We start from the raw sequence: 72,089 nt of genomic DNA on the forward strand, positions 1-72,089 counted from the left end.
CTTTCTCTTTCCTAATTTTGCTTATGCCTTCCTTCTCACTTCAGGGTTAATAAAGGGATAAATTGTGAGGTGGAGAAGGGATAAATGCAGGAAGGAAAGGAAATGGAAATGGGAAAAGAAAGAGTTGAGGACTCAAGGAAGGAGAGAAAAGGAGAAAGGAAATAATTAAGTAGAAATTCACAGGGACTTGTTGAATATCTTGAGGAGAGGTGAGAAGAAAGGAGAGGCAGGTTGATAAGAAATTTTTCATTTATTTTATAGGAATAACAAGCAAAAGGAGAGGATAGGACTAAACTGGGAAGAGGTGGAATTTGATAGAAGCACACATTGTGTAAAGTCAGTAAATATTAGAAAGTTAAAACTAGTCTAGAATGTTCATCTACAAACAGATGGTAATTCTAGTCATTCGGACTTTAGCAAGCTCCCATAGTTCATTTTACATAAATGAGATGCCATTTTTGAGAAATGCATCTCTTGACTAAAGCAAGTGAAGTACACCTTGTAAAGTACACCTTGTAAAGTACACCTGGAGGGTTTACAGATGTTCTGAATTCTTTCTGTCAGGTCCCTCCTCCTTAGCCCTCATATGAGAGGTGAAGTCAAAGGTCTTCAGATCCTAACCTTTGATAACTCCATTTCTCCAACTTGAATCCTTGATTGATGTATTTGGTTTTCTTACTCTTCGAAAAAAATATATGCTAAGCTATCCACTCAAAACCCACAGTGGCCTAAAGTTTCTGGTAAAAAAGAGTCTTCCACTTCTTTTATTAATGATTGTTCTGAAATCCTTTTCTTAAGTCCCCCAAAAAGACAAATAAGGAGTAGAGCTAAGTGGGCTGGTGATACGGGGATTCTCAGCAAGTCACTTCCCCATTATGTGCTTAAGACTATGTTTTAACAATGAATCTCTTGGGGGGGGGCAACTAGGTGGAGTCAGGAGTACCTGAGTTCAAATCCGGCCTCAGACACTTAACACTTACTAGCTGTGTGACCCTGGGCAAGTCATTTAACCCCAATTGCCTCACTAAAAAATAAAAAAAATTTAAAAAAAAAGAGATAACTGATTAGAATTTTGGGGGGTGGCTAGGTGGTGCAGTGGATAAAGCACCGGCCCTGGATTCAGGAGGACCTGAGTTCAAATCCAGCCTCAGACACTTGACACTTACTAGCTGTGTGACCCTGGGCAAGTCACTTAACCCCCATTGCCCAGCAAAAAAATAAACAAACAAACAAATAAATAAAACAATGAATCTCTTGGAGTGCGGGTGTGAATTTCTGTAATGTACTTCTAGATAGATTAGGTAAGAAAAGTAAATTTATTGGCTTGTGTTTGGTTTGGGTTTGTTGGTTGTTTGTTTGTTTTTTCCCTCATAAGAAGCTACTAAAACACCAATGTCCAAAGGTAAGAGCACATCCTCCTCCTTCTCCTCAGTAGTTGTTTTTTTCATACATTCCTCATTAGTGTGGGAGAAAAAAATGGAGACTGAATCCCACTCTATACTTGGGTGGCTCCTGGTTTTAGCCTTCATCTTATTTTTCCTAAATCTCTTTATGACAATTTCTTTATGTACTCCAACTGAGCCTTTATGGTTGTGAAATCTATGATCCAGGAATTTTGTGTGTGTGTTTTGGTGAGGCAATTGGAGTTGAGTGACTTGCCCAAGGTCAGACGGCTAATAAGTATCAAGTGTCTGAAGCCAGATTTGAACTCAGGTCCTCCTAAATCCAGGGCTGGTGCTCTATGCACTGCAGATCCAGGAAATTTTTAACCATTTAGATACACATACACACCCCACCTCTCCTAACACTACCCCTTCCTTTTACCATACCTTCCACCCCCACTCTATAGGAAGGTAATACAGCCCTAACATCTCTCCATTATCCAGTTTTCTGTGGTTGAATTGAGGCTGACTGAGTGAAAATTATCAGCTCAGCTGAAGCACCCATTTTTTAATCATGGCTTCTCCTGTTGGTGGAGTCCAAAGAGAGTTCCTCAGAGTTCACTAGTTGTCTGGCAGTATTCTCTAGATGCCCAAGAACCTTCTGTGCTAGATCACTGGCACTCCTCTTTTTCCCCTTCCCCTAGTGGAATAATCACTTATCTTTAGCCCCCAGATTTCCTACACCCCATCTGTGCTTCCTGTTTACCATGGGCCATTTAAGATGGTGACAAATAGTACATCCTATTTCCAAAAGCTAGAGTGAGATGAGTTGGAACATTCTTCTTTTGTTTTGTCTAGTTTTTTTAAGACCTTTGACTGTAGGTCAGAAGAAATACAGATGAAACTCAAGCCAGTGCTACTTAACAGCCTTAGAAACTATTGGCTACATAGTTCTTGAATTTCCTTTTTATTTATCCATTGTGGTTATGTGTATTTTGTGCAAAATATGTGCATGAATCTGTTTGAAAGAATATACAAACATAAAATTGCACAATCTAGAGCAGATGGGTGCATAAGATATGATCGCGTGAACCTAGATAGAAAAGTCTGCCAAGAACTTGATAGTTAGAGGACCTCTATCAATGGTAGTAACCTGCTGGGCAGCCAAACTTACCAGCACCCTCTGAAATGACAAGTTAACAGTTGCATACTCATATTAGATGCACACAAGAACATATTCACTAGAACATACACAAATATGTGCTGGCCAGAAAGGAAGAACAGAGAAGTGAAAGACACACATAGCACAACCCCGCCCCCCCCCCCCAAAAAAAACCCAACCCAAACCAAAAACCAACAGCCCCTCTTAAGATGTCTGCATCTGTGCTTGGTGGAATTGTAACAGTCATAGGAAGCAAGCCCAAATTAAATCTTTAGAGGGAGGGCAGTGACGAACAAAGGGGCAGGACCATCTGGTCTACGAAAGGATCCCCTTAGATACCTCAGCTGATTCTCTGCACGTCTTCTTGCCTTTCTCTTACGCAGGAAGGTGGAGCTAACATTGCTAGTGCTGCAGACACATGCAGACAGATCACTAAGGTGGGAGGAAGGAAATAATTGTTTGGTTTCCAGGCCCGCCTCAACGAAGAGCTCTCCACACTGACTCCGCTGAGGATGGGGAATTAAAGTTTAAGAGGGAGTTTGGCTATTTGTCACATTCAGAGCCCAGTGTACTAAAATGAAAGCACAAGTGCAGCGTCATACCAGATGAAATGACAGCCGTAGGGTGGGTAAATCTCAAATCATATGATTATTCCAATACAATCTAATAACTATCGATAATATCACAATAAAGTGATTAATCTCCATAGGAACTCTCTTTCCTTGTTCCCAGAAAAGAGGATATCCCCTTTCTTGTCTCCCCCATTAAACTGACCTCTTTGAGAGCTGGAACTGCCTTTTGCCTTTCTCTGTATCCCCAGTGTTTAGTACAGAGAAGGGAACAGGGAGCATTTAAACAGCACCTACTATGTGCCAGGCACTACGCTGAGGGTTTTTACAAATATTTTCTTATTTGATCTTGACAACAACCCTTTCAGAAAGGTATTGTTATCCCCATTCTACAGTTGAGGAAACTGAGGCAAATAGAGGTTAAGTGATTTGCCTAGGGTCCCCCAGCTAGTAAATGTCTATGGTTGAATTCCTGATTCCAGGCCAAGCACTCTATCCATTTCTCCACCAAGCTGACACATTTCTTGGGTACTTAGTAAGTACTTACAAGTTTACTGACTGCCACACTACTGCAGTTGCCTACTGGTTGTTCTCCCCATCCTCCGTTCAGCTGTCAAATCTTCCTACACTCATAGTCTAATCACATATAAAACTACAGTGGTTCATCCTCCAGGATGGAACATCAGTCTTCAGTTCTGCTTTCAAAGTCCTTCCTCGCCTGGCCTCTTTCTATCTTTCTAGTCTTCTTAACACCTTACTCCCCTCCACATACTCTTCCGTCCTGTGTCATTGGCCTCCTTGCTTTTGCCAACACAGGACACTCCATCTCCCAACTTCGAGTATTTTTCATTGACTGTTCTCATGCCTGAAATCCTTTCCCTCCTCTTCCTCTGTCTTCTCTGATTTCCTTCATGTCCCAGTCCCACATTCTACAATAAGCCTTTCCTGATCTACCTTAACCCTTCTGCCTTCTCCTTTAGATTATCTTCCTATATATAGTGTGCATTGTATACACATTTGTTTTGTATGCTGTCTATCCCTATTAGACTGTGAGCTCTTTGAGAGCAGGGACTGTATTTTGTCTTTCTTTGAATCCCCAAAGCTTAGCACAGTACCTGACATCTAATATGTGCTAGTTGATGGATTGAAATGGTCAAGCGATGCTCAGGATTTATCTTCTCTGTAAATCAGGTTCAGAAGTCCTGCCCAAATTCCCCCTAGAATAATTCAACTCCAGATCTAATCCCCCATTCCCAAGGAAAAACAAGGCACCTTTTTACCTTCTTATTTTCCACCCTCCTCCCATCCCACTTCCCTAGCTGTGGGGGAAAATTATAGTCTTAGAGCTAAAAAAGAGCTTATCCATTGTGATAGCCAGAGGAGGAGAACCTAGGGTGAGGGAAATGGCTACTCCTTTGAAGCCCCAGGAGTTTACAACTCCCTCCCCTTTCCTGCCACTCTTTCTTTTTGGAAGATTTGCTGATCCTAGTCTCCTTCCACTTCCTTTTGCCAGGCTTTTTCATAGTTTAAGATCCCAGAGGAGTACCACAAGGACCCTGCATATCTAGAGGAGGGTCAGTGTAATATTAGGAGAGTTGGAAGTTGCTTGGGAGCCTAACTATGAATCCCTTTGTTGGGCTAGGAAAGTGTCCATATCTATTGTTAAAATCCATAGAAATTAACTTACAAAATATTTATTTTATTTTTAAATTTATTTTTGCAAAGAATACAAATCTATCTTCTGCCCCCCAAAAAATCCTTAACCCTTAACAAGGAAGAACCATAATAACAAATGACCAAAGATATCTTTTTAAAGTATCCAGGCCTACCAGTTCTGTCCTTTAGTTCTTTTTTCCTCTTCCTCCTCTTCTTTCTCCTCTTCCTTCTCATCCTTCTTCGTTTTGTAGTTTGTAGTTTGGATTTTGTTGATTCTACTCATTTTAGAATAGTGTAGAATGCATCACTTGTCTTCACATTTCTTTATATGACTCATATTTATCTTTTATAGCATTCTAATACCTGTAATACATATATAATAAAAACATAAAAAGATATTAATATACTATCATTTTTTAGCCATTCTTTAATTTCTTTGGACATATAAGTTATTTCCAACTTATTATTATTACAGATAGAGCAGTTATGAATATTATTGTGTAGAGTTAACACTTCCCTACTTTTATTGTGTTTTTGAGATAAAGTCCTATTAATGCAGTCACTGGGTAGTAGATAACAAATATGAGTTTTGTGGCTCACTCCATTTTTTCATATTGCCATCCAAAATGTTTACAGTGGTCTGTAGTCCTATCCACAATATATTAAAATCCTTGTTTCCCCACAGCCCTGCCAGTATCCATTGTTCTCCTTAGCTATGTTTGACATTCTGGTGGTGTCTTATGGTTGTCTTGATTCTCTATTAGGGAATTTGATCCTCTGTGTTATTAACAGTTTGTATATTTTCCTTTACAAATAGTTTTTTTTTTTCTGGTAGGACAATGAGGGTTAAGTGACTTGCCCAAGGTCACACAGCTAGGAAGTGTTAAGTGTCTGAGGCCAGATTTGAACTCAGGTCCTCCTGAATCCAGGGCCAGTGCTTTATCCACTGCACCACCTAGCTGCCCTCCACAAATAATCTTTATGACTTTTGACCCAATGGTGAGAAATTCCCCCCAAAATTCAAATTGGGGACATAAGTGTATTATTAGTCTCAAAAGTATGCATCAGTTCCAAATAGATTTTGGATGTCAGACCGTATCAGATAGATTTATTTTGAATATTTTCTGGGACATTTTCTTTTCATTTAAAATACAATTTTGTATACTATTTTTACTTACTCAAATCCATTATTATTGTCTCCAATGATTTCTTCCATTTGTTTGACTGATACAATGTCCTTTCATTTTAGTTGATACTTTATATTTTATTTTTTTAATTTTATTTTTTCAGAAAACACAAATCTACCTTCTTTTCCTCCTTTCTTTTCCTACCCCAACATAAACATTGAAAGGGGGGGGGGGCGGAACCTTGTCTCAGCATTGACCATATATATAGATATATGTCTATATATATATACATACATATATTTATCTATATATACACAATTATCTGTATGTATGTCTCATGAATCCTTTAGAATTATAGTTGGTCATTGCATTGATCAGAATTCTTAAATCTTTTAAAGTTGTTTGTCTTTACACTATTGTTGTTATCATAGAAATTGTTCTCCTGATTTTTCTCATTTCATGATGGGCAACCTCTCAGTTTCCAGGCCTTTGCCACCACAAAAGGAGCTTCTATTTTTTTTTTTAACATATGGATTCCTTTAAAAAAAATGGGTTCTTTAATCTCTTTAGGGTATAGATCTAGGGGTTATCAAGTTTTGTCAAGCACTAATAATAATCACTAAGAATGGCTAAAATAATTTTAAGCTTTCCAAAGCACTCTATAGGTGTTACTTCATTTGAATCCTCACAACAACCCTATGTGACAGGTGTTGTTATTATCTTCATTTTACAGATAGGGAAACTAAGGCTAAGAAAGGTTAAAGTCCCACAGCTAGCAAACATCTGAGGCAAAATTCAAACTCTTTCTTTCTGAGTCCAAATCCAGTGTTCAATCTTCTTAAGTGAGAATGGAGACTTAGAAATTATTCAGTGTATCTGTCCAGGATTTTCAAGTTGAGCAGAGGTATAGGTAGGGATATCTTAGTATCTGTCCTATACCTCTATACATAGTTTTGAAGGGGATTGGGAAGAAGGTGATTATTTTTCTTCAACCTTAACACAAAATATTTGTAGCTTTAAAATATGAAATTTTCCTTTGTGCTCTTTTTTCTTCATTATTTTTGGCTAGAATAATACTAGGGACAGAGGGCACATCAGATTATAAGACATCTAGGTTGTGACACTTCCCCTCATTGCACTTTGTGTCTTCCTTCCTGGCCCTCAGAACTTCCTCTCCCCACAGTAAAAACAGACAAGGTTGTTGGATATATCCTCAACAGTTTTAGCTTTTTAAATGCTGTGCATGGTATACTACCATATTACTTATTTATTGTTATGAAAAGCAACTGGCATGGAGAAAAAAGAGCTGGGTTTGGAGTCAGGAAAGACCTGGATTCCATTTCCACCTTTGACACTACCCTCATGGCCATAGACAAGTCACTTCTCCAAATCTGTTTCCTAATCTGTAAAATGGGAGTAATAAGAGCACTGCTTTACAGATTGATAATCATGTGTGAAAGGTATCTTATCAACCTTAAAGTACTATGGGATTTCAGCAATTATTATTATTCTTACTATGAGCATAGTATACAATCATGACAATAATGAAGGATATAAGATTGTATAAAATAGATTTACCTCAATGCCCAAAATATCAGTCATAGAATTGAAAAAGACCCTTGAAGTCATCTAATTCATCCTCCATCCAGTAAATTCCATCTACAACATCCTGACAAAGGGTGACCATGCCTTTGCTTGAATGTAGTGCCACAGCTGACAATAGACTTAAAAGCATTAAATGAGATATAATCAAGGAGATAAAATGTTGAGGTAAACATTTTCAAGATAACTGACCAAGATTAGGAGTTATGCCAATAGAATAGAATACAGCTAAGAGGCCCTAACAGGGAGCTCCATAGATATGATTAAGTTAACCAGTTGCTGGGATCACTTTACTGTTAATCTTGTAAGTGCTGATATAGTCACAGCATAAAAGAAATAAGGCATCAGGTCTCAAAAAAAAAAAGAATTAAATTTTGCCTCTCCTTTATTCCCAATTTGGTTGTTTTATGAATTTGTAGGGCCCTTCAAAATGTTCTTCTGTAGGCAGGCAAATGATTGTATGTATTCACCTAGTGAGGTAGAGAGCATTGGGCATTTGAGTTAGTTAATGGAAACAATGATAATACAGTTTCACAGTTTCATAGCAGGGTATAGCATATAGAATGGTACAGTTGAAACCAGGAACACATGGGTTCAAAGTACAGCCTATGGGGCATATTAGCTGGATGACCCTGGGTAAGGCTACTTAATGTTTCAGTGTCTTCCCTAGGCAATACCTCTAAGACCATAAGTTGCAGAGAATGTGCCAATTTGCATTGTCTGGAGGTTGTCTATAATGAAATCACAAGTCTGGTCTCTATCCCAATTACCAAAATACCAAATAGTTTGTTTGGTTTGGTTTTTTTCTTCAGCCTCTGTCTTCCTGGACTTATCTGCAGTATCTGATACTGTTGACAACCTCTTCCCCCTTGATACTGCTTCCTTTCTTCGCTACCATTACTCTTGTACTTTGCTGGTTAACTTTTCTTCTCTGGAGACTGGTACATTTCCTTTGCTGGCTCCACTTCTTGCTCCAGCCTTCTTTGAAATTCAAATGTTTCCCAAGTGGTCTAGCCTTGCCTCCCCTTCCCTTTCCTCTCTCCTACTATTATCCTGGAACTGTTCTTTTCAAGGTCAATAATGACCTTGGACACTCTTGGTCATTCCCTTCCTTCTTGAAACTGCTCCTTTGTTTTATTTAACCCTGAATTATCCTGGTTCTCCTCATTCCTCTAGGCACTCCTTTGCTCTCTCCTATGGAGTGCTCTGTTCCAGTTTGTTGCAGCAGATAGATAACTGGTCCCTCAGAGTTAGGATGACCTGGGTTCAAGTCCTACTTCTGACACATACTGCCTGTGGGACCCTAGGCTACTCTCTGACTATAAGTTGCGGAGCAGGTACATATCTGTATGGTTAAGGGAGTTTGCTCACTAGAAGTTCCCCACACCAATAAAATCACAGGTTCAGGATAAAATAAACCATACATAAACCTTGTCTTATATCAGATCTTAGGACAAATGGTTATTGGAAAAGGGAAGGAAACTATGGCCAACTGAAATAGCTGTATAACTGTGAGAATACCCTTCAGTCACTACCAGAAAGCCAAAAGCCAGATAGCAAGGAGTCAGAAAGTGAGAAGAGAGTGAGGGAGTTGAGGCAGTAAGAGTAGACCACACTTTTGAGAAGTTTGATGCTGAAATGAAGGAGTAAAGATAGTGAATAGTTGCAGGGCCTAGTTAGATCTGACAAAATATTTTTTTTAGGTGGACGAGCCCTGAGCATGGTTGGAATGGGCAAGATAGAAGTTGAGAAAGATGGTATGAATGATACTGATGACTGGAAGAATGCAGGAATGGATGAAGAAAAATACCAGGCTATTTTGAAAAATTTTAGGAAACTTGGAAAGAATGGTTCCTAGTAAAGTGGATGAAAGGAGGTGGGGAGTACAACTGGGTGCTTAAAAATGAAAAATTACCACTGTGCTGAATTAGATGAAACTATGCAGGAGATAAGTAAAAATATTATCAAAATACAGGAAAAGGCTTAGGTGAGGTGAGATATCATGAATTTAGAGTGAACCCAACACAATGCCTTTTGGTTATCTTCAAATTTCTTGATGTTGACATCTTGATATGCTGACTATACATAAGCCTTTTCTAATGACAATAAGATAAGACCATTTCCCTATAACTTTTCTAGAATTTGCCCCATTCACCAGTGCAAAGGGACCTTTTTCCCCCATAGGAACTTTTCATAGGTCCAGCATTTGTTGCTACTCAATTGTTTCAGTCATGTCCAACTCTTCCTGGCCCCATTTGGGGTTTTCTTGGCAAAGATACTGGAATAGTTGGCCATTTCCTTCTCCAGCTCATTTTACAGATGAGGAAACTGAGACAAACAGGGTGAAGTGACTTACCTAGGGTCGCACAGGCAGTAAGTGTCTGAGGCCAGCTTTGAACTCAGGAAGATGAGTCTTCTTATCTCCAGGACTCATCCTCTATCCACTACACCACCTATCTGCCCACAGTAAGGTAGCACAGTAGAGTACAAAGTTTACTGGAGATGCTTATTGCATGCTTGACCAGACAGGCCTGTGTTTAAACCTTGTCATTGATACAAGTTGCAAAATCATGGACTTAATAATAATCACTTTGCCTCTCAGCCTTAGTCTCCTTATCTGTAAAACAGGAGAGATGTGCCCATAGTACTTCTTTTACAGAGTTCAGCATTGTGTTTGTAAAGTGCTTTGCAAATCTTAGACCCCTGACATGTGTTGGTTACTATGAGTATGCTTTCCATGGAGGAATTGGAAAGACAGCATGTGAAAGTAGTGAAACATAGTGCTGGAGCACTAGTGAATAGTCTGGGCTTCGCCACTTAACCAGCTAGCTGTATGACCTTGGTCAAGGACTTGTCAATAGAAGATGCTGAAACAGGTAATCTTTGATGATTTTTCTAGTTTTAATATTCAGAAATTCTAAGAAAATACATGTATATTATTATATTTGTTGTTTCTGAGACACAATTAGCACACATATGATTTTCAGAAGAACATAAGCCTCCCTTTCAAGAGGCATCTTGTATAAATAATGAGATGGTTTCCAAGTGAAAAAGACTCAGATTTAATCCTCAGTTTGCCACATACTTCCCATGTGATTCTGGGCTTCCCATATACATTGAATTGAGTAGAATTACATTTTATAGGCATGAATACGTCTATAGTTGTTAATGGGGCAGCTTGGTCTATTGAAGAGTGCTGGGTCTTGAGTCAGGAAGACATCTTTCTGAGTTTAACTCTGGCCTCAGACACTTATTAACTGTGTCACTTAATCCTGCTTACCTCAGTTTCTTCATCTCTAAAATGAGCTAGCGAAGGAAATGGCTAACCAGTATTTTTGCCAAGGAAATCCCAAATGGGGGCATGAAGAGTTGGACATGGCTGAAACAACTCGTCATAGTTTTTGATGCCCACGTTAGTCGGCTGCAAGGTTTATATATGAGTCAGTGGTGTAGTGATGAAAGGCTCTAGGAATAAGTCACTTAATTCGCCTCTGACTGTCCCACGCAATTCTCTAAAGACTGTAAGTTACAGAAGTACATCTGCATTGAGAGACGAAGTTCTTTCCTTAAAACACTCTTTCTAAAGCACAGGTCTGCATCTTCCTACTGAATACAAGTCAGTGGCTCTCTATTACTTCTGGGATCAAATATAAACTTTTCTCTATGGCTTTTAAAGTCCTTCATAACCAAGCCCCTTTCCTGCCTTTCCAAACTTGTTTATTATTCCTCTCCATATACTCTACAATCTAGGGATCCTGTTCCTCATACTTGATCTGCAATTTCCCAGCTCTGCATTTTCTTTTTTCTTCTTCTTTTTTTAAGTATTTTATTATTTTCCAGTCACATATAAGGAGTTTTCAACATTTGTTTTCACAGGATTTTAGTTCCAAATTTTTCTCCCTCCCCCCCAATATGTAAAGCAGTCTGATATAGGTTGTAAATGTACAATCACATGAAACACATTTCTGCATTAGTTATCTTGTGAAAGAAGAATCAGAGCACAAGGGAAAAACCTCAAAAAAGAAGGAAAAAAACAATCCAAAAGTAGAAACAGTATGATTCAATTTGCATTCATAATAATTCACAGTTCTTTTTTCTGGATGTTGAGAACATTTTCTATCATGAGTTCTTTAAAACTGTTTTGAATCATTGCACTGCTGAGAGGAGCCAAATCTATCCCCATTGTTCATCACACAATGTTGCTGTTACTGTGCACAATGTTCTCCTGGTTCTGCTCCTCTCAGTCAGCATCAGTTCATGCAAGTCCTTCCAGGTTTCTCTTAACTCCTCCTGCTCATTGTTTCTTTTCTTTTTTCCTTTCTTCTTTTTTCCATATAAATACTTTATTATTTTTCAGTTACATATAGAGATAGTTTTCAACATTTGTTTTTTTTTTTTTTTTTACGGGGCAATGGGGTCAAGTGACTTGCCCAGGGTCACACAGCTAGTAAGTGTCAAGTGTCTGAGGCCGGATTTGAACTCAAGAACTCCTGAATCCAGGGCTGGTGCTTTATCCACTGCGCCGCCTAGCCGCCCCCTCAACATTTGTTTTTATAAGATTTCTAGTTTCAAATTTTTCTCCTTCCTTCTCCTCCCTCCCCCACCCCAAGACAGCAAGTAATCTGATATAGGTTATGTATGTACAATCACATTAAACATACTTCTGCATTAGTCATGTTATGAGAGAAGAATCAGAACAAAAAGGAAAAACCTCAAAAAAGAAAAACAACAACAAAAAACAATAGAAATAGTATGGTTCCATCTGCATCTAGATTCCACAGTTCTTTTTTTTTTTCTGGATTTGGAGAACATTTTCCATCATGAGTCCTTTGAAACTATCTTGGACCATTGTATTGCTGAGAAGAATCAAGTCTATCACAGTTGATCAACACACAATGTTGTTGATACTGTGTACGATGTTCTCCTGGTTCTGCTCATCTCACTTATCATCAGTTCATGCAAGTCCTTCCAGGTTTCTCTGAAATCCACCTGCTCATCATTTCTTACAACACAATAGTATTCCATTACATTCATATACCACAACTTGTTCAGCAATTCCCCAATTGATGGGCAGCCCCTCAATTTCCAATTCCTTGCCACCACAAAAAGAGCAGCTATAAATATTTTTGTACATGTGGGTCCTTTTCCCTTTTCTGTGGTCTCTTTGGGATACAGATCTAGCAGTGGTACCACTGGGTCAAAGTGTATGAATAGTCCCATAGCCCTTTGGGCATGGTTCCAAATTGCTCTCCAGAATGATTGGATCAGTTCACAGCTCCACCAACAATTCTTTAGTGTTCCAATTTTTCCACAGTTACTCCAACATTTATTATTTTCCTTTTTTGTCATATTATGAAATCTGATAGGTGTGAGGTGGTACTTCGGAGTTGTTTTAATTTGCATTTCTCTTATCAATAGTGATTTAGAGCACTTTTTCTTATGGCAATAGATAGCTTTGACTTCATCAGAAAAAACTGCCTGTTTATATCCTTTGACCATTTCTCAATTGGGGAATGACTTGCATTCTCATAAATTTGATTTAGTTCCCTATACATTTTAGAAATGAGGCCTTTATCAGAAATGCTGGCTGTAAAAATTGTTTCCCAGCTTTCTGCCTCCTTTCTGATTTTGGCTGCATTGTTTCTGTTTGTACAAAACCTTTTTAATTTAATGTAATCAAAGTCTTCCAGCGTGCATTTCATAATATTCTCTGTCTCTTGTTTGGACATAAATTGTTTTCCTCTTAATAGATTTGAGAAGTAAACTATTCCTTCCTCTCCTAATTTATCTATGGTATCACCCTTTATGTCTAAATCTTGAACCCATTTTTTTTTTGCAGGGCAGTGGGGGTTAAGTGACTTGCCCAGGGTCACACAGCTAGTAAGTGTCAAGTGTCTGAGGCCAGATTTGAAACTGGAAAGCTCAGGCAACTTTCTGGCTTCTTTCCACCGTCTTCCAGCTTTGCATTTTCAATGGCTGTCTCCCACGTCTTTATCTCCACTTCCTGGCTTCCTTCAAGCCTCAGCACAAGTTCTACCTCCTGCAAGAGGCCTCTCATGGTTTTCTTCAATGCTAGTTCCTTCCCTCTAAGATTACCTTCACTTTGCTTTGCATATTTATATACATGTTTGTTTGCATGTTGTCTCCCCAGATTATGAGCTACTTTAAAGCAGGGGCTGGTTTTGCCTTTCTTGTATCCTCAGTTTTTAGCATGGTATCTGACACATAGTAAGCACTTAACAAGTGCTTGTTGACCTGTTGACCGAAAGATGAAATCCCAGGTCCAATTTTTTTTTAAGTTCCTATACAACCAAGACTGTCTTATGTCATAATTGTAAAGTGCTTCACACAGTGCCTGGCACATAGTAAACACTATAAAAATGTTAGTTATGATGGCAATGATATCTTAACTTTGTTACAACAGTACCTTTTATGTCATCATGTGGTCATAAATGTTGAACTGTATTTTGTAGAGACGAAGCAGGCACAGATAAATTCATAGTGGTTGTTGTGAGGTTTTAGTAGGTTTGGGTTTTGTAGTAAACTGCAAATGTAACATGAGTTACTAGTGTGATCTAATGTGATCATGGGCTCCAGAAATGAGGAGGTGACAGTGCCACCACACTGTATCCTGCAGGGTTAGACCTAATCTGGAATGTTGCATTTTGTTCTGGGGAACACATTTTAGGGAGGACATTGATGACTATGAGGATGACAATGAATAACAACAGCAGCAATAACAACAGTATTTATATAGCACTTTACGTTTTGTTAAGTACTTTACAAATATTATCTCATTTTTTCCCAATAACAACCCTGGAAGTTAGGTGCAGTAATATCCCCCTTTGACAGATGAGGAAATGAGAGAGATAAAGGTTAAGTGACTTATCTGGGGTCACACAGCTAGGAAATCTGAAACTAGCTTTGGAATTCAGAGCTTCCTGACCCCAAGTCTATTGCTCTATGCATGTCTCCCACCACCTACCTGTGTAGATAGATGCTGGAGGGCATCCAGAGGAGGGTTTATGAAGATCCATTAGTTGAATGAACTGAAGATATTTAATCAGAAGAAGGGGGCATGATAGCTTCAAATATGAAGTATACGAAGATAGGTATAAACACATATACCTATATTTAAAGTGTTTTATTATGTCTTTTGTTTTTATCCCACAATTATATTCTGTTATTTACTCTCTTCATTGCAAACTGATCCTTTGTGACAAACAAAAATCATTTAAAATATCAGGTATAAACAGTCTGACAATGTATGCCAAGTATCTGAGGGGCTGTCATATAGAGGATTCCTTAGATTTCTTGTGCTTGGCCCTAGACAGAAGAAATAGGAACAAGATAGAGAAGCTGGAAAATGACCAATGTAATCTTGAAATAAGGAAGTATTTCTTCTTTTTTTTTTTTTACAGGGCAATGGGGTTAAGTGACTTGCCCAGGGTCACACAGCTAGTAAGTGTCAAGTGTCTGAGGCCGGATTTGAACTCAGGAACTCCTGAATCCAGGGTCGGTGCTTTATCCACTGCGCCACCTAGCCGCCCCAGGAAGTATTTCTAATCTTAAAGATATCCAGAAGTGGCATGGGCAGCCTGACAAGGTAGTGGGTTACCTCTCACTCTTGGTCTCCAGAGCAAAGGCTCAATGATCATTTATCATGTATGATATAGACTCTTCTTCAGGTATTGGTTGGACCTGGTGGCTTCTGCAAGGTCCTTCTATTCTCCATTATTGTTTTTATTTAAAGACCCACACGTGATCTTTTCCATTCTTTTAGTCTTCCTTTCTCTGAAGTAGCTTGAGACCTTGAGCCCCTTTAAAATTGTGTCACCTTCAGAATGGACTTCTTCCCTGTAAACTTGGTCCATTATAGCAGCTTTCCGTGCCTTCATCTTCTCCTATCCAGTACAGAGAGGGCAAAGTCTAGAAGGGAAACCTTCACTAGTACTGCCAATGAGAATGGATCATTATAAAAAATGCTTACAAGCCTCCATTTTATGTCGTGTTTCTTCCAGTTTCATTTATAAATGCTCTCTGGGATCATTTGGCTTAACTGGATCTTAGAACCAAGTTTTTTGCAGTTCTGTTTTCTCCTCAGCTTCTCCTCCTTTTTTGTGAAATTACTATGATGGTCTTCCATCACCTTCCCCCGTAGTGTTTTGCAAAGAGATTTGTATTCTAGATTGGCATTGTCTGTGGCAGTCACATCTTTCTATTTTCTAAAATCTTCCAAGTCTCCTTATTATGATGATTTTTGCAGCATTTAAACTTCTCTGGGAAATGATGATAAAACCACTTCTTTATTTTTATCCATTTCTCCTTTTTTTAGAATTGAGAGGCTTGGGGTGAGTTAGATCTGATGTCATCACAGCCAGTGTTTAGTCTAAGCCCTTACCACGTCTTCTTTTCTAAGACAATAGCTCTTTTTAAAAATCAATTTCTATTGCTATCTTTTGGGGGGTTTTACATAACTTTCGCACAATAGTCCTTCCCTTTCCTCTGCCAGAAAACTATCCCTTTAACAAATGACATTTTTTAAAGAAAAAAAAAAGAACAGAAATAAATCAGAAAAACAGATCAATATATTCAACAGCTCTGAAAACATGCAGTTTTCCACATATGTGCCTTCCACCACGGCAAAGGAATGGGGCCACAGTTATTCTTTGTAATTCTGCAGCGTTCACTTTCATTTGTTTTGTGGTGATTGTTCTTTCCATTCAAATTATTGCAGTCATAGTGTATGAATATTGTTTTTCTGGCTCTACTCACTTCACTCTGCATCCATTCATGTAGATCTTTCCCTGCTTTTCTGTATTCCTCACGTTCATCTTGGCCTACTTGCTGTATCTTGTATAAAACTTTTCATCTCCTTTCTCTATGTACAAACGTCCCCCATGCTCAAAACACTCTCTTTACCACTACCTCTTAGAACCCCTAGCTCCCTTTCAGGCTTAAGTACCAGATCTTTAAAGATACCTCTCCTGATCCCCCCCAATTGTTAGTCCCCTCTTCCCATCACTGTGTATTGATTTTGTATGTATTCCCTGTACACATTGTATCCTGCAGAATTTAAGGCAGGAATTGTCTCATTCTTGCATTTATTATCTCAACTCCTAGTGTGATGCTTGGAACTAAGCATTTAGTGAGTACTTGATTGAATTTGTGACCCTGAACACTGCAAAGTCTCACCAGTGAAATGCATAGTAGTATGAGATAAGTCTAATCATCCACATTGAAAAAACAAAATGGATGAAAAATGAATGCCACAAAAAAACAAACAAACAAAAACAAAGGGAACAGCTAGGTAGTGCAGTGGATAAAGTACCAGCCCTGGATTCAGAAGGACCTGAGTTCAAATGCAACCTCAGACACTTGACACTAGCTGTGTGACCCTGGGCAAGTCACTTAACCCTCACTGCCCCGAAAAAACAAAACAAAACAAAATGAATGCCACACAGATTGACATGTACCTAGTTATATAAATCAATATTTATATGTTGGATAAAGTACAAAGTTGGATAATAATTACAGTCTGAAATTCAGTAGGAGGATGGCAGGATCATTTTGAGTTTGCAATTTTCAGCAATTGCAGTGTGCTATTGCAAAATCCATCATCTCACAGCGAAACTATATGTCTGGAAATTATAAAACATAATAGTCTCAGAAGAAATAAGATTATAAATAATCCAGAGGACAATGGAAAGATACATATTGGGTATATACAGTAGGTAGTACATTAAGGATGTGACCACTTAAGAAGTTGTGTAAAGGACAGTATGGAGCATGATCAAAAAAGGAGAGTAGATGACAATAGAGAGACAACAACAGATGGACAGCATGAGGGGGATATTGGAATCCTTCAGATAAAAACAGAGCAGGCTTTTTAACATTGAGTAGATGGTCTATAGATAAGAATCAGACAGACTTAGAAAACATGCAAAGGTGACAGCTTATTTCCGGTACTAAAGTGATTATTAATTTCTACTTTCATTCTTATCCTATGGCAATAACTACACATTGCAACACCACTCCCAAGGACAAACTTGTTGGATATGCTAGCATTTAAGTGTACTTAGTCTCCCTCTGTAATGGGCAACAGGGAGTGGAAATGGAAATCAGACTTGGAATACTCGAAGATCCTGTACTCTTCAGGGAAAGCACTTGTGAAAAATCACTAGGAAGTTCTTACCATCAAAGTCCTTGGAACTGTCAAATGATTCAGCATGGGAAATGGATATGTAGAAATCTGTAGAAATGACATTAAAGAAGCTGCTTGGACCTTTCCCTCTGACTTGTAGGTCAAACTTCTTATATGTGTTGCCTCCCTCATTAGAACAGGAGTGATTTAAGAGCAGGGAATGCCTCTGTTTTTCTTTGGGAATCCCTGGCACTGTGTTCTGTGTTCTGCATTTGTCATTCATTCATTCATTCAGTCAGTCATTCATTCAGTCATTCATTCAGTCAGTCAGTCAGTCATAGATGTGGTCAAAACAGGTAAGTACTATTAGTTTCATAACAATGTCATAGAATGATAGCACCAGAAGGGACTTAGGTCACCTATATCTTATTTTATAAATTAAATAACTGATACCAGAGTGGTAAAAATGACTTGCTCAAACCCTAGGATGTCTAGATGTGTACAAAGTAAGAATTGAGTTTGGGGGCAGCTAGGTGGCCCAGTGGATAGAGCATAGGCCCTGGAGTCGGGAGTACCTGAGTTCAAATCCAGCCTCAGACACTTAACACTTACTAGCTGTGTGACCCTGGGCAAGTCACTTAACCCCAATTGCCTCACTAAAAAAGGAAAGAAAGAAAGAAAGAAAGAAAGAAAGAAAGAAAGAAAGAAAGAAAGAAAGAAAGAAAGAAAGAAAGAAAGAAAGAAAGAAAGAAAGAAAGAAACTTTATTGATATCTTTTGTTTTTACTTTACCAAGAGGTGGAGGTGAGGAAGGAGAATATTTCAGGCATGATTCACAACCAGTTCAAAAGCATGGAGGTGGGTGGGAGATAGAATATTATGTATAGGGATCAGCATGAAGGTCAGTTGTGTTGGAAACAGAGTGCCTGAAGGAAAAGTATAATCATCCTGGAAAAACAGGTCAGAGCCAAAGTGTGAAGATTTTTAAGTGCCAAAGGAGCAGGTTTTCTGTTTGTTTTCTAAAGTAGAAGCTACCAAAGCTTGTTAAACAGGGCAGTGACCCAGTCAGACTTGTGCTTTAGGAATGTCAATTGGATGATTGGGCTGCAGAAGAGAGAGAGACTGCATTCAGAGACACCAAATAGGAGACTACTGCAATACTTTAGGCATGAGATGATAAAGATATGGACTGGGGTGATTGTGCTGGAAGTAAAGAGACCAGAAAGATGAAGACATATGGAGTTAGGATTGACAAGACTTGTGGACTGATCGACTATGTTGGGCAAATTGGGGTTGGGAAGATGAGTGAGGGTAGGTAACAAGTTGAGGATGGCTTACATCTAGGCTGTGAACCTTGGTCCCTGGAATAATGGTGGTGTTGCTCCACAGAAAGAAGGAAAGCAAAAAACCAAAACAAACAAACAAACAAAAAAACCCCAGTTCTCTTCCTCCCTCACCCCTACCCCAACTATTAGCTTGCTTTTCCTGGCCAACTAAATCCGGCCCTATGTCCTCACTGGAAGATCCAGTGCAAAGAGCCCTATGGAATAACACAATTACTTTTGTGGGGATGAAGGGAAGGCAAACCAGTTTAGGTAGGAGATTCAATGTTTTTAGAATTTGGACGCCTGCATTTCTTAACCCTTCGGGCTTCATTTATTTATTGCTTTCTGAACAAAAGGCATACTCTACCTGACAAAGAATAATTTTTTTTTTTAAAAGCAAACACAATAAAACCCATCTCACAGATACAACATTATTGTAAAATAAAGAGTTGCTGACCTTCGCTAGGTCCTCACTCAGGTGCCCTTGAATATCTTACACATTGCTCTGTGTCGTGGTGATGGAGATGTGGGAGGGAGAACTTTATACTCAGGAGAATGGTATGTCACATTGTGCAACCTCTGGGAGCCTCCCTTTCTTTGTAAATTGGTGAAAGTAATACATACTTCACAGAATTATGTGGAAGAACAAATGAAATGATGTGTTCGGTCAGTAAAACATTGTTATATTTGCTCTCATTATTGAGCCGGGACAAGGAAATCCACAATTCAGAGGAAATCCAGAATGGAGAGATATGGAGGTGGAATTGACAAGATTTGGCAACTGATTGGCTATATTGAGGGTAGAGGGAGCATGAGAGAGAGTGAAAAGTTGAGGATGACTTCTAGGCTGCGAACCTTGGTGACTGGAAGCATTGAGTATGCTTCACAGAAAGAGAGAAGGCAAAGCAACACAAGTCCAACCCTCTTCTCCCCTCACCCCTACGCCAACTATTAGCTTGCTCTTCCTGGCCAACTAAATATAGCCCTATGTCCTCACTGGAATTTCCAGTGCAAAGAGCCCCACAGAATAACACAATTATCCTTGTGTGGACAAAGGGTAGGCAAACCAGTTTAGGTGGGAGATTGAGTGTTTTTAGAATTTGGACGCCTGCATTTCTTCACCCTTAGGGCTTCATTTACTTATTGCTTTCTGAATAAAAGGCACACTCTACCTGACAAAGAAGAATTTTTTTAAAAAAGCAAACACTTAATAAAAACTATCTCACAGATGCAGCATTATTTTAAAATAATAAATTGTTGACCTTAGCTAGGTGCACTTGAATACCTTACACATTGATATGGAGATGGAGATGGAAATGGAGATGTAGTAGAGAGAACTTTAGAATCAAGAGAAACTTGGATTGGTATGTCTTGTGCTTTCTCTTGTGAGATTTAAAATTGGATATACGAGCAATAAATTGTTGATAATACCTACCTCACAGAGTTATCTGGAGGATCAAATGAAATGATATGTAAAGTCTGTAAAACAATGTTATGTAAATTTCTTTGCTCTTATTATTGACCCAGGCCAAGGAAATCCCGAATTCTTCATATCTTTATTAGTGTTGACATGTGTATATGATAACTATGTGTCATATCTGAAAGCACCGGTTGTCCAAATGGCTGATTAATCTCCCTTCCAAGCAGCATAGGACTCAGGATGGAATAAGGAAAGATTCGCCATGTTGAAGTTATTTTAAGTTGTTTTTAATAGTTATGAGATTGGTATTAATTGTCATTATTCTCATTCATTCCCATATCTTTCCATACCCTCTAAACAGGTTTTTAGGATTTGTTTCTGTTGAGACAGCTGACCTGAGATAGGTTTGCCAAGAAGACAAAGTTTTAATGGGTTTGTTTTGGACTAGAGATATTATTAGTAAACCATTAAGCTCCAATGTCTTCTCTTCTCCTTGCTAATTTTTTTCAGCACTCTGCCCTCAAATGTTTAGAATCAGAAAGACAAAAATCTGGTTCCCAAAAGTTTCATATCTGGTGTGATTAGAAGTGGAGGATGAAGATGGAAGAGACTTTTCCATCTTTCTGGTGATATTTGTGGCTGAAAAAAAGAAGCCTCTCTAAAATTGCTCTTCCATCAGATGGGAGCTGAAAGGGAAAAGATATAACAGTAAGACAGAGAAACAGGAATAGACGCAGCGGACCTACCCTTCTTTGTTTCTCCCAGGTCCTCTCCTGCCTGTAATATCCTCCACTCCCTCACTCCTAAAGTAGTGTTTCTAAACTAAAGGGGAAACTAGGTCCTAGGTCCTAGAAGGTTCCACTGGGTATGTCACATTTCAATCCTCTGTCCACAGTTCCCTCCGAGGTGGCTAGCTAAGTAAGTTGTGCAGTGAACGGAATGCTGGACATGGAGTCAGGAAGTCCTGAGTTTCAATCCAGTCTCAGAAACTCTCTATGTGACTCTGGGCAAGTCATTTAGCCTTTGACTCAGTTTCCTTATCTGTAAAATTAGCATTATGATAGCGCCTACCTCCCAGGGTGGTTATGAGGATAATATTTGTAAAGTGCTTCATAAACCCTAAAGATTTATATAAATTCTACTTCCTCCTTGGATGGTTTTCATTTCCTTCACAGGAAAGTGTGACTTTTATTTTTTTGTCCATTAAATTTTGTCATCTAGAGTATACATTTCAGCAAACACATATCTTTCTGTTCCTGTAGAAATTGAAAGAGATCATTTTATCACAATGTTTATGAAAGATGTAGGGAAAGTCTGTCTACTTTTGCATGCCAATGTATAGTTTCTGGGACCTTCCTCTTTGTTACTGAAAGTTGAAAAGTCAAATTCTGGGGCTTTTCCCCCTAGAAAATACACTGATTTATTTAAAACTTCCTGCCTTGTCACCAGAAGAGTTTTAATTGTTGTGCCTTCTGTCTTACTAGTTGGTAGGTGGAGATAGTCTCTTTTGCAAATAATGACTTACACTATTGCTCTAAAGATCAAGAAATTTTTTTTAAGTTGATATCTATTAAGTTTCAGAATACCCTTGAAAAATGATCTTTACTATAAAGCTACAACATTATACACATAGACAAAACCTTGTTACATGAGCACTGGGCTTAGCATGGCTAAGGGAAAAAGAATAACTCATACTGACCAACAAGGGAATAGTGAATGAATGAATGAATGAATGAGCATGCATAAAGTGCTTACTATATATGCCCTAAGTCTAGAAGTATCAGTTTAAACTAAGTATCACTAACCAAAATTTTGCAGAGGACTCCCCTCCAGTCTATTGCCTATAAAATGTCTGACTCCGGGTCCTGCTTGAGAGGCATGGGAAGGAAGTGTTCCCTTTAGGGATACCCCACCTCCCAACACCATAGGTACAAATTCTTTATTTCATTCATTCATTCATCTATTTATTTTTTATTTTTAAAGTATTTTATTATTCTCCAGTCACATGTCAAATTCAGTGTTAAGCTAGATCTATGCCATAGCCCCATTAGAAAACTCCACATACTGCCCCTTCAGATGTATCCTTCCTTCTCTTTAATTTAATCATTTCGACATGGGCTCTCTATCTTCTTCTTCTTCTTCGGCAAATGGGGCTAAGTGTCTTGCCCAGGATCACACAGCTAGTAAATGTTAGGTGTCTGAGGTTGGATTTGAACTCAGGCCCTCCTGACTCCAGGGCCAGTGCTCTATCCACTACTCCACCTAGCTGCCCCGGGCTCTCTATTTTCTCTATCAGTTAGAAGCTTCAGTAGCCTCCTTTCCAATACTTTCCTTCTCCTTCCCCAGCTTTCCCTTTTGTCTTTGCCATTTGTTCTTTATCTTCTCTTTTTACACCTTCAGTTTCCCTTATCTTAGTAACCATCTCTGGTTACTTTACCTGTCTTTCCAGAAATTCAAAACTCTTGGTAAGATTTTGGTCTTCTAGCAAAAGTCATCTGTCTTCCTGTACAAATAAGGGGAAAGTGGGGCGGTGGGGGGGGGAGGACCTCAGTTATCTATTTATTTTTTTGGTGGGGCAATGAGGGTTAAGTGACTTGCCCAGGGTAATTGTCAAGTGTCTGAGGCTGGATTTGAACTCAGGTCTTCCGGAATCCAGGGTTGGTGCTTTATCCACTGCGCCATCTAGCTGCCCCAATTTGTTTATTTTTGAAGACCAGGAGGGAAAAGAATGTAAGAACTTGGGAAGGTATCTACAAGTAAACAGTAGTGGAAATGGGATTAGAATTGGGCAATTTTTAGGTAGTCAGTTGGATACACGTTAACTTAGTATGTTTGGGGAGGGTTAGCTGGGCACATATTATCTGAGCATCTTGTCTTTCACAAGGGCTAAGACAAAACTGGCCTTCTCCTTTGTTATGGGGAAGTGAATAAATTGTGGTTACAAATGTTGGTAATGTCCGCTTCTTTAAGAAGAGGAAGTTACTGTGGGACTGGGTAATTAGGGATATCAGAATAAAGTCCTCACCCTACAATCCTACACCTTTTTAGGGGCTTACTGACCTTTCATCTGAGTTTGACCTGAGGCAGAGTAAAGTGGGAAAGCACAAATAAGTTTGTGGGTAGTGGGATGGAATGAAGATCTGCCTTCTGAGTCAAAGTTGCCTCCCTCTTCATCTGACTTGAGGGAAAGGGGAGTTTTAGGAATCAGAATATTGGGACTTTGCCATGGAACACAATGACAGGTAGTGTTGTTCTAGCTAAGGATTCATCTGCCATTATCTGTTGTATCACCAGACAGTATATATAACTCTGATACTAAAGGATGACAGTCCACCTAGTTTTGGAATATTCATGCCCAGAATCTTTGCTGGGGTATTTCTCTCTTCTTTCTCCTTAGGATTTACCCTAGTTTTCTTCATCACCTCTTTTTACTAGATGGTGTTGTATTGTGCAGATATTCTAATCTATTCCAATGGAAAGGTCTACAAAAACTAAAAGATGAAAGTACTATAGACAAAATCAAACCACCTTGGTGATGTCAAAGCATTTTTAGAGACTTTCTTCTGTGATCATAAAATTACCAAACATTTATTGAATAACTTTTATGGGTAAGACAGTGCTAGGTCCTGCACGTAGAGGTAGAGAACAGAGATATAAAGGACTTGATTCCTGCCATTAAAAAAAAAGAGAGAGAGAGAAAGAGAGCAAGGAGGAGGAATTAGAGAGAATTCCCTGCAGGCAGGACAGGAGGGGAAGGGATGATGAAGGGCACGGGAGAAATAGCATAAACAAGTCAATGGGGATCATGGGGGAAAGTGATAAGGTTGGAGAAGTAGTTTGGGGCCAGATAGTAGGAAACCTCCATTAAGGAGTTTCGGTACATAAAGATAAGCAAGCCATTGTCTCTCCAGAAAAAGAAAAAAAAATGAGGTAATCTAGAATATTTAGGAGGGGAAGACTCCAGATTTCCTACGGTCCAAGGAGGGCAACAATTCAAACAAGCCGGATTACATTTTTTTTACCCTCACTCCCAATTCCAATGGTCATTCGAAAAGTATCTAATGCTAATGAAAGTTCACTTTTACATAGACTTTGCAATTTAAACTTTCCTCATAACAATTCAAAAATTCCTTCCTTTTTAATTTAAATTATTTTTAATTTTTTTTTCATTCAACACCCCTTCCCTCCCACCTCTTTCCTTCATTAAAAAGAAAAGGCTTTTGTTCCAAACCTGTATTGCAAAACAAATTCCCCGGGTAGCCAAGGTCTACACCCCCCCCCCCCCTTCCCTGGCCAATGTGTCTCAGTCAACACTCTGAATCCATCATCTCTTCATCTGGAAGTAGGCACCTAAGTTTTAACATTTTTTAAAGCTAACCATAATGTTTTGTTTTTTGGCGGGACAATGAGGGTTAAGTGACTTGCCCAGGGTCACACAGCTAGTAAGTGGCAAGTGTCTGAGGCTGGATTTGAACTCAGGTCCTCCTGAATCCAGGGTCAGTGCTCTATCCACTGCACCACCTAGCTGCCCCCATAGTAATGTTATTGTAAAAACTTTCTGACTAGTCTACTCACTTTACTCTGCATCAATTCATACAAGTCTTCTCCTTATAGCATAAAAGTCTTTCATCATCATATTCATATACCATAACTTATTCTGCCATTCCCTACTTAAAGGACACCCAAGGTCCTTTCTTTTCTAAACTCATTCTTCAACTAACAAGCATATATTTTGAATTGTATTACTTTCAATTAATAAGTATGCATTTTCTATCCCCCCACTCCACCAGTGAAAATAAAAAACAATCTTGTAAACATATATATATGTAAATGTATATATAAACGAATTATCCATGTCTAAAAAATGTATGTCTCATTCTGCATATTGCAGCTGTCGGGTCTGGTGGGTAACATAGTTTATCATCAGACCTCTGGAAATCATAATTGATCATTGCATTGGTCAGTCCATCACAGTTGTTTGTCTTTACAGTGCTGTCCTTAATGTCCTCCTGGCTCTTCTTAATTTGGCTCTGTATTGGATCGTACAAATCATAGGCCATGATTTGCTCAGTCATTCTCTGATTAATGACACCCCTTTAGTTTCTAGTTCTTTGCCAGTACAGAAACAGCTATTATTTTTTAACATGAGTTCTTTTTAAAAATAAACTTTATTGATATCTTTTTTTAACTTTGCCTATATTTCCCCTTGTGTCCTTTCCTGTCCCCTCCCCCCTCCCATATAACAATAAGGAATATTTTTTATATGGATCATTTTTCAAAGGTCCCTTTCAGCTATAAATATGTGATCCCAGAAATCCTATGAAGTAAATATTCTAAGTATCATTCTGCTCATTTTACAGATGGGCAAACTTAAGCAAGCTCCCAAAGATTAGGTGATTTGCCCCAAATCACAAAGATAAATGAGGCAGACAGGAATTTGAACCAAGCCCTTCTGATTGACTGTTCAGCAGCCTTTCCACTATAAAGCCCTTCTTTCTTCTTAAGGCACTGTTAAGCCTTGCTTCTCAGCAGTCACTTTCTGTGTAAAATGGCTTTCCTTGCCTTACAACAGTCTGAGGTGGGCGCTAGAGCCAAAAGAATTTGCCCTCCCTCCTGCCTTTTCTGAGAATATGAACGTCTATGAAACAGAGAAGTTGCTGCTTTTTGAGAGGGGGTGGGGGTGGGGGTGGGGATAAGAGGGCGGGGATGGGAAGGATGTGGCTTAAAGAGGTGGGGGAGGGAGTTATCGCTTTGCTCGGTGGGGGCTCGGAGGGAGGTGGTGACTTGAGGTCACTGAATTCCGAGAGGTCACAAGATTATCCTTGGGATGGGAAAGACTGGTCATCCCCACACTGGCCCCACCCCTTCACAAAATTATAAATAGTTGGCTAGCAAAGGACCCCCCCCATCCCCAGATGCTCTTCCAGTGAAGTGAAGGTGGAGGACGGAGGTTTGCCCTCTGGGGCCGAAGACAGCCTGCGTGCGCCTGGGAGAGACAGCCTCTTAGGCTTTTCAGGAGGGGAGGCTTCTGGCTCCGGCTCCCCCGGTTTCCTTACTAGGGATTTGCAAAGAATTCGGCTGGAGCCATGTCATCAGCCAAGGTAAGGATCGTGATATTCCCCTATTCTTGTGTTTTCTTCTTCCATGAGGATGAAGTCGGAGTGTGATGGGGAGCTGAAGGCTGGGGCGAGGGGAGAATGATACCTACTGGCATATGACGCCCCGACTCATGCTGTGCCTTTTTATGAGCCTTAAAAAAAAAAACACAAACCTTCCCTCCTCCTGCCCTGGTGTACATCTCTTTGCTTTCCTCGGGATGGTAGCTTAGAGCATTTCTGCTGCTCCAACCTGTTATCTTGCGGGGAGCGGGCTCCGCTGTTACTGCCCTTCATTCGCTGCCTTTCCCTACTGGAAGACCTGTCACTGGGCCAGGCAGGGATGATGCCTAGGTAGGGAATGAGCGGGGCGGGGGGGGGGGAGGGGATGGATGAAGGAAAGCCGGATCATGTGTTTTGGGTTAGATTTTCCTAACCTAGCCTGGAGTGTGTTCCCGGATGACAAGCAGTCTGAATGTCATACTTGGCCGGTTGGCTCTTGGAAGCTGTCATTCTTGTAGGGAATAGCCTCCTATTCCTCTAATCATAGCTCCCTAGAGCTTCTGGAAAACTTCATTTGGAAAAACAAATTTCCAGCTGTTCCCTACTCAGCTAGAAGGAACCGAGAAACCGTAAAACACCTTAGCAATCAAATGTGTTGAGTGATCTATAGGAAGGATTGGGGGGCGGTGGGTAGTATTATAGCTTGATGTTGAAGGAAAGAAGGAAGGAGCGTATGAAACGTGAGGAAAAGAAAACATAGCTATTAACAGAAAAAAGTAGTATCCTTCCCCAGGGTCACTCCCTCTTTTGAGGACTCGGGTGGGGTGTCTCTGCCAAGGTCACCCCTCCCTGTTCTTGCCCCTGGCTACTTCTGCTGAAGGTGGAGGGAACTGGAGATAAGAACCCTTGAGGCAAAGGGCGGGGAGAGTTCTGGTTCTAGTTCCTGGGAAAGGATAAGGAATTGGTTATACCGAGGTGGAGACTAATATTTATTATTATTATTATTATTATTATTATTATTATTATTATTATTATTATTATTATTATTATTATTATTATTAAGATGTAGGCTTTCCCCAGGAAATGCGTGTCGAGTTTACTGGGTTGGGAGTTGAGTGTGTGGTCTCTCATTGCCCTGTGACGAAAAGCAGGACGATGGGGGAGGAGGCTCGATTTCAGATAGGAGGCAAGGAGACAACATAAGGGAATCATTCTGCTAGGTGTCTCGTCTTAGGGACAGCTAGAGCAGGCAAGGCTCTTGGGAATCTTGAAATGATGAGCCCACAGGATTTAGAGAGCTGTGCTTCTCCAGCAACCCCAGTTCTTGCTATTTCTCCTCATGTCCCCTTGTCTTTAACCAAGATCAGATTCCTAAATGATTAAAAGTCTGCTTTAATACTATTCCTTGACTGAGGAATTCCTTGATACTTTAATACTGTGATGCTTTAATACTATTCCTTGACCCATCCCCCTCAAATTTCCCATTCTCCCCCACACACACACTTTCGGGGGAGAAAAAAAGAAACTGGTTTACTAGTTCTTCCATTCCCTAAACCTTGCTCTTCCCCAGTGACATACTATGCATTCCCAATTCATATTTTCCAGTGTAACTTCAAGCCTGCTCGTAGTAGGCTCTTAATAAATGGTGATTGATTCAACTTGCCCCTCACTATACTGTCTTCACTTTGCCCATCTGCCAACATACTCTTAGAACACTCTTTTCCAAATTGCTTTTCTTTCTCCCCTGGGGCAATGAGGGTTAAGTGGCTTGTCCAGGGTCACACAGCTAGTAAGTGGCAAGTGTCTGAGGCTGGATTTGAACTCAGGTCCTCCTGAATCCAGGACCCATGCTTTATCCACTGTGCCACCTAGCTGCCCCCAAAATTGCTTTCTATAACCGATTCCATCTAGAATCAACAAGTTTTGATTTTGCGAAGTGCTGGGGATACAGCTTTGTATATATGGAGGGGCATACATAGAGACATACAAAGTCCCCTTAGAATGGAAGGCACTACTAGTAGTTTGGGAGGTTTGAGAAAGGAGCAGAATCTTAAGGAAGCCAGGGATTCTTGGGAATGAATAGGAGAGTGGTACACTGGGGGCCTGAGGGACAATCAGACAATTCCAAGGCTAGTAATGGAGGTTTTGTAGTAAGAATAGCCAGTGTGACTTCCTGGCGAAGAGGAATGTATAAGAAAATTTAGAAGTATAGGAAGGGGCCCGGTGGTGGAGAACTTTAATACAGTTTTATAGGCCTGCCTCTCTTCACCTTGATTCCCAGAGAGGGAAAATAATTCAGGTAGTGTTGTAAAATATTTTTGTTTCTTTTCCCCCCAGGTCACCTGCCCCCTCCTCTTTTCTGTTAGTATAGCTGCTATAGGCTCTTTTCAGTTTGGCTACAACACTGGCGTCATTAATGCTCCCGAGGAGGTAAGAACCCAGGCATCCAGTAAATAGAAATAATGGAGAAGTCAATCAATAGATCCCCATTCCCTCCCTAACTTCAGGGTTCCTCAGAATTGGGGGGGGGGGACACAAGACCTCAGATTCACAGTGGGGAAGGAGGAAGAACAATCTTTTCATATAGTTCTTGCTGAGTCATTTGGACCAAAATAAAATTACTCATTTGCTTTAACTTTAGACAGCAGCGATGAATTCTTACTCTATGGTGAATCACCACCATATCCTTCAGCCAGTAGGGAAGAAAAAGGATTTATAGTAGCTCTCCACTGCTGCCACCTTCTGAAAATCTATATAGACTGAAAATCTGGAGCACAGGAAACAAGACTGGGGGTCCTAGTCCCAGCTTTGCTTCCAGCATTTTTTTTAAACCCTATGTCTTTGGGAAAATAATTTAGGTTTTGCCACCCATTAAAACAGGAAAATTACCCCCACTTGTTATAGCTATATGTAATCTGTTCCACCCTTCCTTGGTTTCTTTTACAGATCATTAAGGAATTTCTTAATTCCACTTTGAATGACAGGAGTGGTAAGCCAACCTCTGAGTTTCTACTCACCTCCCTGTGGTCCTTGGCTGTGGCCATCTTCTCAGTAGGTGGCATGATTGGCTCTTTCTCTGTTGGACTCTTCGTCAACCGATTTGGCAGGTATTACTCAAAGCTGGTCCAGAAAGAATGGATGAAGGGATTGCTGAGACAAAAGAACTAACCTAGTATTAGAGCAAAACATGTGGATTAAGGATAGAAAGCAAATCTGAAAAGGAACAAGCATTAGGCTTGACCACAATTAAGCCTCATTGACTTAACTCTAGAGAATAGTTATCTTCACTAACATTTATCACTTCATTTCAGTTTTCCAATAACCCTTTGAAGTAAATTTTGAAGTTAAATTCGTTTAACCCATTTTCTCAAATGAGGAAATCTGAGTCTCAACTTACATGATTTACCAAAGTCACAAGTATTAGAGACAAGATTTGTACCCAAATATCTCCTAACTCCACATGTAACTGCACTGTAAACCATAGCTTTCATCTGGGGCTCCATCTAAGTCCTCTTCATTATCTCTCAAAGCAATATTTGGTAATATCTTATTTTCTTTGCTTTTGCCAAATATGGCTTATGATTTAAGATTAGGCAGAAGATATAATGTTATATCAGTTGCCATCATAGACTTAGACAGTAATATGACCTACAAAACAAGCTACTTAAGCAGAGGGAGAAACAGAAGGACCCAGTTTACAAATTGGAAGAGGAATTCTTTTTAAAAACCATAATCATTCTATGATTGCCCAGTCTTTGGCCTAGTCTTACTAACAGGGAAGTGAAGGAATAAGGACAAAAGAATCAAAACACAGGAAATATATGGAGGAGGAAAACTAAGTGAATTAGAAAACAGTACAGATAGGAGAGAAAGCAAAATAAAGGACTAGAGAAACTATACCTAAAATTATCTCCTTCCTTCAACAGGCGCAACTCCATGCTCATCGTCAATTCACTAGCACTTATTGGAGGTGCCCTCTTGGGCTTCGCAAAGTCTGCCAAGTCGGTAGAGATGCTGATCCTGGGCCGTTTGGTCATTGGCCTCTTCTGTGGACTTTGTACTGGCTTTGTGCCCATGTATATTGGAGAGGTGTCCCCAACTAGCCTTCGTGGAGCCTTTGGCACCCTGAACCAGCTGGGCATTGTTGTGGGGATCCTCATTGCCCAGGTATTCCTTATGTTATCATTTTCACTGGGTGAAAGTGGGTAGGGGGAGGTAGAGGGGACCTTATTTTTACCTTTTCAGTTATGTGGCAGACAGGACCAGAGGCACTGAGAAAAACCAGTGTACCTCAAATAACTAAGAATAACTGGTTTTGCTTCATTCTTTTTTGAGTTTTTTTTTGCGGGGCAAAGAGGTTAAGTGACTTGCCCAGGGTCACACAGCTAGTAAGTGTCAAGTGTCTGAGGCTGGATTTGAATTCAGGTACTCCTGAATCCAGGGCTGGTGCTCTATCCACTGTGCCACCTAGCTGCCCCCCCTTCATTCTTGATACTAAGAAGGCCTAATGAGTTTATTCCATTCTTTTTTTTTTTTAAGTGATTTAAGGGGCAGCTAGGTGGCGCAGTAGATAGAGCTCTGGCCCTGGAGTCAGGAGGATCTGAGTTCAAATGTGACCTCAGACATTTGACACTTAGCTGTGTGACCCTGGGCAAGTCACTTAACCCCAATTGCCTCACCAAAAATAAAAATAAAAAAGTGATTTAAGATCGTGAGGGAAAATAGCTAATGAAGGTAGAGATTTTAAAAAATAGATTGTGCCCTTCACTGTAGGTTTTTAAATAAGTAAACTGTAACTGTTCAATTTCACCAGAAAACATTTGAGAGCTTGGCTCTTTCTTTGAATGTGCACTTTAAGAGGTTCCTTGTGGCATTTAACTTATTAGTTCATTTATTTTGATCTTTAGATCTTTGGACTAAAATCCATCATGGGAACTGAGAGTCTCTGGCCATTGTTATTAGGCTTTACTGTCATCCCTGCAGTTCTGCAATGTATAACCCTTCCTATGTGCCCTGAAAGCCCCAGATTCCTGCTTATTAATAAGATGGAAGAAGAACAGGCCCGAAAGAGTAAGTACTAAGTAATATCTTTGAGGTAATAACACTGGCAATCTGCATGCGTGACCCCAGGTTGTTTACCTCCTACCTTCCCTAGAGTGTAGTTTCTTTTAATTATATGTTTTGGGGGGATCCCAACTTAGTGACATTCCTAAAGCATGAGAAGATGGAATTGAGCCAAAACTTGATCTTGATATTTCTGGTCTCTTCCCAGTCTGTCCTTTAGGGGAAATAAACTAATTTATCCCCTCTTCCTGTTCCCAGTTCTTGAGAAGTTATGGGGCACTGAAGACGTAGGACAGGATATCCAGGAGATGAAGAGTGAGAGTGCTAAAATGGCACAAGAAAAGAAACCAACTGTGCTGGAACTCTTTAGGTCACCAAATTATCGTCAACCTATTATCATTGCCATCATGCTCCAGCTCTCTCAACAGCTCTCTGGAATTAATGCTGTGAGTGTCTAAATCCATTAATTACTTAATTAGTGTCATGGGTTTTCTGGTTCATTACTTCTTTGTATTAATAGTAATGGTAATAATTGATAGTGACTATAGGTAGTATCCCCAATTTATAGATGAGGAAACCAAGTTGCAGGATAAATGACCCACCCACTCACTTCCTGGTGCTAGGTTTATCAGGGATCCACTGTGGCTCCCATTTTGTCTGGCCATTTCCAGTATGAAAAAAAAGATCCATGAGTAGTTAGTGGAGCATGGAGGAAGGACCCTTCCTGTGGTAGGCCTCAGTTGGGGGTGGGGGCAGGGCATGACAGGGCACTTTTAAGCTGAGTACCCCAGGGCAGGGAAAGAAGAGAAGATAAGTGGACTTTTAAAAATAGGTTATGTATGTGTTGACTCACCTTCTCCAGGGTTTGGTGGGGAGGGAGGAAGGTAGAGAATTTGGAACTCAAAAGTTTTAAAAATGGTTGCTGGGGGGGGCAGCTAGGTGGTGCAATGGACGGAGCACCCACCAGCCCTGGAGTCAGGAGGACCTGAGTTCAAATCCAGCCTCAGACACTTGACATTTACTAGCTGTGTGACCCTGGGCAAGTCGCTTAACCCCAATTGCCTCACCAAAAAAAAATAAATGGTTGCTAAAAAGAGTTTTTAGATTAACTGAGGGAAAACAAAGTGCTAAAGAAAAAAATGAATAAAAATTTTAAAAATTAAAAATACAATCAAGTTTTGAGGACCAGAAGGGAAACTCAGCCAGGGTACTTAACTGATAATGACATTGTAATTATTTAAAACTTTTTTGTTTAATTGTCTTTGTAATTGCCTTAAATTTTTTCATAAGTCACTTCCTCTTGGCAAATCACTTCCTCTGAACTCATCTCCCTTCCTTTTTTTTTTTTTTTTTTTTTTAGTGAGGCAATTGGGGTTAAGTGACTTGCCCAGGGTCACACAGCTAGTAAGTGTTAAGTGTCTGAGGCCGGATTTGAACTCAGGTACTCCTGACTCCAGGGCCGGTGGTGCTCTATCCACTGCAGCACCTAGCTGCCCCATCTCCCTTCCTTTTTTAACAAAGAAAAGTCATTAAACAAAACCACCCCTGCAACTGAGGGCATTCACTTGTGTTTCTATTGAATTGAGGAAAGTGTGCTTCATTGTTCTCCAAGACCAAGACTGAGATTTACAATTCATGAGCACTGCTTTTCAATGCTTTTATTTAGATTATTCTCATTGTCTATATTCAATAAATTCTTTTTCTCACTTCATATGAAGTTCAGGCTTATACAGTATTGTATAATAACTCTGAATCAGACTAAATAAGTGTACTTGACAAGTGGTTGTTACTACTGAATCGACCTAATGATTCTGGTCCTTACCAAAGTGCTGATGGATATTTGAGTCATTTTTATGAGGGTCACAACTTCAATTAGTCTTATGACCTTACACCTTAGAGGACAGTCACATATTTGATTATAGGAGACAATGATTGTTCCAAAGACAAAGGGTATATAACTTTGAATTCTAGTTCTGATTTCATATATATAAAATTTTATTTATATATATTTTGGTGAGGCAATTGGGTTAAGTGACTTGCCCAGGGTCACACAGCTAGTTAAGTGGCAAGTGTCTGAGGCTGGATTTGAACTCAGGTCCTCCTAAATCCAGGGTCAGTGCTCTATCCACTGCGCCATCTAGCTGCCCCCTGATTATATTCTTAATTTCATTTTTGTAACTAAGGCTAGGTTTAGGTTATTCACTTAATGGTACCTCCAATTTATTTCTTGGGATTGTTTGAAGATAAATAAACAATTGTGAAACATTTAGTCTTAAGTGGGAAAACTGCATAGAAATAAACCTATACTTGGCCAATTTGACCAAAAAAATTTTATCAGAGGGATGAAACTGAATTAAGGAAATATAGAACACTGACATTGATCAGTATGAAGACCTAGAAAAAGTCCTTTGGATTGGGGGAAGGTTGAGGGGAGAGGGGAATTGATTGTGTCAAGGAAGAACAGTCAACCTCATTGCTCCTCATCACTTGGGCCTGTGAATTTATTGCTTAGAGCTCAGTGAAATTTCCAGAGCCTGACTTCTATCTAACATGGTTGCCTCTTCCCCCCCCCCCCCCCCATTTAGGTATTCTATTATTCTACAGGAATCTTTACAGATGCTGGTGTTAAAGAGCCAATATATGCTACCATTGGTGCTGGTGTGGTTAATGTGATATTTACTGTAGTTTCGGTAAGTTGGAAATTTTTTATTTGGGGACAAGATAAAAGGAAACTTCTGGGGCAGATAGATGTTGAGGTTGGATTACATTGATCTTAGGGTCTTGTGCCGCAGTTTAAACAAGAACTGAGGCATCAATGCCTTTGGGAGATTTCAATGTTGGAAAAATGTAATGACAAAGAGGGAAGGGAAATAAAGGGGGAATATCAAAGAAAATAACTGAATGTTTAGAACCTAGACTTCGAGGTAGGGAAGATAAGAAAAAAAGCAGGGGGCTGAGCACTATTGTGCCCAGGGTGTATTGAGTTTGGGAATGCCAATAGCTCCTGACCATAGAACATATTGAGTAGCAAATGTTGCTTTTAAGAGGAAAAGCAAAGGTCTCATTTGACTTTATTCTCCCAGCTCTTTCTGGTGGAACGAGCAGGAAGGAGGACCCTTCATCTGGCAGGACTGAGTGGAATGGCCGTCTGCTCGGTTCTTATGGTTGTTGCCATGTCTTTCAAGGTGAGTGTTCTTTGTGGAGGGAGAAGGGAACACTCGGGTCGTCTTGATTATCTTGTTCTCACTCTTAGCTTCTTGATGCTCCTCATTTAGGTCTCTCATCTGTGGATGAGCTATATCTGTATTGGGGCCATCTTTGGCTTTGTGGCCTTCTTTGAAATTGGACCAGGCCCCATTCCTTGGTTCATCGTTGCTGAGCTCTTCAGCCAAGGCCCCCGCCCGGCTGCTATGGCTGTGTCTGGCTGTTCCAACTGGACCTCTAACTTCCTTGTGGGCTTGCTCTTCCCTACAGCTGCGGTAAGTGAGCTCCATCCTCATCAAATCTTACTTGAAAAACCAGTAGTAGCTCATTTAGGATTAAATGAATGAGTTGGGGCCGTCTTGAGTAAGAATAGGATACTAGATGGGTTACCCAAGCACCTCTTGGTAACTCAGAGGCCACTCTAGATTGGTTATTTGTTTTATAAAAATGAAACCAAAATATCCCCCATCTCTAAATCCCAACAGGCATTTCAGGAGAGGATTCATAAGGGGCTGCAAATTGGTACAAAGGTAGATTTGGGGGCTTAGGATTTTAGTCCTAAATCTTGGAAGGGTTCTCACTCATTCCAAAAATGAATCATGACTATTATTGTTACCCACAGAGCGGGGAGGCCTGGTTCTTATTCTGAGGATGAATTTTGACTGAACTTTTTTTTTCCTTCTTTAGAAATATATGGGATCCTACGTCTTTATTATCTTTACTTGCTTCCTCATCTTCTTCTTTTTGTTCACCTTCTTCAAAGTCCCTGAGACCAAGGGCAGAACTTTTGAGAATATTACCCAGGTCTTTGAGAACAAGAGTAAGGGTTCCCTCGGCCCCACCTTAATGGCAGAGAAAGGCCCCATTGTGGATATGAACAGCATTGATCCAGCCAAGGACACCTCATCTTCCGCCCTCTAAAATCCTACCTCCATCACACCTCCTTTTCCAGTCTCCCAATGTGGAAAAACATCTCTCTGAGGTGGGGGGCCCTCATCAGGATATCTATAACCCAGGACTGTTTCTGATTGCTGCTACTGTTTCTTTTTCACCTTACTCCATGAGCACTAAGATGAACCTAGTGTTGGAGTCAACTCAGCTTCACCGGCTTTTAAACATTTAATATCTTGGACACTGTCTACACTCTGCTAACCAGAGATCAGGTGAAATTGCCCTCATTTCTGGAGGGATTGGCTCCTTGGCACATGTGCCAACCTTTGTCACCATTTCCTTGGCTTCTAATGATGATTCATTGAGGTACCTAGGAATCAGAAGAGTGGGTGTAATAACTCTCATCCCAATAATTAGAGTTATTTCAGTAGTATGTATGAGTTAGGGGTAGGAAAAAAGGTTGGGGACCAAATAAGAGAGCCTCTTCCTCAATTTTTTTTTTTTTTACAACTACAGAGTGCATTAACTTGAGTTTTATTTATTTTCTCTGCCGGTTTTATTTCATAAATATTTATTTTTTTAGTATAAAAAGAATTGCACAAAATAATGAATTGTTGAGGGCAAAAGAGAGAAAGAAGGGAGAAAGTATAAATTTAAACAAGGGACAGGGGGAGAAATAGAAATTAATTTGGAGGAGTTGGCACAATAAGGAATAGAAGAAACAGGGAGAGATGGAGTAGTATGTTAAAGGGCATGGGAAATGGTATTTGAGATTTTCACATGACCTTTAGCAATTTCTACTCCATGAAAATTATAATAAACTTGGGAAAGAAGTCAAGCAGTGTTTTGATACCTACAAAAGCTACTGGTTTCCTTTGGAATTTTTTTTCCTTTTTTTTTTTTTTTTTTTTTTTGGTTATGCTATTTAATATTACTTGGAAACTGTAATATTATTGACATCATAGGCAGTGAAGTTGAATGCGGTTAGTGGGTTCTACCTCTGGAGAAAGATGGATTTTCTAGAAATTTCACTGAAAACTCCCTCTCACCAGATGGAATTCCTTTTATTTTATAGCTTTTTTTTTTCTTTTCTCCCCTTTAGGTGGGAAAATAGTGTTGAGGATTGTTTCTCAATACAGAAAGGCAAATTTTTCCTTGTTTTTTGTTCTTTGGGATTTTCTTAGGTTTTGGGTGTCTTTGGTTTTCCCCTATCCCCCAAATCCCAGCAGGCATTTGAGGACAGGATTTAAGGTTGTAGGGTACTAGAAATTGGTATGGAGGTATATTATGGGGCTAAGGGTTTTAGTTTTAGTGGGGGTTTTACCCTGTGCTTCTTTATTCAAGTGAAGGAAATAGTCATGGTTTCCTTGTAAATATGTGTTTTGCATCACTCCACTGGAGAAGACTTGGGTGAGGTACAGAAGGCCCACTCATACTTTACGTTTAATTTAGATAGTAACAATATATGTCTAATGTCATTGTCTCCTCCAAGGGCCAATGTGTCTTAACTGGTTCATTGATATATTATTACTGTTATGATTTATGTGTTACTACTCAATCCTTCTGGATGGGGTAATTCTGGTTCCCTGTGTATGAACAACTACTGCCTTGGCTGGATGTCATAGCCAGCCTCCCTACTACTACTATTACTACCACCCCTTGAATCTAAAGTGCCCTGAGACAGACAGAGACACACACACACACACACTCTCGCTCACTCTCCACCACCCTTGATGCTGGCTAAATTATATATTCCATTGAACTACCAATTAAAGTCCCTTGCTGAGGATGCTATGACCTTTAATGAGTTTCACCAATTGTAGATGGAATGAGAAGGAAAGATGCTCTGAGTATTTAAGAGGTTCAGGACAGAAGGCTTGATCTATAGGCAAAATGGGTATGGAGGGGAAATAAGTTTATCACTGCTGATGAAGTTGAGTTAAATCTGTGGGCTTTGCTCTTTTAGAAACTTTGAGGGATTGTCCTCGGTGCTTAACTCCTCCTGACCCACCTTGCCTGTGGACAGTATTTAGTTCTCAATTCTCAAATTTTTTTCTGGTCATTGGGGGGGGGGATATATGTGTGTATGTATATACATGTATGTGTACATATATGTGTATGTGTATACATGTATGTGTACATATATGTATGTAGTTGGTGATTAAAGAAAACTTCCTCTCTGGTTCTACCCAATTCCACTCTAGATCCCCAGGTAGAATTAGGGTCTGGGAATTGGCAATAGAGTTTAACAGTTTCTCCCTCCCTTCATAGCCACATTGTAAATATTTTCAAATGTATTTTCTATGCCTATTACTGTTACTGTGGTTCTGTTTTTAAATAAACATTTTATTGTAAATATGGTATCATGATCTCTTTGTGTATTACTTGAGGATTTATGTACCCTTTTTTTGGCAATGCAATCAGGGTTAAGTGACTTGGCCAGGGTCACACAGCTAGTAAGTGTGAAGTGTCTGAAGCTGGATTTGAACTTGGTCCTCTTGACTCAGGCCCAGTGTTCTATCCATATTACCACCTAGCTACCCTGTACCCTTTTGGTGGGCTAGACCCAACCCAGGAGCCCAACATAAGATATAGATGGTAGAATAATTTGTACTGATAAATTGTTTTATATCATTGTGTTTTTATATCGCCAGAATTGGGAAGAAACAAAAAAGCTTAAGGCCTGAACAGTAATGTTCAGTCAATATCTTTGACAAATATTCAGTCCAATGTCTTTGGCATGGTTATCTTCACAGTGTAAGTACAGAGAGATTTAAACTTGGGTCCAGGAATTCAGATGTGAAATTCTGACCCCGAGGCTCAGCTCTGGCACTTGGTACTCATATACACATGGAAAAGTCACTTGACCTCTTTAAAACTTTTTTCATTTTTAAAATGGGCCCATAATATTTATAATCTACTTCACAAGAGTTGTGAGGGAAGTATTTTGTCAATATTTGTCAATCTTATGTAATATATGTTATCAGTTTTCCAGATATGGTCAATGGGTTAATGAATAGAAATCAGGAGATTTGACTCTGGGTCTTAGTTTAAAACATGACAATGACACATTCCTGTCCAAGGACCAAGTCTGTTGAGAATATTTGCCAGGAGTCTTGCAAATCTAATCAAGGGCTTTTAAAGGGGAAGGAGGAGGGAGGAAACTGCTTTCATACCTAACCCTGGTAACCTGTTCTCAAAGGGCTGGGGCACTATGCCTGTCCTCTCCACCATAGGAACGCCCCTGCTCTGGACCCACATGCATGACAGACCAAGTTCAGTCCTTGGGAAGGCTTCTGAAAGGAGCTAGACTCCCTTTCTCATATTTGTTACATCCCCACACTGGTACTCCTTAGAAAATGTACTTACAAGGGGCAGCTAGGTGGCTCAGTGGATAAAGCACCAGCCCTGGATTGGGGAGGACCCGAGTTCAAATTAGGCCTCAGACAGTTGACACTTACTAGCTATGTGACCCTGGACAAGTCATGTACTTAGATATCAGGTTTGGTTCGTGTTGTCTAGGGTCTCCACAAAAGGAACAAGTAGAAGAGTACTTAGGGGACAGGTACTTCCTAGATATGATAGGGTAAACATTTATTTGGGGGTTTTTTTGTTTGTTTTTTTAGTGAGGCAATTGGGGTTAAGTGACTTGCCCAGGGTCACACAGCTAGTAAGTGTTAAGTGTCTGAGGTCGGATTTGAACTCAGGTACTCCTGACTCCAGGGCCGGTGCTCTATCCACTGCGTCACCTAGCTGCCCCATATTTTGTCTTAATGCCATAATCATACTCCTCTGGTACGAAGGGAGGACCAAACAAATAATTTCATGTGGATTTTCCCGAACACATGGGGGGGGGGAACTGCACCCCTGACTTCCAACATGTAGAAGGGATATCTTTTTTTTCAGGCAATAGGGGGTTAAGTGACTTGCCCAGGGTCACACAGCTAGTAAGTGTCAAGTGTCTGAGGCCGGATTTGAACTCAGGTACTCCTGAATCCAGGGCCGGTGCTCTATCCACTGTGCCACCTAGCTGCCCCCCAGGGATATCTATTTTGCCTTAACTCTTCACTGCCCCCGGGCATGAGATGTCTTCTAGAAAATAGGCTCATTCCTTGGTTGGTCATCTTCCTCAAGAATGCTGAAGTAGTTTCCAGGAACTATTTCCAAAGTGAAGCTTCCAAGAAGACTATTAGAATCTCTAGCTTCCTTTGTTCACAACATAACATACCTTGTGGCTTTGTGTGTAAGTATCTGAAGCCATGGGTCAGATTTCCCTTTCAGTTATCACCTCTTCAATTGTGTTATATATATTATAGAGAAATGCTATTTTGTTGTCTGTCCATCATGTCATCATAAGCTAAGGATAATTTTATCTACTCTTTAACTGTCTTTGTGCCTTTTTTTTTGTCTTTTTTCTTTTTCTTTTCTTTTTTGGCGGGACAATGAGGGTTAAGTGACTTGCTTAGGGTCACACAGCTAGTAAGTGTCAAGTGTCTGAGGCTGAATTTGAACTCAGGTCCTCCTGAATCCAGGGCTGGTGCTTTACCCACTGCCACCTAGTTGCCCCCACCTTTTTTTTTCTTCTTTTTTTGGTCTTATTGCTTTACTAGCATTTCCGGAACTATATCATTTTCTAACACCTTTTATTTGACTGAGAACTTTCCTAATTTCTATTTCCTTTTTTTGGGGGGGGGCACTAATTTTTCTCAAAGAAATTCCACAAGTCACTTCCTCTCTGGGGTTCAGACAGGATCTGGACAACTCTGTAACAGCTCTGACATTATATCAGAAGTGTAATAGTGAGGAGATTGCAAAATTCAGGATCAGAGGACCTGGGTTTCCATTCCTCCCCTGCCACAGACTAGCTGCTTGGTCTTAGGTCATTTTCTTTATGTTTCCACATCTGTAAAATAAAGCAGATGGGGGGCAGCTAGGTGGCACAATGGATAAAGCACTGGCCCTGGATTCAGAAGGACCTGAGTTCAAATCTGACCTCAAACACTTGACACTAGCTGTGTGATCCTGGGCAAGTCACTTAACCCTTATTGCCCTGCAAAAAAAAAAAAAAAAGGAAAATAAAATAAAATAAAGCAGATGGATTAGATTTTGATCCAATTATCCCTTCCACTAACTGAATCGCCCCTCCAGAGCACATCATGCCCCATTGCCTGGTATCCCTAATACCTGCCCCCCATTTCAGCTTCCTTTTGTGGCTTGTCTTCCCCAGTGAGATTGTAAGGTTCTTGGGGGCGGCTAGGTGGCACAGTGGATAGAGCACTGGCCCTGGATTCAGGAGTTCCTGAGTTCAAATCTGGCCTCAGACACTTGACACTTACTGGCTGTGTGACCCTGGGCAAGTCACTTAACCCCCATTGCCCCAGAAAAAACAAACAAATGAGATTGTAAGATTCTTGAGGTCATAGACTGACTTTCTTTTTTGTATTTGTATCTCCAGCGCTTAGCAAAGTGCCTGGCACATAGTAGGTGTTTAGTATTTATTGACTATATAGACCACAATCTACTAGGGTTTCCTTTCCGCGCACGTGCGTCCCCCCCCACCCCACCCCATCCTTTACATGGGTTAGACTAGGTTTTCCTTAAAAAGCTTACAAAGCTGGCACTTGATTGGCCAAGGAATGGGGCAAGGTTTGAGCTGTGTCTTCCTTGATACCACTCCCTGGCTGCCTCTGACTTTACTGAATGGCTTTGGTCACCTAAGGACATAAATAAATAAGGCCCACTCACATAGCATTAACTCATGGCATTAGCAAATCTGAATTTCCCCAGATACCACACTTACCCTGCTGGTTCTTTGTTTCCATAGGGAGATGAGTGGGACCTTGTCTAACCAAGTTAAGCTCTATGAAATCATTGTCATGATAGAGGTAAATATCTTTACTAATTGTTCAACGACTTCATCACAAAATCAAACCTGAGCTAACAGGCACCAATCCTGTCCCTAACAGCCTAGGAAAGGTAGTAAAAAATATGTTGCAGGATATGGCCTAGGATTAAGGGGGAAAAGCTTAGATTACACAGAAACCTCATATATATACACCCACATATACATGTATGTGTATATGTATGTGTATGTTTGTGTATATAGATATGTATTACCAGTGTGATAATTATTTCTGAATCAACCATTCGACTGTCCTGTTTTGTCATAAAGTATATAAATGCAGGTGGAGCAGTAGATCGAGTGCTGGGCCTAGAGTCGGGAAGACCAATCTTCCTGAGTTCAAATCTAGCCTCATGCTTAGTAGCTGTGTGACCCTGGACAAGTCACTTAACCCTGTTTGCCTCGGTTTTCTCCTCTGTAAAATGAGCTGGAAAAGGAAATAGAAAACCAGTCAAGTATCTTTGCCAAGAAAGCACCAAATGAGGGGCGGCTAGGTGGTACAGTGGATAGAGCACCGGTCCTGGAGTCAGGAGTACCTGAGTTCAAATCCAGCCTTAGACCCTTAACACTTACCAGCTGTGTGACCCTGGGCAAGTCACTTAACCCCAATTGCCTCACTAAAAAAAAAAAAAAAGAAAGCACCAAATGGGGTCACAGAGTTGGACACCACTGAACAACAAAAATATAAATGTAATTTGTTTATTTCTTTTTCCACTTCCCAACCTTATTCATGATCTTGAATGGTAAACAAACCTCTCTTTGTTAACTATTTGGCTGGTAGTTAGGTGGTACAGTGCTGGGCCTGGAGTCAGGAAGACTTATCTTCCTAAATTCAAATCTGGCCTCAGACACTTATTTTAAACTAGCCATCATTTCAATAAAAATGAGTAGGCACGTCTACTTTGTGTTATTTTCACCTTAATCCCAGTTCTTTTGCAAGGCTGATTTACTGAGGCTGAACCCTGGAGGCCAACAAGATTAGCAAATAGGTTACTCCCCAGTCCTTAAACACAACAAATTGTCCTTGCCAAATCAACTGCTGGGGATCTAGATCTCCTTCACTCTTTCTTTTTTTTTTCCTTCACTCTTTCTTGATGCTTTTTACCTTGTGGTTAATCAGGATCTGTGGGGAAAGCTTACTTGGATGACAAGGGAATATTTATTCATCATTTAACTGACCTCTCCGATATATAGAATGTTTGGGTTTTTGTTATGTTTGTAATATCAGTAAAACCTTTTGCTGACTTATACCCAAACTTTGAACATGGTCATTCTCTAGTTCTGTTGGTACCACTATCCTTCCAGCAAACCAGTTGAAATCCTCCTTGACTTTTCCTTCTCGTTCAACCCCCACATCCAATTATTTGCCAAGTCTTATAAATCTTTCATCTACAACATTTCTCTTGTCCCTTCTGTTCTCTCCACCAACACAATGTAAACCCTAGGTCAGGCCCTCATCACCTCTTGGACTGAATTATTACAACAGCCTCCTAATAAATAGGTCTCCCTAATTCTAGTCTCTCCCCTTTCCAGTCTATCCTGCAAATAACTAATCACAATCCTATACCGAAGATTTGATGTTGTTGCCACATGAGAGAAATTATTTTTCTGTTATATTAATATTTATTAAATTAGGTTTAAACTTTTTCTCTTTATTTCCTCATTCAGGGACCAGCCCCTGTAGACCAGTCAGCTAGGTTTTTTTGTTTGTTTTGTTTTGTTTTTGCGGGGCAATGGGGGTTAAGTGACTTGCCCAGGGTCACACAGCTAGTAAGTGTCAAGTGTCCGAGGCCGGATTTGAATTCAGGTACTCTTGAATCCAGGGCCAATGCTTTATCCACTGCGCCACCTAGCTGCCCCCTAGTCAGCTAGTTTTTTGAAGGACAAGGCTGATAGATGAGATTGTCCAAATCCTCCAAACTTGCTCCACGATCTTGGGCTGGACCCCATCCAACTAGGAAACCTAACTTCTGTTTAGAATGTAAATAGAATCTAATCTAGGTGAATTGCAGCCCCAAAGCATTAAGCCTATGACCTTGTACCCTCTCCATTGGAATTTAGGGTAACCTAGCCCATGAAGGAGAAAACCAACCAGAGTCGTCTTGGTAGAGACTGATTTCCTCTGTCCAGATTGCTGGAAGCTGCTGAGTCTCATGATCAAGCCTGGTTCTCAGCAGGAGGAACTGAAGATTCTTAGCCCACCCCGTCATTAATTGTTCACCAAAGTCCAAAATAACAGAGTCCCCTAATGCCCTCAGACATCTAATACAAGTTATTTTTAAAATAAGTTTTTATTGATGTCTTTGGCTTTTTACATGATCATATTTATTCCCCAAATCCCTTCCCCTCCCAGAGAGCCGTCTCATATTTAAAAATAGTATTTCTTTAAAGAAAAAAGAAAAGAAAAGCAAAAAGAACTGATCATTTCATTGAAAAAGCCTGAAAACATGCAAAAAGGTGCAAAACACCTGTGAACCTCCCATCTCCAAGAAAATGAGGGGTTTCCTCTCATAGCTCTTCAAGGGAGTCATGCTCAATCCTTGTAATCCTTCGGCATTTACTTTGAATTTTTTTGTATGTAGTTTGTTGTTCTTTCCATTTCTATTTCCATTTATACAAATCATTTTGAAGTCACAATTTATAAGACTCTTGAACAAAGACAATTTCCCAGTCAAGATTGAGCAAGGGTCCAAAGTTCAGTTAACACTTAGCTTCATCAAACAGAAGGTCACTTAAAATGTTGGTTCAACCTAAAGTATCATTTTTCTAAACCTTACAGTCCAAACAAGGGTAAGTACACAATGACTAGATTAAGGTTTTCTGATCTCTTCTAAGACTTAATCCATTTATATACCGTTAATCCACCCTTACTCCATTTTCTAGAATCTTAACTTTTTTTCTTAAATTTTTTTTAAGTTCTTACCTTTTTGCATAGTTTCCTAACAGAATGTAGTTAGGCTTAAGAGAAAGAGGGGAGCTGTGCATACCCTTTGACCCAGCAATACCACTTTTGGATCTTTTTTTTTTTTGTCGGGGCAATGGGGGTTAAGTGTGTTGCCCAGGGTCACACAGCCAGTGTTAAGTGTCTGAGGCCATATTTGAACTCAGGTACTCCTGAATCCAGGGCTGGTGTTTTATCCACTGTGCCACCGAACTGCCCCCCAACTTTTGGGTCTTTTTCCCAAAGAGACCATAAAAAAGGGAAAAGGACCCACATGTACAAAAATATTTATAGCTGCTCTTTTTGTGGTGGCAAGGAATTGGAAATTGAGGGGCTGCCCATCAATTGGGGAATGGCTGAACAAGTTATGGTATATGAATGTAATGGAATTCTAATGTGCTGTAAGAAACGATGAACAGGAGTTGTTCAGAGAAACCTGGAAGGACTTGCATGAACTGATGATGACTGAGATGAACAGAACCAGAAGAACATTGTACACAGTATCATCAACATTATGTGTTGATCAACTGTGATAGATCTGATTCTTCTCACCAATACAATGGTACAAGGAAGTTCCAAAGGTCTCATGATGGAAAAGGCTCTCCAAATCCAGAAAAAAAAAAGAACTGTGGAATATGGATGCGGATTGAACCACACTATTTCTTTTGTTTTTGGTGCTTTTGCTCTGATTCTTCTCTTATAACATGACTAATGCAGAAATATGTTTAATGTTATTGTACATATATAATCTATATCGGATTACTTGCTATCTTGGGGAGGGGGGGAGAGATAAAAATTTGAAATTAGAAATCTTATAAAAACAAATGTTGTAAACTATCTCTACATGTAACTGGAAAATAATAAAATACTTTTATAATTTAAAAAAAGAAAGAGAGAAAGAGGGGAAAGGCTACTGGTAGATACAGGTGGAAAGCCCAAATCCCCTGGTTTCCCCCAATCTCTCCAAGTCTTTGTGACCCCATTTGGGGTTTTCTTGGCAAAGATGCTGGAGTGTTTTGCCATTTCCTTCTCTAGCTCATTTAAACATGAGGAAAACTCAGGCAAACATGGTTAAATGACTTGCCCAGGACCACACAGCTAATAGGTATCTGAGGCCAGATCTGAACTCAGGAAGCTGTGTCTTTCTGACTGCAGGCTCAGCACTCTCACCTAGTCCTAGACTCGGATGCTTTTTAGCTGTGTGAGCCTAGGCAAGTCACTTAACCTTTGATTGCTTCAGTTTCCTCATCTGTAAAATGAAGGTAATAATAGCACCTCCTAATTTAAATAAGATAATTTTTTATAGAAGTATTTTATTATTTTCCAGTTATATGTAAGGATAGTTTTCAACATTTGTTTTCATAGGATTTTTAGTTCCAAATTTTTCTCCCACCCTCCCTTCCCCCCTCTCCAAGACAGAAAGCAGTCTGATATAGGTTATATATGTATAATCACATTAAACAAAAAAAAAACAACAAAAGGGGCGGCTAGGTGGCGCAGTGGATAAAGCACTGGCCCTGGATTCAGGAGTACCTGAGTTCAAATCCGGCCTCAGACACTTGACACTTACTAGCTATGTGACCCTGGGCAAGTCACTTAACCCCCATTGCCCCGCGCCAAAAAAAAAAAATAATAATAATAATCACATTAAACATATTTCTGCATTAGTCATATTGTGAAAGAAGAATCAGAGCACAAGGGGAAAACCTCAAAAAAAGAAGGAAAAAAAACCAGCCCCAAAGTAGAAACAGTATGGTTCAATCTGCATTCAGAATCCACAATTCTTTTTTCTGGATGTGGAGTACATTTTCTATCATGAATTCTTTGAAATTATTTTGGATCATTGCACTACTGAGAAAAGCCAAGTCTATCACAGCTGATCATCACACAATGTTGCTGTTACTGTGTACAATGTTCTCCTGGTTCTGCTCCTCTCACTCAGCATCAGTTCATGTAAGTCCTTTAAGATAATATTTTTCTCTTCTCTCTCTCTCTCTCTCTTTTTGGGGCAATGGGGGTTAAGTGACTTGCCCAGGGTCACACAGCTAGTAAGTGTCAAGTGTCTGAGGCCGGATTTGAACGCAGGTCCTCCTCAATCCAGGGCTGGTGCTGTATCCACTGCGCCATCTAGCTGCCCCTAAGATAATATTTTTAAAGTGTTTTTGCAAACCTTAAAGTGTTATATAAATGCTAGCTATTATGATAGTGATGGTTATTACTGTTTTGTAGTTCTTTCTGTTTTCACTATAATCATTATTGAGTATATTATTTTCTTGGTTCTGCTTACTTCACCCTATATCGGTGGAAATCTTTCTATACTTTTTTGTATTCATCATATTTATGATTTCTTCCCAAACAGTAATATTCTATTATATTAATGTGCCATAATTTATTTAACCATTCCCCAATCATTTGAACATTTACTTTGTTAGCCTGAAATAATTTTCACCCATTTGTGATTCTTCCTATTCCTAGACCAGTCCAACATATCTTAGGTTCTGTAGCTAGGTCTCCTATTTTCAATTTTTGTACATGATCCAGCTGGGGTGGTTATAAAGGCCAGTGATTCCCAATTCCATACTAAATATCTGGCATTAATTTAGGAGCACTTAGTATAAACTAGATTCCCCCAGGGGCTTGAGCCCCTAGAGTCCACATCAAGTGGATTACTCAGTCCCACATGCATCTTCCCCAAGGGCTTGACAAGGCTATGTAGGTTAGGGTCCAAGCTCTCTTAATGGGGTTATCACTTTGGAAGGTGCATTGTGAGTGGTTGCATTTCCAACATGGGACTTTCCAGTCAGACCTCCACATGGCCCCAGGTTAAATAGGATTTCTGAGGTATTGTTTAAATTGTCAGGCTGCAGTTGAAGAGGAAAGTCATGATGTATATCCCTAAGATGCTAATTCAAGATCGCCTACTTCTCAGAACATGTTTTGTCCCATTTGACTGCTCTGGCCTCTTGGTCAAACTCATTCATTAATGAGGGTGCTCATGTGGTTTCCAAGTACAGAGATGATGTGGAATTGTTTCAAATCTGCCTACACCTGATTCCTTTGGGTTTTTGTCATAAGGCCAGTAGCTTGTACAAATTGTCCTAACTGGTGGTCTTTTTCTAAGCCTTCCTTTATGCCAGACTAAGATTGTACTGTTAGTCCCATCAATTAAATCTCATTTACCTATCTTAGGAACTATGGGCCCCCAAATACTAACCAGGGCTCTCAGTCTTACCAATCAAATAGCTTCTTCCTTGGAGCAATTACAATATTTAAAAAGTTTTGAGAGTTAATAAGCGGGGGAAGCTAGGTGGCGAAATGGATAAAGTACCAGCCCTGGATTCAGGAGGACCTGAGTTCAAATCTGGCATCAGACACTTATACTTACTAGCTGTGTGACCCTGGGCAAGTCACTTAACCCTCATTGCCCTGCAAAAAATATAAAGAGAGAGTTAATAAGCGAAGTGTAAATTTAATTGTTCTTATCAAAGTTGTTGTCCTTCATACTCAAAGAGGACCAAAATAACATCATTAAGTTTGGGTCTGTAAGAAAATAATGGGTTTTGCAATGCCCAAAGGCCCCAGATTGATTTGGACTGATTGGATTGACTGAGATTGATTGACTTTGCTGATTAACCTACTTAAGGTTAATTCAATTGAAGCCATACCTGCCTGGTCCTCAAGAGGGTATTGTTCTCAGAAGCTGTGGACTCTGACCTCAACACAGGACCACCCTCAAGTCTAGTGAACCAATGGATTTGGGTGATGCTAGCCAATTAGCTTGAAGCAGGGTGGAAGGACCACCTCTCCTTGGGAGGTGGAAGGAGCTTCCTCTTGTCAGTTCCTCTCTGAACAGCCTCGTGGTGGAGGACTCGAAGAAGAAGGAGGCCAGACTGGAACTATAGGCTAGATAGGCCTTTCTTAACTTTCTGACCCAGTTGTTCTCTTTTTCACTAATAAATGCTTAATGCCTAAAACTGGTGCTAAAGCTTCTAACTTATAAGTAAACCCTAGCAAGTTTTCCCTACACTTGGGACAGGAAAAAGGCGACCACACATTAGATTTTAAACATCACAGGTCAATATATAGTGTGTCTGAGTGTGGCTGATCAGACCAATATGAACTCAGAAGGCTCTACCACATTTGGAAAGAGATGGCTCTAAATTTGTGCAACTCGAGGCAGCTAGGTGGCACAGTGGATAAAGTACCAGGCTTGGATTCAGGAGGACCTAGTTCAAATCTGGCCTAAGACATGTTACACTTACTAGCTGTGTGACCTTGGGCAAGTCACTTAATCCTCATTGATCTACTCCCCCCCCAAAAAAAAACCCCACCAGTATATATATAAATTTGTGCAAACTCATGTTTTTTGTGAGCTACTGCAATTCAGCTTTGTTCACAGAGCACAGCACCTTCTTTGATGTGGGCATGCCATGCTGAGTAGGCCTGTACTGGTGTCTCCCATGTCTCACAAACAATTCCAGAGTTCTTCAGAGAGATCTTGGGAGAGAGTCCTTGTATTGCTTCTTCTGCCCTCTTCCAAGCAAGCTTGTCTTGGCTGAATTCTCTGTAAAATTGTCTTTTAGGTAAACATGCTTTGAATTTGAACAATGTGGTCAGCCTATCAGAATTGTGCTCTCTGCAGTAGAGTGAATGCTTGGCAGTTCAGCTCAAAAAAATAACTTCATTGTCTGCTACCTTATCTTGCCCGGTGATCTCCAGAATCTTCCTTAGACAATTCAAATGGAAGCAATTCAGTTTCCTGGAGTGGAGCTAGTAAACTGTCCAGTTTTCACAGGCATACAATGAGGTCTGCACAATTTCTCTGTAGACCTTCAATTTGGTAGGCTGCCTAATAATTCTTCTCTCCCACATTTTCCTTCAGAGCCTCCCAAACACTGAGTTAGCTCTAGCAATGTGTACATCAACCTCATTGTCTATGTGTACATCCCTAGAAAATATACTGCCAATGTAAGTGAACTTATAGACAGCATTCAAAATTTCTCCATTTTTTGTAAACAATGGTTCCACATATGGATGTCATGGTGCTGGTTGGAGGAGAATCTATTTTCTTGGTGCTGACTGTTAGGCTGAAATTAGCACAAGCAGCAGAGAATAGATACATATTTTGTTGCATCTCAGTGAACAATCATCTGTGAACAAAAAGTCTCACACCAACTCTCCCTCCACTTTAATTCTGGCTTCTAGCCTCTTTAAGTTAGATAATTTATCGACAGGGGGGTAGCTGACCTTGATGCTATTTTCATCCTTGTTGAAGGCATCTGACAACCTTGCTGAAAACATCATGCTAAAAAGCAATGGAGCAAGCACAAAACCTTGCTACACTCCATGGGAAAGTGAGAGAGCCTTGTCCATTTCCAGAACTCAGGCAAGCATTCCATCTGTGGAACTGGTGTACAATACTGGCAAACTTCTCCAGGCACCCAAATTTTGTCATGATCTTTCACAAGTCCTCACGTGACAGTGTCAAAGGCCTTCATTAGACTGACAGATGTTGTCTACAGATCTCTGTTCTGCTACTGGCATTTCTCCTGGAGCTGTCAAACAGCAAACACCATATTGACCATTTATTGGCCCTTTCAGAAGTCTCACTGGCTCTCAGGTAGATAACCATCTTCCAGGATCAGCCTCTTAAAGAGGCCTCTGATTCTTATCTTGCTAGCAATAACTAAGAGCAAACCCCAACTTGTGATTGTCACAGGTCAACCTTTTCTCTTTCCTTTATAGAGATGGACAGTGGACTCTTTTTTGTATATAATCTTTTTATTTTTGGTAGGGCAATGAGGGTTAAGTGACTTGCCCAGGGTCATACAGCTAGTAAGTGTTAAGTGTCTGAGACCAAATTTGAACTCAGGTCCTCCTGGATGCAGGGCTGGTGCTTTATCCACTGCACTACCTAGCTGCCCTCGACAATGGACTCTTAATAGAGAAGGGTTTTTTTGTTTGTTTTGGTTTATTTTTTTTTAGTGAGGCAATTGGGGTTAAGTGACTTGCTCAGGGTCACACAGCTGGTAAGTGTTAAGTGTCTGAGGCCGGATTTGAACTCAGGTACTCCTGACTCCAGGGCTGGTACTCTATCCACTGCGCCATCCAGCTGCCCCGACAATGGACTCTTAGTGGATAACTTCTTCTTACCATATAACCCCTCAAATTTCTGTCAGCTTTTGTATGAGCAGTGGACCCCCTGCCTTGTAAATCTCAGCTGGAAAAGAATCAGCACCAAGGTGCTTTGCCACACAAGAGAAGCCTAATGGCATTCAAAACCCCTTCTTCAGCTAGAGAGGGATTAACTTCTTACTGAGTCAAGAATCCTGCATCTCTCTAAGCTTCATTTGCACTTGGCTTTTGATGAAGTTAACACTGCCTCCTTAGGGATGGACAAACTAACCTGCTCATAAACCCTGTAGAGTTCTTATTTTTTTTTTAATTTAGCAGCTTCTGAATTTTCCCATCATTTTTGTCAAACCAATCTTGATGATGTGAGTGTTCTGGGGAGATGAGTAAGTACAGTGCTATATACTGTGTAATTTAAAATTCTAAATGTGGGTTCTAATCTGTCCCCCCCAGTTTTGGAGGGAAACTGACTAAAATCACTGATAAATGAGTTTAGGTTTTTAAAGGGTTTATTGAAAGATAGTAAAAGAAAGAGAAAGATTGAGAACAGATTTCCTATAACCTGGCAATCCTAAACTTCCCAAGCTCCCACTTCTTCTTCTTCTTCTTTTTTTTTTTTGGCGGGGCAATGGGGGTTAAGTGACTTGTCCAGGGTCACACAGCTAGTAAGTGTCAAGTGTCTGAGGCTGGATTTGAACTCAGGTACTCCTGAATCCTGGGCCGGTGCTTTATCTACTGTGCCACCTAGCTGCCCCTAAGCTCCCACTTCTGAAGTCAACTGCCACCACACCGATCTCTCGATCTCTCGAAGCCAGAGGCCCAGCTCTCTCCACAGTCCGATTCCTCCTTCCTGTTCCCCTCCCAGAAATGGGAGGTTCTTCAAGCTGATTGGTTCACTGGGCCCGAAGGTGGTCAAAGTTCAAAGTTGTTAGCTTCTGAGAACAATTACTTTCTAAAGTACCAGCCAGATGTGCTTACAATCTAGTAAGCAGTCAACAGTCAGTTGCCTTATCCAATTCAATCAGTTTAACTCAGTCTCCTGGTGGGCCCCTGAATATCTGCTAAATCTCATCTATCACATTCCATTATCTAGACACAATACCAAATCTCTGAAAGCCACCCCCTCCTCTTTTGCTCCACTGTTGTCAACTGTCTGTTAGCTCAGCTTTCCCTCCAAGGTAGCTATGAACTGTTCACACATAGGGAAGCACTCTAATTTATTAACATTGTCTTCTGGGGGGCAGCTAGGTGGTGCAGTGGATAAAGCACCACCCCTGGATTCAGGAGGACCTAAGTTCAAATCCAGCCTCAGACACTTGACACTAACTAGCTGTGTGATCCTGGGCAAGTCACTTAACCCCCATTGCCCTGCAAAAAACAAACAAACATTAAGTCTTCTGGTAGTCATCTTGCCTTGGGGCAAATGTTTAGCTTGGAGAGGATAAGTCCATGATCAATTCAGCACTCTGTGCCACACATTGCCTTTGTCATTCTCACATCCTGTCTGTCTCCTCTCCTTACGATGATAAGGTCTATCAAATGCAGACGTTCGCTGTGAGGGTGCATCCATGAAGTTATATTGTGTTTAGATAAACAGAAGACAGTGTTGGTGATGAGAAAGAAGGTCGTGAGATGTACAATCTTCAGTAGTAATTGACCACTGCTGTTGCTGTTCCTAACTTCATTTCTCCCAAGGATTCCTTACCATGTCTGTGCCTACGCTAGCATTAAAGTCACCCAGAATTACAAGCTTGTCCTCTCTTGGCACATTGATGATGAGAGTCACTAGGTCTTCATAAAGTTTTCCTTTGACCTCATCAGGGTTCATCATAGTGGGAGTTTCTACATAGTGATGATGGTGGCATGGTGCTTTCCTGTAACTGGCAATAGCACTGTCCTGATGAGCCTGTTGTTCATTTCTTTTGTAGGCATCCTACTCTAGATTAGGGATTTTTCGTGTTGTTGTTTCTCTGTTTGTTTTTCTTTTTTTTTAATCTTTTTTTTGTGTGTATGTTTGTATGTTTGTTTTTTGTTTTTCTTGCTGGGCAATGAGGGTTAAGTGACTTGCCCAAGCTCACACAGCTAGTAAGCGTCAAGTGTCTGAGGCTGGATTTGAACTCAGGTCCTCCTGAATCCAGGGCTAGTGCTTTATCCCCTGCACTACCTAGCTGCCCCCTTTTTTTATCTTAATAGTATTTAATTTTTTTCCAGTTACATATAAAGATAGTTTTCAACATTCATTTCTATAAGATTTTGAGTTCCAAATTTTTCTCCCTCTCTCCCTTCCCTCCCTCCTTCCCAAGACAGCAAGCAATCCAATATAGGTTATATATGTACAATCACGTTAAACATATTTCCACATTAGTCATGTTGTGAAAGAAGAGTCATAACAAAAGGGAAAAACCTGCAAAAAGAAAAAAACAACACAAAAAATAAAAATAGTATGGTTCAATCTTCATTCATATCCCATAGTTCTTTTTCTGGATGTGGAGAACATTTTCCAACTAGATTCATTTTGATTGTGAAACCTATACCAGCTTCATGGCTCTCCTCATCACTGTAGTCACTCCAGAAAAACGTGTCAAGCTCTTACTTCAGTAAGCCGGCCCTCATTTGCCAGCCTTGTTTCACTCAAGACTGTAATTTGGAAGCAATACCTGCTGAGTTCTCTTACAACAAGAGCTAATCATCTTTCAGGTCTACTGGATTTTGAGTTGTCCATAAGTGTGTGCACATTCCATGTATCGATGGTTGGTGGAATCATATTCACAAAAGTTTTTGTACATTTTTTGCATGTGCTTTTTAACCACAGGGTAGGATCTCTGCCTGTAAGCAGGCCGGGGTTAGGTTGAATGAAGCAGACAATTTTTAGGGCCCCTTTTCCAGCCCCTTCCTCACACCAGGAGGTGAGCAGTGTGGTCCTTAAAAAAGGCTGCTCAGGGGGCAGCTAGGTGGTACAGTGGATAGAGCACAGGCCCTGGAGTCAGGAGTACCTGAGTTCAAATCCAGCCTCAGACACTTAACACTTACTAGTTGTGTGACCCTGGGCAAGTCACTTAACCCCGATTGCCTCAATAAAAAAAAAAAAAAAGGCTGCTCAGGAACCAGAAGAACATTATACACAGTATCATCAGCATTATGTGTTGATCAACTGTGATAGATTAGAGTCTTCTCACCAATACAACAGTATAAGAAAGTTCCAAAGGACTCATGATGGAAAAGGCTCTCCAAATCCAGGGGGGGCGGGAAAGAACTGTGGAATATGGATGCTGATTGAACCATACTATTTCTTTTGTTTTTGGTGCTGTTGTTTTTCTTTTTTGCGGTTTTCCTTTTTTGCTCTGATTCTTCTCTTATAACATGACTAATGCAGAAATATGTTTAATGTTATTATGTATATATATATATATATATATATATATATATATATATATATATATATATATATAAAACCTATATCAGATTACCTGCTGTCTAGGGGAGGGGAAAGAAGAGGGGAGAGAGGGAGAAAAATTTGAAATTGGAAATCTTATATAATCAAATGTTGAAGACTATCTCTGCATGTAACTGGAAAATAATAAAATACTTTTATAAGGAAAAAAAAAGGCTGCTCAGTCACCCAGGGGGCTGACAAATCCCACTGCTGCTTCAGTCCAGTGAGAAGATGACTTTATGGACTGGGCTGCCTGTGTTCAGAGTCGTGACTATAGCTCCCAGTGTATCCCCATCTGCTGCTTCATCACTTGCCTGTCACCACAGGACTTTGACGTAGGTAAAAATGGCAAAATTGTGTGGGTGATGTTTTCTGACTCAAGCATAAATTGTGTTTATGAGCAGGGTTGCTGGAAGTTGTCAGCCTCAATCTCTCTTCCAGAGTCATTGGGGTCCAATGGCAAAATAAAAGTCAAGATGACTGGTCATGGCTCAGGATTCAGTGGATAACCTTGGCATCTTTCACAGGGTTTGGGACTGATTTTCCATCAACACAAGGCCCCAGGTCTATGGATGGATGGTCTCTGGTGGATTTGCTGGGGACAGCTAGTATCAGAACTGGGAATGGGGAGAATGTAAGTTTTGGCCTTGGTCTAGGTCTCCTCCCCTCCTTGACTCTGGCTGGAAGAGGACCTTGCAAGCTTCAAAGGGGCTAGAGGATTTGGGACATCCCATCAGTGTCCTAGCATTGTGACCCCTGAATGGCAGCAGCTGGCAATAGAGGAAGTGTTGGGAACCAAGAATAGACTAGATACAGATTGAAAGAGCCCAGTTATATAGATATAGATGAAGATGATATAGACGTATATAATTTTCGACATTCATTTTTGTAAGATTTAAAGTTCCAAATTTTCTCCCTCTTTTCCTTCCCTTCCCCCTCCCCAAGACAGCAAGCAATCTGATATAGGTTGTTATGGGTCCAGAGCACCCCAGAAGTTCTCTGGGGTACATCAAAGAACCTTCTCCTTGAGAAACTAAACCAAAGGATAGACACATCTAAAGAGATAAGTGGAACCAGATCGAGCTAGCTCCGGGACCCCCACCCTTCATTCTAATCTCCCTCACCCCTGGGGAGATAAGATTAGGTTTGGCTGCTGCCTTTGTGGCCTGAGGAGCAGAGAGATGGCTTGAGACATCCGCAGTCACCTCTCACCCAACTCCTCCAGCCACCACCAGCTGGGGAGGGTCCGTCCTCACTAAGGGAACTTTTCACAGTCAGATGATCACCCCCAGAATAGGACTTCTGGGGTGGAGCCAAGATGGCAGAGGAAAGGCAGTGAGCTCCCGAACTCATGACACAATCGCTCCAAAAAACACCAAGCTAAACTGCTGTAGCTATATCTATGTTATTTTTTATAAAAAATTTTAAATTAAAAAGAAGTTCCCCTTTGTCATGGTATAGATTCATTACTGGGCTCTTTCAATCTGTATCTAGTCTGTTCTTGGTTCCCAACACTTCCTCTATTGCCAGCTGCTGCCATTCAGGGGTCACAATGCTAGGACACTGATGGGATGTCCCAAATCCTCTAGCCCCTTTGAAGCTTGCAAGGTCCTCTTCCAGCCAGAGGCAAGGAGGGGAGGAGACCTAGACCAAGGCCAAAGCTTACATTCTCCCCATTCCCAGTTCTGATACTAGCTGTCCCCAGCAAATCCACCAGAGACCATCCATCCATAGACCTGGGGCCTTGTGTTGATGGAAAATCAGTCCCCAACCCTGTGAAAACCTACAGCAGTTTAGCTTGGTGTTTGTGTAGCAAAAGTGGTTCACTGGTTCCAAGGGCGTTAGGCTCCTTTCCCTCTCCCTGTCTCCCAGAAGTGCCTCTTTATTCTGGGCTTACTTAGGTACTAGGTGCGACAACAACACTGGCAGGTGGTATAGGGAAAACTGGATGATTTCTTCTTCGTTTCCATCTAAATGGCTCTGTCTATACCTACCTATATCAACTGGTTTCTTAAAAAGGAGGTAAAAGTCAATCTTCCTAACTCAGAAGCAAAGCTTAGTCTTTTTTTTTTCCAGTTTTTTTTTGGGGGGGTGGGTGGGGCAATGAGGGTTAAATGACTTGCCCAGGTTCACACAGCTGCAAAGTGTCAAGTGTCTGAAACCAAATTTGAACTCAGGTCCTCCTGAATCCAGGGCTAGTGCTTTATCCACTGCACCACCTAGCTGCCTCCAAAGCTTAGTCTTTAAGGACATTCCAGAGTGCTTTGTTTCTAACCAAACTTCCTTCTGTTTTCTGTGAATTAATAAAGAAAATTCAGTAACACCTTTTTCTTTTTTTTCTCTTTTTTAAAACTTTGTTAACCCCACTACCATACTCCCTCTCCCTCCAGCTCCCTACCCCATTGTGTCTGAGGCCAGATTTGAACTCAGGTACTCCTGAATCCAGGGCTGGTGCGCCACCTAGCTGCCCCTCAATAAGTTACTTTCTTTCTTTTTTAGAAGAGGTCTTTAAGCCCTTCATAACCTGACCCCCTCCTACCTTCCTAACTTTCCAGTCTATTTATACCTTACTGCTCTTCACACACTCTGCAAACCAGTGCCACTGGCCTCCATCTCCCAATGCATTTTTCCTTCTTCCTTCCTTCCTTCCTTCCTTCCTTCCTTTCTTTCTTTCTTTCTTTCTTTCTTTCTTTCTTTCTTTCTTTCTTTCTTTCTTTCTTTCTTTCTTTCTCTCTCTCTCTCTCTCTCTCTCTCTCTCTTCCTTCCTTCCTTCCTTTCTTTCTTTCTTTCCTTCTTTCTTTTTTTTTTTTGCGGGGCAATGAGGGTTAAGTGACTTGCCCGGGGTCACACAGCTAATAGGTGTCAAGTGTCTGAGGCCAGATTTGAATTCAGGTCCTCCTTAATCCAGGACCTGTGCTTTATCCACTGTGCCACCTAGCTGCCCCTCCCAATGCACTTTCTTTCTTTCTTTTTTTTTTTTTGGTTTTGCAGGGCAATGAGGGTTAAGTGACTTGCCCAGGATCACACAGCTAGTGAGTGTCAAGTGTGTGAGGTCACATTTGAACTCAGGTCCTCCTGACTCCAGTACTGGTGCTCTTTCCACTGCACCACCTAGCTGCCCTCCCAATGCACTTTCACTGGCTATCTCCTATCCCAGAATTTTCTCCTTCCTCATCTCTATCTTCTCTGTTCTCTAGATTTTTTTCAAGCCCTAGATAAAATCTCACCTTCTACAGGAAGCTTTTCCTAATTTCCATTAATACCATTGTCTTCTCTATGTGATTATTTCCACTTTATCTCGTATATATCTTGTTTGTACATATTTCTTTGTAAGTTGTCTCTCTTATTTCACTGGGTTCTTTGAGAGCAAGTATTGTTCTTTTCCCTTTTTACCCTCAATGCTTAGCATACAGTAGGTATTTGATAAATGCTTGTGGAATATAACAAACACAGGGGAGGGGGGTAGACAGGAGTGGCTGACACCTGAATCTCACTTTCATCTGAACTGGTCAAACAAAAGTCAAATACACACAGAGCAGAGTATAAAAATGCATTTCAATCAACAGGAAAATAAGAGATAAAAGGGAGAAGTGGGGGAAGGGGAAACAAGATAGATTAAAGAAAGTATTAGTCATAAGCAAAACAAACTCTAAGGATGTACAAAAATATTTCAAACTTTTTTTAAGGTGGCAAAGAATGGTTCTGTTGAGGAATGGATGAACAAGTTATGTTATGTAAATATGATAAAGAACTGAAAAGTGCTGTATTGTTATCAGAGTAATGACATATCAGGATTCCAGAGGACTAATGATGAAACATGCCACTTTATCTACTTCCTGATAAAGGTGAAGAACCCAGAATGCAAAATGAGACAAATATTTTTTGGACATGGCCCATGTGGAAATCTCTTTAGATTGACTCTACATGTTTGTAATGGAATTTGTTTGTCATGTTCTCAGTTGGGGTGGTGAGGGGAAGGATAAGAAAGCAGACTTTGGCTGATTAAAACAAATAAAAAAAGTAAAAAAAGAAATATTTCTTGAATGACTGACTGAGTGCCAAGCCCTAACTCTATGAAGCCAATAGTAAAGTTCTTTGCCAAAGATTACTCTGATAGTAATAGAGCCAGAATCAAATTCAGTTCCCCCAAAAAAATCTATCAGAGAAGAAAGGAATGGGAGAATAGAATACTGACTAGGAAAGGACCAGAAGGGAATTTACTATGGTGGTGGTAATTGGCAGGGTAGGGTGGAAATGAAGGGGCCAACAGGCTACAGGCTGTTGAAGCCGGCACTGAATTGTCTTTGCCAACTGCCTTTGCTGTGGATCTCAGATTAATTTGAGACTTTTAGCAGTGGGGGGTCCTCAGGCCAGGAAGTTTATGTGATTGGCAGGGGAGGGAGGTCACAGCAAGAAGGCAGCTTGAAAGCTTAACTCTGTTGTTGGGTGGATGGGGGTCATGATGTTGGAAGTCCCCTCAACAAAGAATAACCCCAGGGAAGTTGTCATGCTGGAGACTACCCTTGTACTCCTGCGCCAGTAGCCTCATGCTGATTCTGGTTCAGCTGAAGTTCATCTAATATTCTTTTTTTTTCTTTCTTTTCTTTTGTTTTGCAGGGCAATGAGGGTTAAGTGACTTGCCCAGGGTCACACAGCTAGTAAGTGTCTAGTGTCTGAGGTCCGATTTGAACTCAGGTGCTCCTAAATCCAGGGCCGGTGCTTTATCCACTGCGCCACCTAGCTGCCCCCTAATATTCTTTACACGCTACATTTCTATCATTCACTCTTCAGTATCTATCAACAATCGGGGAATTTATACACACACACACACATATGCATACATACATATATATATCATTTATTTATTTATTTACTTAGTCATTCATTTCTTTCTTTTGGTGGGGTAATGAGGGTTAAGTGACTTGCCCAGGGTCATACAGCTAGTAAGTGTCAAGTGTCTGAGGCCGGATTTGTTTTTCTTTTTTTAAATTTATTTATTTTCTTTGTTTATTTTCTTTTTTTTTAGTGAGGCAACTGGGGATAAGTGACTTGTCCAGGGTCACACAGCTAGTAAGTGTTAAATGTCTGAGGCCGGATTTGAACTCAGGTCCTCCTGACTCCAGGGCCAGTGCTCTATCCACTGCGCCACCCTGAGGCCGGATTTGAACTCGGGTACTCCTAAATCCAGGGCTGGTGCTCTGTTCACTGTGCCACCTACCTGCCCCCTATATGCCATTTATTGTGTATACACCATTAGACATTTGTAGTATTCAATGGCAGCAGCAGTTCGGAAGGGCTAATGTGTCCCTCTATTAATGATCCAGCAAATGACTGAAATACCTGTAGTTCCCACCAGGTGGCACTCTTTTTGAGTGACCAACCCCAGTAAACCAAATCAATTGCTTTCTGGCAAGACAGTTTAGTCTACCAAAAGGCTGCAATATTCCCACTTGCCACCAGATGGTATGCCCCCTGGGAATACCTAGACTGTTTCCCATTGCCACCATGACACAGCAACATGACTTCTTTCAGTGGTGCTGGCCAGCCAGGAAGCAATTTATCTAGTAGATGATACGGAACATTGTTCAAAATACAAAAGATGTAAAATTTATTGCTTTAGAGTTGTTAACTTTTTTAAGTTATGAATTCTTTTGGTAGTCTGTTAAAGCAGATGGACCCTTTCTCAGAATCATGTTTTTAAATGCACAAAATATATGGAATTTACAAACAAAACTAATAACTAGTTATCAAAAAAAGATTTGGTTTTTTTTTTAAAGTTGATGGAACACAGGTTAAGAACCCCTGCTTTAGAACTTTAGAATCTCTTCTCTTAGTCAATAACCCACCACATTCACAGGACACAGGAGCCAAAGGGAACTTCTTAGGGGAACAAATATCATAGCTCCAGGGAATACAGCAACTTAACAACCATAACTTTTTTTTTTCCTTTAAACCCCTCAGGGTATTAGGAAGGAAGTGCACTTCTATTAGGATGGGGTCAGAATGACTTTAGGCAGTGAGGATGCCTGACATGAACTGCAGACCAGACCAGACACTACAAATAATCTCATCAGAATATGAATTGAGAATGATGGGAAGAAATCACTCTTATTTGGACTTGTCTTTGGTTCCTATTGGCTTCTGAGCTTCACAATACAGACCAAAGCTAAGAGAAGGATTTGAATAAGGGAAAAAAGTGTGTTGGGGTAGGGGGTTGCTAAAAGGAGGTGGGCATGGTTAAATAGCATGCATAGTTACTGATTAATCAACGTCTCATGTGAAATTTTCTAAATGGTATCTCTTTCTATGTAGGATGCCAATAAGCAACCAGGCCTCAGAGATCCCTATGCTACCTACCACTGGGACAGACAGACATCATCCAGACAGGTAGGAGGGATCCCTTTCTTAAAATACTGCAGATGTCCTGGGGTTCATTGTTTAAGCCAGTAGGAGAGTCTAACCTAAAACCGGAGCTAAGGGAAACTAGCTAAACAATGAGCCCCATTAGGGTAGACAAAAGCTTCTGGCACAGGAAGCTACTGGGACTGTGGATGCTGTCTCTTGAGAATGAGAATAGACTCCCCAGGGAAGGACTAGCTGAAATGGGGGGGGGGATAAACAGGTGCAGACTTTAGGCAATGGTCCCTTTAACCGAGGTTGCTCCAAATGGGATATAGGTCAGAAACTGGAAGCAGGTCTTGGAAACTGATCAGTCATAATGTCTCTAGAAGATTAGTTACTAGCATAGATAGCTCCTTTGTCAAACTCAATGTGTTTCTTAATTCTCACTCCTTCCTAGAACTCAAATCTCACTGTTCCATTTTTTTTCCATAACCAATCCAACATCTGATGACCCACCCCACCAAATCATTTAAAGCCTTAGCATTACCCCCTTGCATTTCTCTTTCATCTTGTCCTCTCCATTAAGCAGGCAGTCGTGTTCTTAGATTGTTGTTGGTCAGTCCTTTCTGTCGTGTTGTTCTTCATGACCCCGATCAGTTGTCACAGTCAATGTCACTAAATCTCCAGTGAATTTGTACCAGTGCATCTGCCCATTAAGCTGAAAAATTGGTCCTACAGTACCCAGTGTCTTCCTAATGCAGATAAAGGACTATTAAAATAAGTACTTCAGAACTAATGAAATAAGACTGAGCCTCAGGCTCCTACAACATGCCACCCACTTCTTTGAGAAAAGTAGGATGAATGGAAAACAAAATGCAGTTTAGCTTGGACCAGAAACAAATGAGGCAGATATTCTGAACACCACACCTCTCCCAACCAAGGTTTCTTCCTCTAAAAAACAAGGGGTTTTCTGCTCCTAGGATCATTTATAAGAATAAGGACAGCTAAGAAGAAGCACTTTGGAAGTATTAGGTTCACACCTGGGGATAGAGAAGTTTTTCCCCTGGAGATGGTATGAGTGTGTTGTAACATTCACAAAGCCCTGAGCTCAAAGAAGGTAACAGGAAAGGGAGCAGCTGACTCAGTCTATGGGACATACAATTTGTTTCCCATGACTTGAAACATTTTTCAGATATTTCTGCTTGATATAAAAAGATGAGGTAAAAATTTGAACTAATTCCAATAGCAGAGTACTTTGAGACTCAGTTTGGAAGAAGATGCAGGAATACTGAAGAACTGCTTTGTTCCTCATATTCACAATTCCTCAGACCTTCATCCTCAAACCTCTGAGCAATAATTCTCTGTGAGTCTAACCTGAGCTCATCTCATTCCCCTTTACATCCCTCCTTCCACAGTATCATCTAAGCATCCAGCAATTAGTTGAGCATAAAGCTAGATTTAAAGACCTCAATAGAAGGGAGAGTCTTTTGGTGATAACCTGGCTATCACCTCCCAGTCAGAGACCTGGGCTCTTTAAACTCAATGCCAGATTCTAGAGTGGTTTGGTAGTAGAGGGAATTGGCATTGTCTCTCTGTTTGTTAGATACTTCTTGAGACTTACAAAGAAAACTGCAGGCAAAAGTTAGAATTATGGGACAACTCCTTAATGCCCTTCTCCTCAGTAATCTAAACATTCAAGATATATTTAATATTTACCAACAAGGATAGTGGAGCCACCACATTTGGATTCCTTTTTTTTTTTTTTTTTGGTGAGGCAATTGGGGTTAAGTGACTTGCCCAGGGTCACACAGCTAGTGTCAAGTGTCTGAGTCCAGATTTGAACTCAGGTCCTCCTGACTCCAGGGCCAGTGCTCTATCCACTGAACCACCTAGCTGCCCCCACCACATTTGGATTCTATCATCATAGTCCCAGATGTTCTTAAAGACTAAGTAGAACTAGCACAAAAAAAAGAAAAAAGATAGGAAAAACAGCTAGAATGGAACAAGGATATATATTTTTTAAAATCCATGTTGGACACAACTCAATTTTAAGAGTCTTGAGTGGCAAAATTGTTAATATACTTGGTTTGGGAGGGGTGGGGCAATGAGGGTTAAGTGACTTGCTCAGGGTCACACAGCTAGTAAGTGTCAAATGTCTGAGGCTGGATTTGAACTCAGGTCCTCCTGAATCCAGGGCTGGTGCTTTATCCACTGTGCCACCTAGCTGCCCCCTCCCCTCCCCCAGAGAATAGAATTTAAACAAGAAAAGATGAGTGTGGGAATGACCAGAGGGGCAGATGGAAGCAAGGGAAAGGAGCATGTTAAATGTGACAGAAAAAGTGGGAGTCACAGTCTGGCTTTCACCTAGCTCTTTGCCCTCTCAGTTTTCCACAAATTGTTTTTATTTTTTATTTTTATTTTGTTTTGGTTTTTTGTGAGGCAATTGGGGTTAAGTGACTTGCCCAGGGTCACACAGCTAGTAAGTGTCAAATGTCTGAGGCCAGATTTGAACTCAGGTACTCCTGAATCCAGGGCCGGTGCTTTAACCACTGCGCCATCTAGCTGCCCCACAAATTGTTTTTATTAAACCCCAGAATCTGTTGTGTAGCCTGGGAAAAAGGGGAAGCAGCATACTATGCTATTTGTTGTTCCAATGAGCACTAATGAGTAGGATTCTATTTAGCAATTCCTGCTTCCTCCAGAAAGTGATAACATTGTGAGAAAATAGTTTGTCAGATTGAGAACTAACCAAAAAAAAGTGTGGTATATGAAATGGGGAAGCGGTTTAAAACAGCTGTGGCAAATTCTATGCTTTCTTGTTGTTTTTTGTTTGTTTGTTGTTCTGTTGTGGAGCAATGAGGGTTAAGTGACTTGCACAGGGTCACACAGCCAGTTAAGTGTCAAGTGTCTGAAGCTGGATTTGAACTCAGGTTCTCCTGAATCAAGGCCGGTGCTTTATCCACTGTGCCACCTAGCTGCCCCAAATTCTATGCTTTCTAATGTATTCCTTCAGTATCTACCATGGACCTTGTATTCTGTTTAAGAAGATGCACACCACAAAAGTCATAAGACCCTTGTGTTATAGCATCTAATGATCTCGTTGGAGAGAAAAAGCACATACATGGTATAGAATTAATGCCATGCTGTCTTGAATTGTTACTTTGGTTTCAAAATAAATGATTTTGCCAGTGTTTTCTATAGGAGTTCAGAGAAGGGAACTATAGTTAGAGAGGTCAATAAGATTGAGTGCTAAATTTGAAGAGTATGAACCTCAAAGAAGGAGAAGTTGGTGAATTTCCAGAGTCTGGAAGTAGCAACGGGGAGCAAGAAGAATTCTGGTTACCCTATCACCACTGGTGAGTCTGGCTGTATGAATGGAAGGGAAAGGGTACTGGGAAAGAGTAGCCAGGGATGCCATATCATCAGGCAAAGATGCCAGAAGATAGAAGAAGTGAGAAAAGAAAAGGCTTAAAATGAAAGCAAGTATTCATGAAGTTGCCCTTATTCGGGGTGTATCTTTTTGCTGTGTTCCTTGCAGACCACTGAAGCTGCCTTTCTTCATTGTATCTAGTTTGTCCTCAGCTCTGGATGCAGATGTTAATGTCAGCTGTTTCAGGGACAATGCCAGTATACTCAGGGGAAGTCCAAAATTTTCCAAATTTCTGAAGTTAGCAAGGTCATCCTCTGGTCATGGGAAGGGGAGGAAATAGGGACTCTCTCCTCTTATCCTCCTTCCCCCTCCCCCCAAGAGATTTCTTCTAAACCTTGCCTGGAACTGCTTCCACCACTGGGATGGCCAGATACTGGAATGCTTGGGTTCCAAACTAGCCTGTTGTGGTTTTTTTTTTAATGTGGCTAATTAGATTTTTTTATTTTGTTTTTATTTTGTTTTATTATTTTTTTTGCAGGGCAGTGAGGGTTTTTAGTGACTTGCCCAGGGTCACACAGCTAGTGTCAAGTGTCTGAGGGTGGATTTGAACTCAGGTCCTCCTGAATCCAGGGCCACTGTTTTATCCACTGTGCCACCTAGCTGCCCAAACCTGTTATTTTTATGAAAGTGCCACAGGACATGCTTCAACTAACCCCAATATACTTTTCTGTGTAGCCTCATTTTATTTCATTCATTGGCTTTTACTCCTTCCAAATTGATGATTCACTTTCCCCACACCTATCAGAAGTTACTTTGGGACATCTAGGTGGCACAGTGGATAAAGCATCAGCCCTGGATTCAGGAGGACCTGAGTTCAAATCCACCCTCAGACACTTGACACTAGCTGTGTGACCCTGAGCAAGTCACTTAACCCTCATTGCCGTGTAATAATTAAATAAATAAATTCTATCCTCTCCATTTATGACCAAATAAGAAATAGAAAAGATCAGGGGAAGTAAAATGAATAATTATGACTACATGGAATTTTAAAGTTTCTACACAAACAAAACAAATGCAACCAAAATTAGAAGGAAAGCAGGAAACTGGGACAAATTTTTTGTAGCAAGTTTCTCTGATAAAGACCTCATTACTCAAACATATGTGGAAATGATCCAAATTTATAAAAATAAGAGCCATTCCCCAATTTATAAATGGTCAAAGGATGTGAAGAGGCAGTTTTCAAAAGAAGAAATCAAGGCTATCTATAGTCATATAAAAATGCTCTAAATCTCTACTGATTATTAGAGAAATGCAAATTGAAACAACTTTGAGGTACCACCCCAGAGCTATTAGATTGGCTAATATGATAGAAAAGGAAAATGATAAATGTTGGAGGGGTTTTGTGGGAAAATTGGGGACAGTAATGTACTGTTGGGAGAGTTGTGAACTGATCCAACTATTTTAACACAATTTGAAAGGGCTATAAAACTATGCATACCCTTTGACCTAATAATACCACTACTCGGTCTGTATCCCAAAAAGATCATAAAAAAGGAAAATAACCTATTTATACAACAATATTTATATCAACTCTTCTCGTGGTGGCAAAGGACTGGAAATTATGGAGATATCCACCAATTGGGGAATGGCTGAGTAAGTTGTAGTATATGATTGTCATGTGATGGAATACTATTCTGCTATAAGAAATGATGAGCAGGATGGTTTCAGAAAAACCAGGAAAGACTTAAATGAACTGATCAAAGTGAAGTGAGCAGAACCAGAAGAACATTGTACACAGCAACAGTAATATTGTATAATCAATTGTGAATGACTTAGCTTTTCTTAGCAATACAATGAACCAAGACAATTCCAAATTCCAATTCCTGATGAAAAAGGCCCTCCACTTCCAGAGAAAGAACTGATGGAATCTGGAATCAAAGCACACTATATTTTACTATTTTTTTTGGTCTGTTTTCTTTCATAATATGACTAATATAGAAATATGTTTTGCATGATTGCACATGTATAAGCTATATTAAATTGCTTACCATCTCAGGGAGAGGGAAAGAAAGGGAGAGAATTTTTAACTCAAAAAATTTTTAAATGAACATTAAAAATTATTTTTACATGTAATTGTTGAAAATAAATATTATTTTGTAAAAAGAAATGACAAGCAGGATGGTTTCAGAAAAACCTGGGAAGTCTTATGTGAAGTGATACAAAATGAAGTGAGCAAAACCAGGAGAACACTGTATACAGTGACAGCAATATTGTACAATGATAATCTGAGAAAGACTTTGCCATTCTGATCAAGATGATGATCCAAGACAATTCCAAAGGACCCATGATGAAAAATGCTATCCTCCTCCAGAGAGAGAACTGATGAACTCTAAGTACAGATTGAAGTATGTTTTTCACTTTATTTTGCTTAGAATGTTTTTTGTGTTTTCTTTTGCAACATGGCTAATATGGAATGATTTCACATGTATAATTGACATCTTATTGCTTGCCTTCTCAAGGTGTGGGGGAGAGGCAAGAAAGAATTTGGAACTTCACATTTTAAAAAATACATTTTAAGGGGGCAGCTAGATGGCACAGTGGATAGAGTACCGGCCCTGGATTCAGGAGTACCTGAGTTCAAATCCAGCCTCAGACACTTAACACTTACTAGCTGTGTGACCTTGGGCAAGTCACTTAACCCCAATTGCCTCAACCCCCCCCCCCCAAATACATTTTAACATTTAAAAAATTTTAAAACTATAATGGAGGGGCAGCTAGGTGGCGCAGTAGATAAAGTACCAGTCCTGAATTCAGGAAGACCTGAGTTCAAATCCAGCCGCAGACACTTGACACTTACTAGCTGTGTGGCCCCAGACAAGTCACTTAACACTCATTGCCCCACAACCCCCCACAAAACAAAACAAAAAAACCCAACTACGATTGGGAAATATTCAACAAAAGAAATGAATGCAAATACATTTTTAAAATTTCATCCTTTCTTTTCTCCTTTCTCTTCTTCCCTATCAATAACAGAAATTGGAAGGGCCTCTTTCAAATGTCAATTACAAGTGTCATCCAACCTTTGCTTAAAGACTTCTGGTACTTACAAATGGAGGGAGGGGTAATGACCAAATGAATTTTGGTATAGGAATGTAATGGAATATTACTGTGCAAAGATATTGAAAAATTCAGAGAAACTTGGGAAGACTTGTGAGTTGATGCAGAGTGAAATAAGTAGAACCAGGAGAACAATTTATACAATGGCCACAAAAATATACAGGAAAACACGTTTGAAAGACTTCAGTACTCTTTTCAATTTAGTGACCAAGACTGATGATGAATTCCTTCTGCCTTTTAGGCTAGAGATGATGGATTAGAGTTGCAGAATGAGACATATTTTAGTCATGGTAAATGTGTTGATTTGTTTTGCATCAGTTTCTGTAAGTCTTGCTGGGTTTCTCTGAATTTCTAATATTTGTAATAATATTCTTTTATATTCACATACCACAATTTTGTTTAAACACCAGTTGAATGGCACCCAATATCTTGGTATATATGAAGTTTTTCTTTCTGTTGTTGACTTTCTTGGAGTATGAGTCTAGCAATGGTAGGACTGGGCTAAAGGGTATGAAATTCAATAACTTTTCTTGCATAAACTCAAAATTCTTTTTGGAACGGATGGGCCAATTCACAGTTCTACTAACAGCATATTAATGTATATGAATTCCTGCAGCCCTTCCAACATTGAATATTTTCATCTTTTATCATCTTTGCCAATTTTCTGGGCATCAGGTAAGACCTCAGAATTGTTTTAATTTGCATTTCTCTTATTATTATTTGGAGCATTTTTTCATATGGTTGTATCATTTGAATTTTTCTTCTGAAAGCTATTCATTTCCATTGATGAATCTACTGAGAAATGACTGTTGGCTTTTTAATATTTGTGTCATATCCCTATGTATCTTGGATATCAGATATTTGATGCAAAGATGTTTTAAAGTTTCTCTTCTAACTGAATTGGTTCATATAAAAATTTTATGTAGTCAATATTGTCTATTTTATAACACTTTCCTTTGGTTAAGTATTTTCCACTTAATGATAATTGTGAAAAGTACTTTCTTCTGATTTCTGTTCTTTTTTTCTTTTTAAATGTAGCTTTATATTTAGGTCAAATAACTATTTAAAGTTTATTGGGTATTTAGATGTAAGATGCTGATCTAAACAGAAGTTCTATCAAACGAATTTTCAGTTTCCCCAGTGGTTCCGGTCAATTGGAGAATGGTTTATATTCTTTATTTTGTTAAACACTGGGGTACATATACTATGTTCATTTGCTTTTGATTCTTATTTATCTAATCTGTTCACTTATTTACTTTTCTTCTTAACCAGTAATTAAATGGTTTGGATGATTGTTATTGCTTCAGAATATAAATTGAAGTCTGGAAATACTATGCCACTTTCATTCTTACTGTATTTCTTTCATAATTTTACATGAGGGCAGCTAGGTGGCACAGTGGATAGAGCACCGGTCCTGGATTTAGGAGGACCTGAGTTCAAATCTGGCCTCAGACACTTAACACTTACTAGCTGTGTGACCCTGGGCAAGTCACTTAATCCCAATTGCCTCACCAAAAATAATAATAATAATAATAATTTTACATGAGATTCTTACCCTTTTGTTTCTCCAAATGAAAATGTTTTCCATGTTATTATTATGTTATTATTTTGTCTAGTTCTATAAACTTTAGTAATACCCTGGTAGTTTGATTGGCTTGGAATTAAATCTATAAATTAATTTAGGTAGTATCATTATTTTTATTATATTGATGTAGCCCAACCATGTCCAATGTATATCCCTCCAAAAATGTAAGCCTTCTTCTATTTCTTTTTTTAAAGGTTTTATTGATGCCCTTCACAACAAACTATCCTGCTCCAAGTATATCTTCTCTTGTAACAAAGGGAAAAGACCCATTTCTTTTTTTTTTTTTACAAGGCAATTGGGGTTATATGACTTGCCAAGGGCCACACAGCTAGTAAGTGTTAAGTGTCTGAAGCCAGATTTGAACTCAGGGAAAGACCCATTTCTTGGTTTCTGATTGATTTAATTACACAGCATTCAACTTTGTATTATTGTTCTTTTCATTACAGTTTCATTATATATTTTTTTTCCTAGTTCTGCTTACTCACTTAATCAGTTACAATGAGGTTTTCCATATTTTAAAAAACTCCTTAAATTTGTCACTTTTTATGACACAATTATTTGTGTACCACAATTTGTTCAGTCATTTTCCTAGTTGATTAGCATCACTTTGTTTCTAGCTTTTTGCAAACACAAAAAGTGTTACCATGAATATTTCGAGTATGTGCAACTTTTCTTTCAGTCTTTCCCCTCCTTAGGGGTATGTGCCTAGCAGTGAGATTTCTGTGTTAATGGTTTTGGACATTTTAACCTGGTCCTATGGAGTGGCCACAGTAGCTTCTTAATTCCCAAGACGAAGTCAATACTAGAACACATTCCAACCGACTCTGGAAAGTCCAGTATTAAAGTTTCAGTGTGAACATTTAAAACTCAGAAATCTGAATGCTACAAAGTAGGGCTTAATTTGTTGCTTGGTTGGTAGCCAATTAAGGGTCAGCAAACTACAGCCTCAGGGCAAATCTGGGGCAGACAGGTTTTGTACTGCCTGGGAGTTAAGAATGTTTTTAAAATTTTAAAATACAATAAAACTTTATTTTAAAATGTAAAAACCATTCTTAGTTAGACCTTACAAAAACTGGAGACAAGATTTGGTCCTTCGGCTGTAGATTATCGACCTTTGGGTTTAAGAAAATGATGGAGAAAATGTTAATAATGCAGATTAGATTTAAAAGTGTTTCCTGGGTACAAGTTTTTGATGAGATCTAGTTGTTAAACTTCTCACCATCAATGGCCTGAGACCTCTTTTTATTATCTGTAATAGGACAAGTATATACTGTGTGAATCTCCCTTCATTGGTAGGATCCATTCACAGGGTAATGTGAGTAATAGCACTGCACTTAACATTCTAAAAAGACTTGGTAGCCCTAGGCTGTGACTACCAGCACAACTTTGTAAACATCTGCCATTTTTAGAATATGTGTGGGCTCACTTTAGGAAAAAAATATAAATAAACCAAAAAAAACCTAAATGTTGATCCCTTGGGGATTTCTTCTCTATTTATTTTTGGGAGGAAATTTGGGTCTGTGCACCAAGGAAGAAAACAGGAGGAGGCTTTAAAGATGACTGGAGGGGCAGCTAGGTGGCGCAGTGGATAGAGCATTGGCCCTGGATTCAGGAGGACCTGAGTTCAAATCTGGCCTCAGACACTTAACACTTACTAGCTGTGTGACCCTGGGCAAGTCACTTAACCCCAATTGCCTCACCAAAAAAAAAAAGATGACTGGAAAGCTTTGGAATAAACTAGTTGTTACCAATGAGAGACAAGGACTTTCAAGACATAAGAAAAATGTATGAGCAAAAGTACGGAAGTAGGACAACCTGGGATACATACAAGGGATGGCAAGTGGTCCATTTTGGTTGGAGTATACCAAACATGGAAGAGGAATAGCATGAGAGCCTTGAATGTCAGGCTAAGGATTTTGAACTTTATTTGGTGGGAAATAAAAAAACACTTAAAAAGTATTGTAGGGGGCAGCTAGGTGGCACAGTGGATAGAGCACTGGCCCTGGAGTCAGGAGTACCTGAGTTCAGATCTGACCTCAGACACTTAACACTTACTAGCTGTGTGACCCTGGACAAGTCACTTAACCCTCATTGCCCCGCAAAACAAAAACAAAACAAAAACAAAAAACCCAAAAAGTATTGTGTAATCAAATTTTGTTTCTGTACCTGTCCTCCTATGGGAAAAAAAAACATATCAGAGAACTGCTAGGGAAAACATAGTACCAGTATTGCAAAAATTTCTAAGTCCCGATGTTAGACACACACACACACACACACACACACACACACACACACACACACACACGTCTCCAAGCCAAAATAAATAGGTTTATTGAGAGAGGGATCTTGTCTCACAATAAAGCCAGTCTCAGGTCTAGGACCAAAGATCCTGATCCTCAGGATCCATGGATAAATATCTGTGGATATATAGTAATATATAATGACTCTTCCCACAATTTAACACAATCCAAGTGGCACATATAAAATAAGTATGGGATAAGAAGAAAGAAACCACCAGTCAGATATCAGCAAAGTCACTTGCCATTATATATATATCCTACTTAAAATAGCCCCATTACAAAGTAACAGGCTCATAACATAGGAAGCAATCTATTGGAATAAGTCTTTGCCATCTCAGATGATGCCTTTTACCTCTATTCCTCTAAGTTGTTTTCTACTGTCAAGGATTTCCACCATATTGTTTTAAGCGTGACTTTCCAACTTTTCCCATTCTCTGACTGGTCCCTTACAGCTCAGAAGTTACTATTTTTTGGTGCTTGACCTTTAAGCTGATTGGTAACTATACCTAACCACATTTGGAAGTCAGATAGATGGATTCTGGTTAAGTGATGGAATAGACAAGTTGACAATATAGCATTTGCATTTGTTCCTACCAATGTCTATCTTACTTCTGTAACGATTGGAATAACGCCACCTGCTGGATACTTACTGTAGAAGAGTTCTGCCCATGAAGGGAAGGTCTTTGAGGGCAAGACCAGGAGTCTTTTCTTCAGGAGTCAGGAAGTGACGCGGACTAGTGGGAGGAGGAAGGAAGAGACTGGCGCTCAGTCTCGCGCGCTCTTTCCTCTGGACTCTGGTGGAGAGCGGAGCTAGAAATGTGCTCTCCCTTTAATAGATAGGAATCTAGGCCTTTCTCTCTCTCTTTACCAAATTCTTATTCTCCTTCATAAATGCTTAAAAGTCTAACTCTTGCTAAAGCTTATAATTGATTGGCGACCACTCATTAGATATTTTAGACAGATTAGCTAGAATTTTAGCCCTTAACAGATGGCTGACCACGAAGAGGAAAGCTAACCCTCAGTCTTCTTCTGATCTACTGGTTGGGTAAGAAATTTCCCCTCCCTCTCCCTTTAACTGCTAAGTACTGGTGCACTGGCTGTGTTTTCCTTTAAATTTTTTCGAATGGACCTTTTAAACTCCCTAATTATCCTATTTTTGATTTTAGTCTGTTTAACCAGACAAATGGGAGATAAGATCATGTTAATGCTTTGTTTTTGTGGATTTTCTATTTTTCTTTTTATTTTTGTTAAAAGAGCCAGCAACTTACTCACACAAGGAAATATCTCTCCCTCTCCCAACCATGCTTTTTCAGAGAAACCTGAA

General features: G+C 40.1%; 1 protein-coding gene across 2 annotated transcripts; it reads left to right on the forward strand.

Moving 5' to 3' along the window:
* Positions 1-26,130: 26,130 nt before the first annotated feature.
* Positions 26,131-36,035, forward strand: SLC2A3 (solute carrier family 2 member 3). Of its 2 annotated transcripts, XM_043968223.1 has the most exons (10): positions 26,131-26,487; positions 28,822-28,914; positions 29,431-29,591; positions 30,411-30,651; positions 31,392-31,554; positions 31,807-31,994; positions 34,134-34,238; positions 34,632-34,733; positions 34,824-35,027; positions 35,440-36,035. In XM_043968223.1, the coding sequence occupies exons 1-10, from the start codon at positions 26,473-26,475 to the stop codon at positions 35,671-35,673; spliced, it is 1,506 nt and encodes a 501-aa protein (XP_043824158.1). In that variant the 5' UTR covers positions 26,131-26,472; the 3' UTR covers positions 35,674-36,035. The 2 variants fall into 2 exon arrangements, with proteins under 2 accessions (XP_043824158.1, XP_043824159.1); XM_043968224.1 differs by lacking the exon at positions 28,822-28,914.
* Positions 36,036-72,089: the final 36,054 nt, after the last annotated feature.

Source organism: Dromiciops gliroides, chromosome 5 (genome assembly GCF_019393635.1).
Source record: "Dromiciops gliroides isolate mDroGli1 chromosome 5, mDroGli1.pri, whole genome shotgun sequence".
In the NCBI taxonomy this organism is placed as follows: domain Eukaryota; kingdom Metazoa; phylum Chordata; class Mammalia; order Microbiotheria; family Microbiotheriidae; genus Dromiciops; species Dromiciops gliroides.

Bases quoted from the DNA above. Each gene is read 5' to 3' on its own strand.
- SLC2A3 (XM_043968223.1), top strand. The intron at 28,915-29,430 runs GTAAGAACCCAG...TTTCTTTTACAG, and splicing joins TCATTAATGCTCCCGAGGAG to ATCATTAAGGAATTTCTTAA. The intron at 31,995-34,133 runs GTGAGTGTCTAA...CCCCCCATTTAG, and splicing joins AGCTCTCTGGAATTAATGCT to GTATTCTATTATTCTACAGG.